Raw genomic sequence first — 72,089 nt, 5'->3', positions numbered from 1 at the left:
AGATATAAGGATGTTAATCCCTCGTCAAACCCTTTGAGCCTAAGAAGTAGAAGTTTCTTTCTTGTGCTAATTAAAACCCTTGATCATAACCTGGGGCAGGATAGTTCTTAGTTAATTTGGCTGTGCATTCTATTTTAAGAGAATCATTCAGTACACCTTTCAACAAAGGTTTCAACCACAAGCGTTCATCCGCACACATCAAAGAAGTGTTGGAGATGTCAATCAAGAGCCAAAGAGGTTTCATCAATCATCAAACAAGGCAGTCAATATCTTTCAAAAAAAAATGAATGAATGAAAAAACATATATACAAAGAAAAGCCTGCTAAGTCAAAAATCAAAAAGAAAACTTAGGCAAGAATCAAGGCATCCCGCTGACTGTAAGCTCAAAATAGACAGTTCAGGCAAAAGTTAGGGATATAAAAAAGATGAAAAAAGAGAAGTCAATAAACTCCTGAACAACACAATGTTGTGACTACCAAAAGGAAGAAGTGACTGTCATCTCAAAAGCTCTCTTTGCTTATGAACCATCATCATTGTCCAATGTGCAAATCCAAAAGTCTCTTGGAACCTGAATGCATAAGTTGAATTAACTGAGCTTAGGATTGAAGATCATCACGAAGAGGGGTGGGTACAATCAAATTTTGAGCCTTTATCCTTTGTTTCTTAAAACCATGAACCGAGCCACGTTACAACCCTTGAAAGTCCTAATTGAAGCATGGTTAGTTCGAGAGCATACTGTCACCAAAAAGGTATCCTGACTCCTTAAGGTTTACCAAAAATGCTGAGTTGATACTTCATTTGTTACAAACATCACGTTGTTACAAACATCATGTTTTTACAAATATCATGATTTTACATCTCTTGCTTTAATGTTTTTCAAAAAAATTGAAGACAAACTTATGCATTGCATCTCATGAATTCATTATTAAACGTATTCTGCTACATAATTTCAAATGTTATCATCAGAAAAAAAAACTTGCACAAGGTACAACTAATGACTGGAAGTTATCCCGACAGAAAAGATCACTCCGAGAAGCAATGTCTCCTTCGTATACAAGGGGCATGACATGGTTTGCCCAATCAATCTGGGGCAATCAGGTCAAGATTCGAAGAATCTCTCGAATGCCAAAAAGTCAAAGGCATACGTCCCAATCAATCTGGGGCAATCAGGTCAAGATTCGAAGAATCTCTCGAATGCGAAAAAATCAAAGGCATACATCCCAAATGGATTACAAACTATTTCCCGATCCAATCAAGTCAAGATTCCAAGAACCTCTCAAAAAAGCCAAATAGTCAGGGGCGGCGTCCTAAGATTATGTCGCCCATTGTGCACATCTCATAAAGTCCTCGCGAGGCAAATCTCTCCAAAGTTCCTACTAACTGGGGCAAACCTGCGCAAATCCAGTTTGACATCCAGGAATGGTAGTTACTATAATACTGGGGGCAACTTTCACACCCCCACAGAGTAATCATCTTCAAATACTTTCGTCCCGACAAAGACATGACTCCCCAACAGAGTTTACATCTTCAACACTGCTGGTTCTCCAACACTTTGCTCTCTTCCAAATACTTTTGTCACCAATCAGGGTCCATCAAGTTACTGGTCACCCCCAAGCAGAAATTATAAATTCCCAGCTGAGCATCTCCAAAGCAAGATTAGACATCAAAATCACAAAGACATAAAGATTTATTTTCCCAATCAAGACAACATAAATCATGTTCACATATCATAAACATAGTCATACATTGCATACATTACCTCATAATAAATTCATACATAACATACAAGTTTCTCATTTATTTTGAGAGACTCGTCACATAAATACATGCATCATGGCATTGCATGCTGCTAACTTTGTCTTTCAGGTAAGTTCCCAAGCAGACGAGTATCATCAACAAATCATTCCAATCAGATATACATTCCGGAAGCTCGAACCCCGGACATTCTGAAAATTCCAATCAGATGAACATTCTGGAAGCGTGACCCCCAGACTTCTGAAACATTCCAATCAGATATACATTCCGGAAGCTCGAACCCCGGACATTCTGAAAATTCCAATCAGATGAACATTCTGGAAGCGTGACCCCCAGACTTCTGAAACATTCTTATCAGATATACATTCCGGAAGCTCGAACCCCGGACATTCTGAAAATTCCAATCAGATGAACATTCTGGAAGCGTGACCCCCAGACTTCTGAAACATTCTTATCAGATATACATTCCGGAAGCTCGAACCCCGGACATTCTGAAAATTCCAATCAGATGAACATTCTGGAAGCGTGACCCCCAGACTTCTGAAACATTCTTATCAGATATACATTCCGGAAGCTCGAACCCCGGACATTCTGAAAATTCCAATCAGATGAACATTCTGGAAGCGTGACCCCCAGACTTCTGAAACATTCTTATAACTCCCATCTTTTGACACTCATTCAAGACACAATTCAGAAACAATCCAAGATCTAATTCAGTTACTACGAACGGTGCTGACACGATCAATCTCCAACAAATACTTCCTAGTGGATTAAGTCTGACATACGACTCATCCTAAGTATATTATTCAGATACGGTCTAACTACGACGTATTCTAATTCTCAGGTCTATCAAGCCGAATGGCATCTTGAAGCCCATCTCCGACAAAAGTCCCTACTTCAGCTAGGGCAAATTTCTTGGTATTCTAGTGTTCAATCATCTTCCACCTTCAGATACCGACTGGCATACAAACCACTCTACATCTTCAGGTTTAAGATAATTGAACAGGGGCAGCTGTCATACCCCAAAATTTTCCCATACTATTCTTCCTTATACAAATTCAAATCGATACACAAAGCTCATAGATACATTCTCCTATACAAAGGCTCTAAACTATGGTTTGACTTATTCAAAGGAAAAATCAGTGAATCAATGGGTCCAAAGCATCTCATATGGCTCAATACATTTCACACTATCTCTATGACAAGTATCAAGGCTCATCTCAAAGAATTGGACACTCAATTGTTCAGAAAATCAACAGTCGACTATCTTGACCTAAAAGTCAACTGTGGTCAAAGTAAAGTCAAAACTCCTGATTTTTGTCAAGATACTCATATTGAAGTATCATTCACCATTTGATCAAGAGTTGATCATGGTTCATCAAGGAAAGATCAAAAATCAACAATTCAAAAAGTTTCTAAATTAGGGTTTTGCACAGGAAAAGTCAACTGAACTTTGACCAGCCATAACTCTCAAATGGAACATCAGAAATTTCCCATCCAAAGCTCATTTTGAAGGAAATTTGATTCTCTACAAATTTGTCTCTCACATGCCAAGTCTATAAATGCTTCATCTGAGAGATATGGACTAAAACATTATAGGTCCCTTTCAAAAGTCAACAAAAAGTCATTTTTTTCAAAAGGACGCACAAGGAGCATGGAAAAGAATTTTGATACGAGACCAAAGACATTGGTTAGAGGACTCTCTGAGGTTTCTAAAAAAGTCCTAGAACGCTTCCATACCTCAAAAAATTGAGAGAGATAGGCCTTGTCAAAGTTGGACTATTTTGGAGGGAAAAGTGTGAAGGAATTTTGAATTTCTTGCTAATGGGCCTATATTTTTAAGATCCAAGCTTGTTCCTCATGACATTGGGAGTCCATAAACCAATAGCCACGAAATTGTGTGATCTATTTGATTTATTATTAATTTTTATTCATTTAAAAAATGGTTAAAAATAAATAATTCAATAGAAAATCAAAGATTTGGTTTCTAGAATCAATTTGGATCAATTCAATTGTCAATAATATCCCAAAACCAATATAATTTCGTGCATATTAAAATTGGGAAGAGATTGATTCAATTAAAGCAAAATTAGAAAGATTTCATGGCATATCTCAAATCAAATTTTCTCCACATTCAATCAAAGATTTAAGTGGATTTTCCTCAAGTTTGTTGACCTAATGGATTCAGCTATATAAACATAACAAATATCAAACCCTAGGGGGGGATTGCGGCCAAAAGGAGTTCTTACGAGATCCAAAAATTCAAAGAAAAAAAGCAATTTGTTCTCGGATTTGAAGAACGATTCAAACCGTTCTAAAGACTCAAATAGCTTCCCAGGCCTGCTCTGAAGCGAACTAGATCGGCTCAAACCTTCAAAGCGTCAAGAACCACGATCCATATCATTCACGGTTTGTTGGTTTTGTTCAGATTCTGATTGCGATTATTTATGCATCATGAATGTGTTTTAATGGTATATTCATGTTTATAATTACGCCACGATGATTTCTGGTCTGTTTAATTCAAGTTTTACCGCGGGTTAAGGGTGTTGCCATTGTTAGGGTTCCCAAGCTCTAAATTGGGGAATTATAGTTAGAAGCAAAATTAGACTGAATTAACCGTACCAATAGACTCAGCAGGGGTTTTTTGATCGAACCTTGGCCTTGGCTGGAATTTATTTGCTATGTTTTGTGAGTTTAATTGTTGCAGGTCCTATAGCCACGGTTAAGTCGTAGGTAAAGCCTGTTGCTACGGAAATAAACCGTAGGTAAAACTCTGGTCATGAAGAGACCATCACGAGGAAGAAGAAAGAGATTGGGCGCGCTGATTTTTTAAATTAATTAGCGTCGATTTATGGTTTATATTGACCGCGCGCGAACTCATTATCAGCAAGTGCAATTGGCTTGGTTGGCTAAGGCGTTTCCATGCTATGAGTGAGGCCCTGGGTTCGAAACCTACCCTCCACGCTATTATTTTTGCAGTTTGTTATGGCTTGCAGATTGATCTGGTGTCCGCGTCTCCACCAAGCTAACGGTACACCCGCGAATTTCAACCACCAGATCTCCCAGCGTGAGATCCAAAACTCAAGGATATGCTCCTCACCATGAACCCTCAAGCCTCATCACACAGAATCACTCTCGCTAAGTCCCTCTTTTTCTATCTTCTTTTATTTTATTTATTTATTTAATTATAGCTTATTCTTTTATTCATTTATATATTGTTTAACAACTTGTTTTCCTTTGAAAATTATTTTAAGTATTTTTCTTAATAAATTTTGTTCTAAATTTTCCTTTTTCATGAAAAATATTAAAAGATTATTTATTTTAATTAAATAATTGTATGTTTAAACTAATTTAACTGTTCAATTATCTAATTATTAATATTTTTAGTAACATATTAAAATACACATTAGGATTAGATAATTTAATCGAAAACATATTTTTGTCAAATTAATTAATTAGGTTAAAAACCAATAATTGATTAATTTGGGTTTTATTTATTTTATTAACCATGATTAACTTGTGCCCGAATCAGGGTTTGCAAGGTTTGTCCTTAGATCACTCATACATTGAAAAATTGTTTTGCGCATTCTTTTCAGGGTTATCGACATGGTTCACCCTATCAACCATATCAGATCAAATCAGAGCTAAGTACCTTTGCCTATGTTATTATTTTTAAATTTATCTATTCTTTATTTTAGGGTTAATCTTATTCGCTCTTGAATTAGCCATACACTCACCCTCTTTTGTTTACCATCTTTTCCTTTTCAGGATTTGTCAGATGCCAAAGCTACGTGTATTGGTAACCCTAACTCTAATATTCTCTGTTTTAATTTTTAATTATATCCCGCTGGTTTCAATTCCCCTCTCCTCCGCTGGTTACAATTTTCCTTCCCCATTATTATTGTTATATTATTGTGTGGTTAGTAATCTTAGGGAGTGCAAGCCTTAAATCAATGTAGATAATTAATTATAAGATAATTTTCTGAATATAATCACGTGATTCTTGCACACACGCACGCTTTTGGGGTAACCTCTCTGTTGCCTTGTTGCCTTGTTGCCTGTTGCCTGTTGCCTGTGGCCTGTTGTGTTTTTTGCAGAATAAGCCAAGTCCCTCGAATACGAGGATACCTCAGCTATGTTGCCTCGATAAAAAGGTCACGACCCTAAATGATGCTGTCTTCGATACACAAATATGACCTTGACCCTCGGAAGTTGCCTACGGAAAAAGGCTGAGGTATCTTCTGGCTGCCTACGAATAAGGCTTATTCTGATCCTTGCCTTAGACTACCTGCCCTTCTATGGCATGGGACAGTCTTATGGCAAAGGATGCTTCGATGACCCTTCAACCTCCAAATGAAAGGCTTCCTGCCCTCTTATGGCAAGGATAGATCCTTTTACTCTGAAAGGCTAAAAGAACATTTTTCATCTAACCAGGTAATTTGCCCTTAATTGCATGCTCTGGTTTAAAAAACATCTTTCTACTATTTTCCAAACACTATCAAGGCTACGCTCATTTACGAGCTAAAGTCCTTGTTTCTTCATCTTCTATACATTTCTAAACTTTTGGTTTCAAAACGAGCAAAGCAATTAAGAGCCCATGGAAAACCATGGATGCAAAGGGTGCCTTACACCTTCCCTTTGCATAATTACCCCCCGAACCCTATTTTATTTAAAAGGTTTTTCCTGTTCTTTTAGCCTTTCCGATTTAATTTGGATAAAATAAAAGTCGGTGGCGACTCTTGCTTAACCGCGACATTTCGATCGATAAAAAGTCAGTTCACCGTATTACACTATGAATAAGCATACCATGAATCGTAGACTTAACAAACTCCACCTGATCGGCGTACGATAGTAACGAACCTTTCCAAGAAGCTAGCTTGTTAATGATTTTATCTGCTACAGGTTGCAGGAAAATCTTTTTCGATTTGCCTTTGAAAATCAGAACACCAAGATAAATAAGACGAGATGAACCTATCATGAACCCTGATTTAGCCGAAAGAATATTAAGCTGGGAAGATGACATTGAACCACCATAAATGAAGGACTTCTTACAGTTAACAGTTTGCCCCGGAACAGTCTCGTATTCTTTGAAAGCCGAAATAAGATGCTTAATGTTGGACATATTCCCTTTGCAAAAGATGAGAATATCATCTGCAAAACACCATTAATGTTAACAGAAAAAAGGCCGAGTGAAGAATTGAGCTAATCCAGGAGCAGAATTTAGCATTAAAAATGAAATTCTGTAGCACTTTCAAAAGGAAGCTCTAGTTCAACGTGTTGAAGGCTTTCCTAATATCAACTTTGAGAGCTAAATTGCCGCACCAAGTGTTAGAATCCAGTAAGTTGAACACTTCGGAAGCAAGCCCAATACAGTCATGAATCTTCCTACCTTGGATGAACTCGTGCTGCTCTTGCGAAGTTAGAAACGACATCAAAACAACCAGCCTATCTGCAATGATCTTCGAAATCAGCTTAAAACTTGAAGTTAGAAATAGCGATGGGGTGGAAAAGCTCCAAAGTGTCATCTCCCTTAACTTTAGGAATAAGAACAATAGTATTGGAATTAAAGCCCGAGAGAATCCAACCCGAATGAAAGAACTCCAACACCGCATCCAAAACATCCTCCTTTATAATATCCCAATAAGTTTGGTAAAACACTGCCCCGAACCCGTCTGGACCCGACGCATTGTCCTAGTTGAGAGAAAACACCGCAGCAATGATCTCTTCCATCGACGGCAGCCTAGTAATATTATTCATGCTATCATCAACTATCAAAGGAACGGTCTCATCCACCAATTTCATATCCTGCAAAAACCCAGAGTTAGTAAAAAACAAATCTTTAACGTATTTAACAGTGCATTCCGCAATATCCTTCGGTTCTGTGAGCAACCGGTTCTCGAACATCAACATAGAAATAGGCTTCAGTTTGTTTTTTTATTTTGGTGACATTGTGAAAACATGTAGTATTGCAATCCCCTTCCAATTGCCATTTGACCCTCGATTTTTCTTTCCAAATACACTATTCCATGCCTAATACCTCCAAAAGCTTACTTTGAGCCACCAATTCTTGATTTTTAAGAGAATCATCAATACCATTGTTCTGGATTTGCAACTGAATGTTACTAAGCATCAACTCAACATTGGTGACATTCTCCGTAATGTTTTCGAAAATATTCTTATTCCAACCTCTCAACTCTTTTTTAAGGAATTGCAATTTCTTGTCAAGCACATACATTTTGCACCCAACCACCTTATGCTTCTAGACTGATTCAATGAACATTCTGCAATCTTGATGCATCATCCAAGTCTTAAGGAATTTGAACTGATTGGCCATCCGAACCGCATTGATGTGCATTTCTAACAGCAAAGGGAAATGACCAGACCTTAGCTTCGGAAGCATCGACACTGTAATATGGTTACAAGAGTCCAACCAGAGCTGATTTACAATACATTTGTCCAGACGTCTTTCAACGGTAAACGGGGTGTTTCTTTTGTTGGACCAGGTGAACAAAGCTCTAGAAGTGGGAAGATGAATAAGCTGATTGTTATCCGTCCAATTCTTGAAGTCAACCATAGGACCACGGGCATGGCATTTCTTACCCCGATGCTCATGAGACCCTATGATCGCATTAAAATCCCCAAAAAAAAACCACAGATAAGAGTACTTGCCCTGCAAATCAGAAAGATCCTGCCACAATTCATGATGTTTTACAAGATTAGTAGACGCGTAAATGGCAGCACCAGTGTCATACCCCAATTTTTGACCCTAAGATCCCACCACATTTACAAATTTGCCTTTGCATCTTTTTAAAGTAAAAAATAACCGAAAATCGCATTTTCATTGCATTTCATGCATTTTTAGCGCCTTAAGCGTCTTTTTGAATTATTTTACAGTCTTCAAAAAAAGTGGTTCTACGGGTAGACCGGTAAAAAACGATTCAACATAGTACGAAAATTAGAAAGAAAAATATTTCGAGTTTTGACCTTTAATTGTATGCTTTATGAATCTACATTTCACGTAGATCATGTTTGTGTGCTCGCTTTATTTTTTCTGTGCAGTTCGTAGTCGCTTTTTATCGTCAATGTCTATTTAACCGTGTATTTTAATATTCGATTTTGATCATTTGCAAACTTTTTTATTAATCTTTGTTGCATGTAGTTTCTTTTAATATACTCATTTTCTTTTTTTCGATTAATTAGGAGTCCTTTTTTATCGTTTTTCGTCATTTCCGATCCCGTTTTTTATTATAAATAAATAAAATTAAAATATTTTCTTCTTGATTTTGTTTTATTCTTTTAGTTTGTATTAATTTCATTATTTATACTAACTTTTTTTATTAGTAGCTGTATTTGTTATTATAGAAGAAATGCATGTTTTATGCCCAACTTTGAGGTCATTTGCTATCAAGCTCCTTTGAGAATTTGAGAAAACACTAAACATCAAAGTTGTACAGGATGTTTAGGGCTTTCCAAAAAGTACAAGAACTCCTCCATATCATTTGTGATCTAGGAGATATAAAATTATGAAGATGGCACCATGAAGTTGTTTTTTCCATGATCAACCAAATTGCAAAACTCAAACCATTTCTCTATAAATCTTTTTGTAGCCTATATTGCTTCTAAATATCTCCATAACTTAATCTTTACATCATTAATTGAAGCATTATCCAAGTGGTTAAGTGTTTATCCATTAAATCATTTCATTTTTACACTAAAGGTATCATTGTCATTTTGGAAAAGTCACTTTAATCACAAAACTTCATGCATTGAGCCCATTCTTTGTTGCTTCTAACTTTGAAACATCACAAAGCCAACAAGAAACCATCTAATAGTATATGAGCCATCCTATTGTTCATGAATAAAGCTTGCCAAAGTTCATGGGAACCATAACTTTCACTTTTCTTCACAAAAAGCAACCTAACACCATTTGAATTTGGTACGTTTTTTTATTATATTTTTTCCTCCACAAATCACAAAATTTCCCTATAAATAGAGACACTTGCCTCTTGTTTCAAGGACACACAAAAAATCTCACAACTCACTCCCTCACTTGAAAGCTCCAAAATTCGATTTTTTTTCATAAACTTGTGATTTTTGAGTTCCAAGCAATTTCTATGCAAACTAAGCCAAAACTCTTTATTTTTCCTCTTGGTTATTTTATTTCAAGTTATTAAATAGGTAGACTCTTATGCTTATTATTTATTTAATTCTATTGCATTTTTACTCTTGTTTTGTTTATTTAGTACCTTAATCATCACCATTTTTATGGAAAAAAACTCAATTGATTTTAAATCAAGAGTTGAAAAGTGTTCTTGAACCTCCATCTCCATCTTCTTCTTTTTATTTTTTTGGATCAATTGGACTTTGATGATTCATCTTGTTCAATTAGGTATGGATTCAGGCTTGATGAACTTTCATCATTTCAAATCTACTTTAAGGTGATCATGAGATTACTTTGGGATGTGTCGCACGCTCGCGAAAAATTAACAACAGAGTCGCCACTAACATATCTATCCTAAAAGGAAAGGAACGCCAGCAAACCTAAAACGAATAAGAACAAGGTCCTTCGACCAGAGAATCTAGGTATGGGAGTCGGTTACACAAGGGGAAGGTACTAGCACCCCTCACACCCATCGTACTCGATGGTATCCACCTATGTTTGTTTCTATCTAAAGGGTGTGTACTATGTCTAAGCCTAATGTGAATGCATGCAAAATAAATACGGGGAAAAGAATGAATTATTTACAATTGTGCTTGTTCAAGCCCCGCGACTTGATGTCTACGTATCCCTTTCGGGAATCAGAGCGTCGTAGTTCGGCTCACATGTTTTTGTTTGTTTTTGTGTTTTATAGTTGTGCGGCGTTAACGTTCGTGCTCTAGCATAAGGGGACGGCCTACGATGCGTTCGAGCGGAAATAACATTTCCCTTAAGAAGGAGAGAAGAGAGAGTTTGAGTGTTTTAAGTGGGACCCTTAAGCAAGGGAGACTCGAGTTACTCTTTGGTTGGTGTTTTTTAAGATTGGGGACTTCTGCTCAAGTGATTCTCTTAAGCAAGGGAGACGAGAGCTTCCATTCCCTATTTATTATTTTTATCCTTTATTAGATGTTTTATTGTATTTTCTTGGTAGTTTTTAAATGGGTTTTATTTTGAGTATTTATTAGATGTTTTAATGTTGAAAAGGAAAATAAATGAAATGGGGGAGGCTAGCCTACGTATTATTCTAACCTAATAGTTATTGTTATGTACAAAGGAAAATCTACCTAAAGTTATAGGATTTTAAGGAAATGACTAGCCTAATGCTATGTTGAAAATTATAAGTCATAAAATCTAAAGGTACATGTAAGTTGGAAGCTACAATTAGAAGCAACAAGCAAGTAACATGATTATACAAAATAGTACAAAAGCATGAAATACAACAAGTCAAAATATTGTACAAAAATGGACTAAAAAGGACTATTAATTTTTTATGACTTTTTATGAAAGAAAATTATGTCAACAATTACCTAAAAAATCTAACAATTTTTAATGGTGATTATGATTTTTATATTACAAAAAAAAGTGAAAAGAAACTAATTCTAAAGAGAAATTATATGGACACAGGGGGTGTAACAGTAATTACAGGATGAACTAACTGTGTTAAAGGCAACCTGGGCCAACCAACGGGGAGGTGTGGATAAGAAAACGTGCTAAGCCCATCTATTTGCATGACCCATATTTCATTTATTTTTCATCATTTATTCAGCATGTTATTTATTCAAATGCAACGAACCAACTATGTCAATATGCATATCAATTGGTCAGAGTTTATTAAATGAGAAAAAGACAAAAAAGAGGCATAGACCAATCACGAATCAACACGCTAGATACTAATGATTATAATAAGACAAAAAATAATAGAAATTGGGGAATTGGACCAATGGCAGCATGCCACCTAATAAGGACAAAACATGAGCCTGCATGGACACCACCAGAGCCAGAGATGCTCCGGTCATCTTCTCCACTCAGCTCCGCCGTAGATCTACCACCAAAATGCCTAGAAAATCACAACTCCGCCACTATCTTACTCGGATTTTCACGCTTAGTCCGAATCTACCATTAGTTTTGATTAATTCCTTCACTGACATTTAAATCATGGCCTCTTTTAAAACCCTAACATTATGAACATTCACCAAAACTCATCCTAAGCATAGCATCACATTCTTACTCATTCATAGCACTCTAATACGTGATTCCTACGGCAAATACACATCATAATATTGGAATTGAATCAATCTTCACCAAAATTCAAAAATGTATACGATGCAACATACATACCAATACATGTCATATCATGGCGGCTAAGGTGCTGAGAAGTTTCAGAAAACTTACTTGAACGATTCTTGATTCAATAAAGAGAGAAAATCCTATAAATCCAAGATTCCCATGATGATGATGTTAGTGATTGAAGTGGATCTTTAATGGAGGTCTTCGACTGAGAAATAAACTCAGGATGCTGAAGATCTTGAACTCACAGCAACGACAAAGATGATTCACGACCTTGATGGAGGTGGTGTTGTGCAAATGAAGTAAATGATGATGATCATTGTAGCTTGATGTTGACGATGATGGAAATAGGTGAAGCTTAGGGTTGATGGCTCATTGATGAAGGAGAAAGATCAAGGTTCAGTTATGGAGTTTGTGAGTTTGTTACAAAGTTGTAACAAACTTTTCTTTTGTAGAGAAAGAGAAAAGTAATGAGAGAATGGAGAGGAGATAGTGAATTCGGAAACTGAAAAAAGAGGTGAAAATGAAGGTGTGTGTTTTATTTTGTGAAGGGTTGTGAGTTTATATAGAGTGAGTGTATGGTTGTGTATGGTGAGTGCAAGTGTAGAGGAACTTTCTTACTAGACTTAGTGCACAAGTTGTGTCATTTCTAGTAAACGTTCTCGTGCCCTTCACGTGCTCAGTTGCTTGCATGGTTTAATATGGAAATATGTTGATGTTGTGTTAGGTGCGTGCCCAGCTGTAAGGTGATCTATAGAAAATGCTTTGGGCCAAACAAAGAGACCATGATGCCAAGTTTATATGCATAGAACTTTAGCCTTAGGTCACTATTGTAGTCAAGCTCAAGACCATTGTGGAGAGGGCATGGAAATGAACAGGATCCTTGTTAAAGTCATCAAGAGATGGGACTTGCACTGTCTTCAAAAATAGTTGGGAATGTGGTGTGACACCCTTGCATGGGCTTGAACGCGTGTCGCTGGATTTTGGCCCATATCCTTGGCAGAAAGACTTGGTTGGAGTATGACTTTGAGGCCATATAATTTGCTCATTACGTGTTTAATTGGTATGGTCCATGGCTCATTGGAAAGAGGGCATGGCAAGGAAGAGTTTGATACCTAACTTGAGCATTGTGGATATTTTTGAAGCCATAAAATTGATCTCAAAGTTGACACGCCAGATGTTTGATAGAATGCACGCGCGTGACCTGGAATTCTGCCCATCCAGATGCCCAACTTTGGCCAGTGTGAGGGTGTCACTTTGGAGCCTCATAAATGATCCAATATTTATCCAAATGACTCAATTCTTGGTTCATTATGTAGAGGACATGGAGGAAAAGTGATTCATACCACGTTTGAACTTGATGGATGCTTGTAGGTCCCTAACATTAATCTCAAAGTCAACACACCAAGTGTTTGATGAATTGCTTCACGTGTGCCCTAGAAAAATGCCCAGCAGCGTGACTTGAACATATGGAAATTTTCCAACTTCCTAGCTTCATAGATCTTGATCCAGGCTTCCAATGAAAATTTTCCCAACTATAAAGTTGTTCATCTCCATGAGATGAACAATATTGGTGTTGAACGTTTTTTGAAATAATGCCTAAATCCACTTGTAATCAGGCTGTGAAGTGAGCTGACCAGTTATTCTCAAAGTTACCAAAAAATTTCTAAGCCTTTTACTTTCCACATTTGGAAACTTCCAAATTTAACTAACTTCCATTTTTGGTAAATTTTGACAAACTCCTGATTTTATTTATTCCCTTCACTTTTCTGTGACCGATTTTTCACCAAAAATCAATATTTGAGAATTGACCCTGATTTTGACCAAAAAGTCAATTGTTTGACATCTTCAACTTCAACTGAATTTTCGGATTAATCGACCCCAGATTCCACTTCCAATCAATCATCAACCAAAGAAAATCAATTGCACACTCTCACATGAGCCTCATTCCATCTCACACTATAAAATCATCTCCTGATTAAATGTTAACCAAAAAGTCAACTGCGTTGACTTTGGTCAGAAACCCTGATTTGGAAGACCATATGATTTGCAAGCTCCTGCCCTTCAATTGGGTCTTGAGTTGAAGATGAGAAAACCCTGATTTAAGAAAACCTCCAAAATAAGGATAAATAGGGTTTATGAATGGAGGTTTTCTTAAATCAGGGTTTTCTCATCTTCAACTCAAGACCCAATTGAAGGGCAGGAGCTTGCAAATCATATGGTCTTCCAAATCAGGGTTTCTGACCAAAGTCAACGCAGTTGACTTTTTGGTTAACATTTAAATCAGGAGATGATTTTATAGTGTGAGATGGAATGAGGCTCATGTGAGAGTGTGCAATTGATTTTCTTTGGTTGATGATTGATTGGAAGTGGAATCTGGGGTCGATTAATCCGAAAATTCAGTTGAAGTTGAAGATGTCAAACAATTGACTTTTTGGTCAAAATCAGGGTCAATTCTCAAATATTGATTTTTGGTGAAAAATCGGTCAAAGAAAAGTGAAGGGAATAAATAAAATCAGGAGTTTGTCAAAATTTACCAAAAATGGAAGTTAGTTAAATTTGGAAGTTTCCAAATGTGGAAAGTAAAAGGCTTAGAAATTTTTTAAGATGAGAAAACCTCCCAAATCAGGGTTCAATTGGGTCTTGAGTTGAAGATGAGAAAACCCTGATTTAAGAAAACCTCCAATGGTATTGATCTCAGGTCTTCTCCTTTTGATCAAGAATTCTCTGCAGTATCAATGGTATGAATGCATGCATTATGCTATGACCTAAATGAAGTATGTTTATGAATTATAAGCCAGATAAATAGGGTAGGACAAATTTGGGGCATGACAGGATGGTGATAAGTTTGTCCTAAGGCTTTAAGAAATGTTTGATTGATGTAATGATCTCATAAGCTTCCTTGACTTAGGTCTTGATCCACCCATGTTTACACTTACCTTATTTTGCACTAACTTTTACTTTTAACGCAATTTATTTTTCACAATTTATATTTTTGTTCTTTATATATCCACACTTTATAATTCCGCAATTTATATTTGTACTCTTTATATTTTTCGCATTTTATATTATGCTCTTTATTTTATGCTCTTTACATTTCATTGCATTTTATCTTTATGCCATTTTTCTTTTGCTCACTTGAGCTCTTATTTTTTTTTTTATATTTCTTTTGTTTTTTCATTTTCCTTTTTGGTTTAATTTATTTATCTATTTCTCATTTATGATTTCATTTAATTTTAATACAATAAAAAATCCAAAAATATTTTATTTATTTAATCAAGTCTTAACTTTATTTTATCTTATGTATTAAATAAAAAAACTAAAAATATGTTTGTTGTTTAACTCATTTAGGTTTTGTTGGAAGTTTGGATGGTCTAGTTTCTCGATAAACTCTTGATGCCATGATACCATAATTATTAATTAACTTGCTTACTTTAGTATGACTTTAGGGTTTATACCATGTTTAAGTGAAGATTAATACCATGAAGATGTTTTATTCAAATTGTTTTATGCTTAGTAAATGATTAATATTTATACATTTATATTTAATATCTTCAAAAAATCATTAAAAAATATGTTTTCTTTAAATTAATTGGTATAAATTTTTAATACTTGTTAATATAATCTTTTAATAAAATTTTGATATTAGTGCCATACCATTGGAATATCTTTATCTTTTGTTGTTCATACCATGAATTAATTATACTTTATTCTTTTTCAAATGACTAAAGCATGATTAGAATGTGAAACTTTTGTCTTTATTAAAACCCTAATTTGAATCTTTGATCTTTAGCTTTTCCATGTCAATATAACTTGTTTCTTTGATCATTGTCTTTGTTTATGTACATATACTTGTTGTTTTTATCCTTGTACATTTGTACTCTATCCATTGTACATATACATTGTGTACTAAACATATTGCATGAGATATTTATCCATCCATCATTCATCATCTTCATTCATACATGAAATGATTTCCAAGGTATTGATTGCTTAAGTTGTTGTCGAAAAATCTAAAGGAATGAGAATGATATTGACTAAAATTGTCAAGGTACTCAATCTCTTTTCCAATCTCTTTTATCTTTGTACTTAGTATTGTTAAAACTCAACACCCAAAAAGATTTTGGCTGCTTTGGCCCTTTTATTTTTCTTTTAAGAGGAACTACAAAAGCTCTGACTTCTCTATTGTTACAGGGGTATGTAGGTCTAAGATGCGATGTCTTATCGAGCTCTCTTTTAAAAACTTCTTTTCCCATCCCCACATTCTTTTTCAACAAATTCACATATGTTTTTTTTCAAAAGATGTACATAAAAACAATAACATTTTCAAAAAGGTTCCCATGGAGTACCATGAATATGAGGGGTGCTTAAAACCTTCCCCTTGTATAACAAACACCCTTACCCAAATCTCTGATAAGTTTATTAGTTTTGATTTTAAAAACATTTGTGGGTTTTATTCGCTCTTTCTCCCATTCCTTTTAGAAGCAATAAAGCGCGGTGGCGACTCTGTTTGAAACAAAATGAGGTAAGTCTTTCCCATGACTTTAGTCTCACCAATTTCACCGCTACAACCAGCCAGCAGACAGTTATCCAACATAAACGTGAACGCAACGAACTGATTAAAATTAGAGATGATACCTAGAGTCATATCCTCTAAGCAAAAACACCACAAAGTAGGTTAATCCTTGGCATTAAAAGCAAAAGATTTGAAACCTAATTTAGTAAACCAATTATTTGGGAAATTTGAGAATTCCATTTTCGGCTCAGCGATGAAAATGAAATCTGGCTTGTGAATCTTAATTATTCTCTTCAGGCTAATCTTGATGGAGCATTGGCCACCCCTCTAATATTCCAATAAATGCTCTTCATAGGAAACTATGCTTCAGGCCTGCTTGGGACCTTGTAGTGTAATGTTGCTTTTGTTTTGTAGCTTGCTTCTTGTTCAACTTAGAGATTGCAATATTGAAAGCCCCTTCACCCCTAGAATTTCCTTTATCAATTTCCTCAAGATTTCCCCAAGAATTATTTAAAAAACTTGCATCAGCATCATTAGTATCTATAAGAATACCCGCCCTGTCTGGTGTAGCTTCTACAAAATTAGACAGTTGAGTGTATGAATCTTCGGACAACTGCAAAACAAAGTTGAGAGGGTTATGTTCGACCAATTCCGTATCCACCGGAATTTGTTCAGTATCTGCTGCTATATCCACCCCTTTGCTTGTGTTGAGGTGATCTCTTCTATCACTTTCAATATTGACTTCTGCATCTTCAATGATAACCGGAGCAGAAGGAATAACATTGGACACTTTAGGCACATATGTAGTTTTACCCTTGGGATTAGTATTACCTGTTATTTTTCTCAGAAATTTGCAATCTTGTACCTCATGACCTATTTTCTTGCAATGTGAGCAAAGCACTGGTATATTCTCGTACTCGATATCAGAAAAGAAAGCGAAGCCTTCCCGTTCAACCAACACATTGTAGTTGATAGGTAGAGTTAAATCCATCTCAATAAGAACACGAACAAATTGACCAAAAGTTCTGTCAACTCTTGATTTTGAAGAAGCTGCATCAATACAGATAGGGGTTCCTACACAGCTGGCAATAACAAAGAGAATGCGAGGACGCCAATACTTTTGTGAAAGCCCAAAAAATCGAACCCAAACCTGCGCAGACGGGTTATGTTGCGAGGAGGGGTTAAAATCATTGGTCCAAGCAAATAACTTAATCGTACCAGGATTGAGATTTATGGATCCAAAAGCTTTGACTCGTCACAAATCCTCCAAGCTTGAGAAGGTGAATTCATAATAGCCTTTTCCAAGAGATAACAATCCCCAGTTCTTAACTTCCGGCCAAATCTTCGAGAGCTTAGCCCGTAGAGCTGCCACCGTTAGAGGCGTGGAGCCTTTTGGCCAAAGAACTCTACCGTGTAGATTATTCTTGCATTTTAAAAGCCCCGCCTTGTATTCATCTTTCGGTATTGTGATGGAAGACTTGTCTCCTTTAATCACAAGTTGCGGAAGCTGCGAGTTTGGGATGTCACAAACACCTTTCAAAGCTTGTGCAACGGATTTCGCCTGTGCTTTAAGAGTTATGATATTGTTAGTTTCAGGGAATAAATCTGAGAAATTCAAGGTTAAAGATGGAGGAGGAGGAGGATGGAACCCTAGCCGTCGAAGAAGGAGAAGTTCATCATTAAATCCACCGGTCCGACATCATTAATATTATCTTTTAACAATACAGAAAGTTGATTGTTTTTTTTACAATTTTTTTCACGGCCATAAATGACATTATAGAATGATAAAGTAAATTTAAATAAAATATTTATCTTATTTTAAAATATGCATTCAATTATTATGTCAAAGAAATTTCACTTTTACTTTATATTTAATTATCTCCATCAAGTGAGAGATTAATAAACTAATATATTGTAATTTTTAAATTACTATTATTATATTGTTATTGTAGGGAATTCCAAATATTAAACGATTTATAAACTTGAAGAGTTATTGAATTTAATCTCACAAATGATAGAAATTTCACTAGTTTATTTTAGTAGTCACTAATGGTCTAACCTAACCAAGGAGCTCTGTATCGGAGCATACCTCTTTGCCAAGCAGGTAGTTTGAATCGCCGGTCAGGCGCTCTGTTTAGTGTTTACTGCTTTATATCTGAAGCAGTGCGCAGTAACACTTCAACAGGCGTACGGTGGGATTATCCCGTATGATATTCATACTAAACTATCTGTACCCGTATCACTCACTAGATCAGGTTACCCTAGGATCATACCATCCTTTCATCTTCATGAAAAATGAGAATTAAAGACTTAATATAAAAAAGAGAACAAAAATAAATACAAATAAAATGATTAAACAAATATTAAAATTAATTTAAAAATGATAATCATTGTTAGGATGACACATAAAAAATTCTCCATTTTCCTCTCTTCAAGTTTACATATTTTATTTAATTTAATTTGTATATTTATAATATAAATGAGTTGTTATTATAAATTATATATAACAATAAATTATAAATAATATAAAAACATCCAATCAAGTGTGAAATTGATAATAAGATATCATATAATAATACTATTATAATAAAATATGCTGTGTTTCTTAAAATTTATTGAATATTGTAAAATCCACCTAAGAATATTTTGATTTTTATTTATTTTAAAAAATTGCTTAAAAATCTCTTTTAGTAATTTAACAAAAGTATCTAAACTCGGTATCTTTAAATTTATAATATTTAATTTGTATCAATAATCTAAACACCAAATTTCAAAACTATATTTAGTATAAATGTTTGTAAATTTTATATAGTTTGAATAAATATGAATTCTTATATTTATAAATAGTATAACACTTTTATTTTTTAATATTAAATATAATCACATTACCAAATTTTAAAATATATTTAATAACTCAATTACATACGCTAATATTTATCTAAATTAATATTTTAAATTTGATAATATATTTTAAAAAAATTAATTAAATCCGTGCAACACGCGGGTTATATACCTAGTTATATCAAATTACCATAAACCAAATTTTTAATTCCTTAGGTTTACTTCGTGCTTATATTGGTCCATGATTAAAAGAGAATTATATTGATTTTTATTTTTTTTCTCATGCAAAGTTTGATGTGTAACATTTAACTTGTGTTTGTTTTGCAACGAAAATATTAGTATGCATTAATATCACATTTATAGGAAGGAAGTAAATTTAAAGGAGAAATCTGAATAAAGGAGAAAATTTGAATTCAAAATAAATGTAACCAAATTGAATCACGCGTGATGCACAGGATATTGATGGAATATATATATATATATATATATATATATATATATATATATATATATATATATATATATATATATATATATATATATATATATATATATATATATATATATATATATATATATATATATATATATATATATATATGGACAGGATCAAATGACACCAAGGTGTCAAACTTAGTAACATGACACATCCGATAACTCTTGTTTCATGTCTGTATAATAAAATCCACCATTGGATTGAAAGCTATTATCATATAGATCACACTTGTAAAATTTCACATCAATCAAAAATCATTTGATATGTTAACTAGGATCACTAGTTCAAAATGAACAATATAATTTTAAAATTTACACCCGATATACTAAAAACGGGTGTAAATAAGAAATACGGTGGCATTTTTGTAAATAAAGTGTAAGTTTATGATTAATCATGTGAAAATATACACCCTATTTTTTAAAAACGGGTGTAAATTAAAAATATTATTATATTTAAATCTCAATTACTCCCATTAAATTAAAAATCGCGCGTAAATTTAAATAGACTTAAAAAAAATATTTATTTTTATAACTCAAAATATTATTCTTAATAACCAGTTAAGTAAATATTGTGAGTATTATGAATATTATCAAATTAATGAGTGTATATTAATGGGTTTAAATTTTTTAGATGAATAAAATATACTAAAACTCTTTCACCAACCCATGTCGCATTTCACCAAACCCATTTTTCAGCTCTGTGAACAATCTAGCACATAAAAATGGAGGAAGCATCTAAAACCATTGCACACCAAATCAGAGGTATCCAAAACGACGATGAATTAACATATCAATTTTCATTTTTCATTTTTTTGTTTAAAATAAAATCAAATTGGTTCAATCTTCGTTTTCGTTCTCAAATTTTCTTCGATCTGGGAAATTCTGTTTGAAGTTTTAGGTTTGAGGTTGTTCGATTGAAATTCATTGTAACGTGGATGTTGTTGATTCGTGAGATTTTGAATTTTGTAGATTTTGAAATTCTGTTCTAGATCGTTTGCTGTTGTTCTATGGCGTCGGCTCAGGTGCTGCCGAACAACTCTGCTTCGTCTCGGAAGCAAGAGCATCTAGAAGCTGGCAAGCGTCGGGTATGTGTTTGATTTTGACTTTGAAATTTGTCATACACGTGAGTTTCAATTTTCAAAGTCTATATTCTATTATTGTTTTCCTTTTTACGATAAGCTGTAATCTATAGCATAAGTGCTTATTACGATAAGCTGTTTTCACAATTGCTTATTCTAGTAGTAGTTAAGGTGAAATAAGTTAATCAATTTTTATTTTGACTGTGAAATTTTCAGAAAGATGGATGCTCTTGTGTATGCTTTTGTGGCCTTTATGTTGTGTGGTTGTGCTTTTGGAAGAGAATGCACGAACACTCCGACTCAATCGCATACGTTGCGATATGAATTAGGGGTATCAAAGAATGAGACATGGAAGAAAGAAGTGATGGCTCATTATCATGTAACACCGACTGATGATTCAGCTTGGGCGGACTTGTTACCAAGGAAGTTCTTATCAGAAGAACATCAACGTGGTTGGAGTGTTATGTATAGGAATATTAAGAATTTGGGTGTGTTTAAGCCACCTGTTGGGTTTCTCAAGGAAGTTCCTCTTGAGGATGTGAGTTTATTGGATGGTTCTGTTCATGCTGATGCGCAACGGACTAATTTGGAGTATTTGTTGATGTTGGATGTTGATAGGTTGATTTGGAGCTTCAGGAAGACGGCTGGATTACCGACTCCGGGTAAACCGTATGGTGGATGGGAGACTTTTGATGAGGAACTCAGAGGACATTTTGTTGGTAAATTTCATTATAAACTCTTCACACAGCTATGCAACTAGAGGGACATCAGTTGGCGAATTCTGGTACTAAGATGTCATCCTTTTAAGCTTCAGTTTTTTTCATTATGCGGGTCGTTTCAGGCATTGGGAGGAATTGTGTCGTTCTTGATTGTATTTTTTTTATTATCTATCGTTTGTACGACACTTGATAAATTAATAGACGGTTAGTTTTATTTCTGCTTTATGTATGCAGTTAATCCAAGCCTTGGTGGGATTACAAAAGCTAGAGATTATCTGAACAATTGGCGGGATCTTGTTGACATGGTTGTCATAGATATCGCGCTGGGTCAAGAGAATGACTGTGAGTTTCTTAGGTTTATAAAAACTGAACATGACCGTATTCAACTTTATGGTAAGAGTATTTTACTAATCATTCTTTTAATTATTGTTAGGGTAAATTCTGTATTCTAACTTGTTTTATTTATCTAGTGACCTATGAGGGTAATCCTAATGACGCTCCGATAAAAGCTAGTTTAGAGATTGTTCAGAAATATGTTCAAGGGAATAAAAAGATTAAGATAATACCAAGGGTTCCGTTTGACTTCGCTGCCACTACATCCAGTCAGCTTGTTCCTGTTTTGACAAGCTCTAAGGTTCTAAATTAGAAAATCTTTTTTAATCTAAATTATTATCTTAGATGTAAAAGTAAGAATTTGCAGTTTTGATTGCAGAAGCGTGCTGCTAGTGCATCCAGGTTCTCTGAAATGGATTCAGATGCTCAAGTTCCACCTACATCCAGGTTCTCTGATCCACATGTTCATCATGTTTCAACTGAGCTGACACTGGGAGAATCATCTGGAAGTGTTGTACCTGAAACTCAATCTGATCCACCTAATCCTGAGGTGTCGAGTGTCTATGCGTCAGTGTCGGTGTCATGTTTTTGGTGTTAGTGCTTCACAAGTAATGATTATCCGGAGTAGTGCTTCACCAGTGAGATCATTTTGGTGCACCGAGGAAAATGTAGCTTCACAACCAAGGCAAATATAGCTGATGAAGCCGGTGCTTCAGCCATTATCATTATAAACAATCGTACAGAACTTTTCAAGATGGTTTGTGAGGTAAATGAAACTGATGTGGATATTGGAATTCCTGCTGTTATGCTTCCACAAGATGCTGGATTAAACTTGGAAAGACACATACACAATAAATTGATGGGTATGTCGACTTTCTTGGAAGGGTCGCTTATGTTATAATTAGTTGCTGTTTTTCTTTGACGTGGAACAATTTAATTATTGAAATATCTACTTTACGTTTCGATATCTGATATATATATATATATATATATATATATATAATCTTTGTGCTATTGCATGTACACTTCTTGCACTTAAGTGGCCATACAGTTATATTCTCCATTGCGTCCATTGGTTGATGTTGCGGAAGTGTTTCTATGGCTTATGGCTGTTGGTACCATTTTATGTGCTTCTTATTGGTCTGCTTGGACTGCGAGAGAAGCTGTTATTGAGCAAGACAAGCTTTTAAAGGTTACCGAGTTTTCTCTGTAAAGGAAATTTGTGCTCATATTTATGAATTCTTTAATTCGGTTACTGATATATGGATGACTTTTGAGCTTGCAGGATGCTTCAGAAGAATATACTGCAGAAAGTGTTGGTTCTCGTGGTTACGTGGAAATCAGTACCACAGCAGCGATTTTATTCGTTGTGCTTGCTTCTTGTTTCTTGGTTATGTTGTACAAACTAATGTCGTTCTGGTTTGTTGAAGTTCTGGTGGTTCTATTTTGCATTGGTGGGATAGAGGTGAGTTATTCTCATATCGGCTTTGTTCGTGTCGACTGGATTCAACTAATTGAATTTTAAAGTTGGTAGGATACAAGCTTCAAGCCTTGGATTATCTGCATAATGGCTGTGCCCGAGCAGTAATCCATAGGGATGTCAAATCTTCGAATATCCTTCTTTCAGATGATTTTGAGGCACAGGTACTGTAATATATTTATTCTCCTTGTTCTCTGATAGGCATTGTCATCTTTTTATATTTTTTTGGACTTGATTTCAGTTATACCCTTCCTCTAAGCCACATGTTTATTTCTTCAGCTCTCAGATTTTGGACTGGCTAGTTGGGGATCTTCTTCTCATATTATTTGTACTGATGTTGCCGGGACATTTGGGTGAGTAGCATTACTTTTTCTATCTTCCATGGCTTGTTTATCTTTATTTGATTTGGTCTGAAAAGATTTTATCTGACAGGTACCTAGCTCCTGAATATTTTATGCACGGTAGAGTTACCGACAAAATTGATGTATATGCTTTTGGTGTTGTACTCCTTGAGCTTCTATCCAATAGGAAACCCATTAACAACGAATCTCCAAAGGGCCAGGAGAGCCTTGTTATGTGGGTAAGTTGTTTTTTAATAGTCTTATGGGTTCAGCATCTAAGATAGTTACAACATTGTATGTATTTAAATAAGGCATGTGCTAATATTAGAACTCAGCATTCCACTAGTATTGGATCCTAAGAGTTGGAAGTCAATATGACTAATGACCACATCCAATTTCAGGCAACATCAATCTTGAAAAGTGGGAAGATTTCCCAGTTGCTTGACCCAAGCCTTGGCAGTGAATACAACGATTGTTAGATCAAGAGAATGGTTTTAGCTGCTACTCTTTGTATTAGACGGGTTCCTAGATTGCAACCTCAAATCCGAGTTGTAAGTCCTTTGTCTATGCAAATTCATTCCCTTCTGTTTTGTCTCACACTGTGTCCTTTGGGTTATTAATCAAGTTTCTTCAATAATGCAGATATTGAAACTTCTTCACGGTGATGTGGTGCAAATGGTTGAAGAGGATAAAGACATAGAAATGTTGCCAAAACAAAAGCCAAAGAAGAAGAAGAAAACTTATATATGAAGAAAGTGTTATGACTTAGTTAAAATATGATTTTTATGTGTATGATATATAGTACTTGAAATATTATGACTATACATGATTTTGTATACTTTTTGGTTAATATTAAAAATATTATGATTTAGTTAAAATATGATTTTTATGTGCATGATTTTATAGTATTTGAAATATTATGATTGGACATGAAATATAACTAAATGGTGTATATGAAATATGGTGTAAATAGATTTAAATATAATATAATTGTTCATTCATAAATGGCGTATTTACACCCAATTTTTATTAAAATAGGGCGTAATTTAAGAACGTAACTACACCCGATTTCTATTAAAACTGGGTGTAATTAAAACGTAATTACGTCCAATTACACCCGATTTTTATTAAAACAGGGTGTAATTAAAACATAATTACGCCCAATTACACCCGATTTTTATTAAAACAAGGTGTAATTAAAAACGTAATTACGCCCAATTACACCCGATTTTTATTAAAACAGGGTGTAATTAAAAACGTAATTACACCCGATTTTTATTAAAACAGGGTGTAATTAAAAACGTAATTACGCCAAATTACACCCAATTTTTGTTAAAATAGGGTGTAACGTAGAACGTATTTACACCCGATATTTCTAAAATAGGGAGTAATTACGAACGTATTTACACCCGTTTTAAACGGGTGTAAATGCGTTAGACATTTCTCACCCTGTGGATATACACCCGATTTTTATTAAAAATAATGGGTGTAAATTTAAAAAAAAACGGGTGTAAATTAACATTTTTGTACTAGTGGATGATCAAAATTAACGGTTTTCATGAAGTTTTGTAAGACGTTAGTTTTTATGCATCTCGTTGACAAGTCAGATAATTTATGATTGATGTTAAATTTTATAGATATGATCTATATGATAATAGCTTTCAATCTAATGATGGATTTTAGTATACGGACATGGGGTGAAGAATTATCGGAGGTGACATGTTACTAAATTTGACACCTTGGTGTCATTTGATCCTGTCCCATATATATATATATATATATATATATATATATATATATATATATATATATATATATATATATATATATATATATATATATATATTAAGCATTGCAATTGAGAAGATAAGATTAAAATGTGAAGACAAGTCTTCTACAACTTTATTTTGATGAAGATGTTGAAAGTATTTTGGGTAAATATTTTCTAATATCGTATCCACAGAGACTGAATTAATATTGCTGCCGTTTTATAGTCGAATTATAATGAGTGGTGAAAAGTATTGGTTTTGATTGTTTAATCTCAAATTGCAAATAATAGAATAAGAATTAAATGGGTAAAAGCTTAAAGAACGAATAACAATGGTGATGAATATGTTGAGTTCTAGGGTTCATCAACCTACTCATATGCAACGATCAATTAATTCACAGGTGAACATTATCTAAGTTATTATCTTCATTCATCCTCAAAACTGATATTATGTCTAATGATCAATTTAGAAACACCTCCACCAATATGATATTCGATCTCTTAGAATAACTATAAAGATAAAGGGAATTAACCACAATGATTTATGAAAACTTCTTCAAAATCTCATCTCTGAGTATTAATCAACAAGTCAATATAAGAACCTAGGGCAAAAGTATAAACCCTATCTCTCGATTGATAGTTTAACAATGATATAAAATAAAAGCAAGGTTCTTTATTGATAATAAAACTTAAACAATTGTTCACAGGAATTAATCAAAGTAATTGCATCTTCATAGGTTAACTACTACCTTAAACTCAACACAATGGGGTTTAGCTCTCCATAGACATGAAGAACACACAAAACTTCATAGAGGGATTCATCTTCATCAAGGGAATGTCTTCAATTGATGTTAAATTCTCCGTCGGATGTTGTTTTCTGCTCTGGAATAGGATTGCTCTCTGACTTTCGCTCACCAAAGATATATCTCTTATGAGGATTAGGGCTGCTATTTAAAACTTTACTTCTTTTCATGCAGCTCCCGCGGCGCGACACGGATTGGCGAGGCGCGGGCCAAAGTCAGAAGTGATGGCGCGTCTCGCCCCTTATCACCGCGGCTCGGCCTCTGCTTCATCCTTCTTCTTTGTGATTTCTCTTCTCCAGAATCTCTACGCCTTTGTGTTTCTTCGTCTTTACTTTTCAACATTAAAATCTGCACAAATAACACCCAAAGTGATGCAAGTCGCTCTACAATTAGTATCAAACCTCTAGAGTTCAATTCTAACCATAAAATCCTTAAAAATCATAAGATATGTTTAACTTCAGGTCAAAAGGTAGTTAATTTAACACCTGAAAATACTACTAATTCACTTCTAACAAACTCTCCCCAACTTAGAGTTTTGTTTGTCCCTAAACAAAATTACTTACCTCAGTGATTACAACAATACATACCAACAATCATGCAACAGGTTTTTCAAAAAGTTTCTCAAATGGTTCAATTCAGTGACCAACTCATATACTCTTCATCTCCCTGCAAACTCAGAACATACACATGAAACATATTTTGAAAGGAAATTACCTCCAGAAGCTCAAAACACTACACAACCGCATTTGAATTAGCACTAATCACTCTCATCAAAAAGTATGATGAAAAAAAAAGAGGGGTTAAACATTCATCCAAACAATTAAATCAACAAATATCCATATCATACGTTCACCATATTGTTAGCATCAAGTCCTGTGGAATCTGAGAATCGAAAGGTCTTTATAGGGTTGTAATGTGGTTTAGGTTCAAAGAAAAGAAGATGTTCAAGGGTTGTTCCTATTCTAGGGAAGCATCCGAATCACACAACTCATTCCTTTTTCTCTTATACCATTAGCTTTCTCACCCTTCCTCTTTTCCTTCGTAGCTCGATGTTACTTTTATTTTTCAACAACTTTCCCAGTTCACACGTTGTTTTTCTTTTGTTTTTTTTTCAAGCTACGAAGTTCTTTTGTTCTTTGCAAATCACCACCTGTACTTACTTCTTCTTTTGATTATGAATCTCCCCAACTTGGAGATCAACCTGTATCTAGATTCTATGAATGCTCCCCTACTTTCTATAAAGGTAAAAGAGAAAACACATCACCAAATTTTATGGTTGACGGTCCAAAACAAAACTTTTTATTGAGATCAAAACCTCACCAGATGTTTTTCTTGGTGCATATTATGAAATTTATCTTGACCTCAGTCTCAAAGAATGGTTAGCAAAGGATCACACTCTCACAGAAAAAAAATAAGTTTTAAGATGGAATAGGCTCAAAGAAACTCTCAGATTCAAACAAGTGCCTAAGTCCTTTTCACATATTTCCACAAAACGATGCGACAAACAGTTTAGCAAAATACAAACATGTCAAAGTAATCGATGGTCTCCTGCATATAGTAAACAATGGAAAGTTTTCCTCACAATGGTTAAGGCTAAGCCGATCCAACAAAAATTGTGTACCACAAAGAACTTCTATTAGTATTTACTAACAACCTACGTTTCATGCACACACTAAGAGTTTAAATTCGAAAAGTCATACCTGCCTTGTCTCTTTTATTGAAAAAAGAAAGGGAAAAATTCATTTTTCAAAAAAATTTCCACTCACTACCACTTTCATGCATGTTGCTCCATTGTTAGTACTATCATTGTCTTGCTTGAGCTTTTCATTATGCTGTGGAACTACTCATTCTTGTCATACCCCAAAATTTGCCCAGTCAATTCATGTCTTTTAATTCATCAAGGATCAAAATTAAGAATCATGGGGTTTGACATTCCTATTGTCAAACCTGCGTTCTTATAGAATATCTTGAGTTAAAATGAGGGTTAAGATTAGAAGGTGTTTGAACTCAGCCATCTATCCCGTTTTTTGAGGTTTTTTAGTCTATTTCACAATTGGTCATATGCCTTAGGATTTTTGGTCTGATTATTAATTTTTGGTTTGATCATTTTTCATTATTTTTAACTATTATTGTTTGATTATTAATTTTAATATTTGATTTAATCATTTTTTTTTAATTGTTAACTATGATTGTTATTAATTATTATTATTAGTTACTATTAGTATTATGAGTCATTATTATTAGTTTAAATGTTTTGATATTTATTATTATTATAATTATTTGATTTGTTTCACTTATTTAAAATAATAAGTAAAATACAAAAATTATTACTATGAAATAAATAAAAAATAAAAAATAAAAAAATAAAAGAAAGGAGAAAGAAGATTTGTTGTCCAAGGGGCCAAAAGAAAGAAACGTAAGAATGGTTTAAGGAACAAAAATGGCAAGTTTGGAATCCATATAAAATCAAATCTTGAATATCCAATTGAAAAAGGTCATGATTGAATTTTCTTTGACCTAATTCAATCATATATATAAACTGAGAAACAACTGCACTAGGGGATTTTTTTTGGACAAGGTTTTGCTGCCATAAGAACCATGTGCAAACTAGAAAAAATCGTGGAATAGAATGAGGTAGCAGCCAAAGATTTTGATCGATTCGAGCCAAACCAAACGCATAAAACAATTCCTTGAAGCACTCTGAGTGATCCCAACAATTCGCAGCCTCTCGAAACTATCGGAATCGTAACATCACCATTGTTGGTTGCAAGCTTTTTTTGTTTTTTTTATTTACACATAGATGCATGTATCGTCGAATCTGATTGCATATAAGTGTTTATAATCTTGTTTTCATGCTTTCTGGTTGATTCAATCGAAGTTTGAGCGCAGGTGGAGAGCTTTGCCATAGTTAGGGTTTTCGGACCTTCAAATTGGGGCAAACGGATAGCAGCGATTTCACGTCCAATTAAGGGGTTCATTATACTCGTGGGGCCGTGTATAATCGATCTATATCATTCGTTTGTGTTTATTGGTGTTAATTTGCAGGGTTTAGAGAGAAAGACCTACGGCCACGGTGAAGAATTGTTGCCAAAAGCTTGCATTTGTTTTTTCCAGAATTTCACGAGGAGGACGAAGGGCGCGAGGGAATTTTCTTTTTGTTTTAATTCGAACTTATTTTCTTATATTATTACATGGGCGCGAAACTTAAACAGAAAAACAAGCGTAGCTCAGTGGAGAAAGGCCATGCGTAAAGACTTGGGTGGTCTCAGAAGCGGGTTCGATCCATGGCTTGGGGCCTTTTTATTTGTATTTTTACCCAGTTCTAGTTTCCACAGGATCTGATGTGCGCGCCCCAGTCTGGTCCACCATACATCCTCAATTACAACCACATGATCTCAACGCAAGCCTGATCTAACGCGCCAGAAATTGGAGGCATACCATGGAACTTCAAGGCTTCAGCACACAGGATTATAACCAGGTTTCTCTTTATATTTTTTTCAATATATTGTTTATATTTTTATTTTTATTTGTATAAGTGTTTAATCATCTTAATATATTTTTTTAGTATATGTATATTAATATAATTAGGATTAGGCTATAATTAAGTAGAAATATTTTCTCCGATTATTCGACCTAATTAATTTAATTAATTTTAATTATAAAAACCATAAAAATCTAAATATATTAAGATATTAGGGTTCACCCAATCCCATTTGGCCAAAGTAATATTAGGATTTAAATTATTATTCGTTTCGACTAAATTTATTGGTCGCGATGATTAATAATCGATTAATTTAATTAATCAAATCCTATAAATTAAAATAATTTATTCTGCTAAATGGTTTTAACCAAAGCTATTGGTTACGATGATTAGCATTTTCCCTTCATCCAAATTTGTTATTATTTGTAATCGAATCTATCGATTATGAGGGGTAACGATAATTAAAATACGCACATTTGCTATTCGCGATAATCAATCTATCGATTATAGTGGTTAGCAATCCTCCCTTTAATCCGTTAGCCATGGTAATCAAATCTATTGATTATTGCAGCTAATGGTAACAAATTAAAAAAAATCAGGGTTGTACGCCCAAATCCTAAAACACTCAAAATACACTAAACCACGTAACTACGGATTTACATCCTTTCAAACACTGCGATGTTCATAACTACGATAAGGTAACTCAAAATACCTTCGAACATTCGCATTTCAAAACAACTTCAAACTATTCAAACTTTAATTCTAAGGCGTACAACCCTGTTCCCAAACTACGTAGACTCTGATCCTCCATAAGGAGGTACGTAGGCACTTGGCAACAAGGCGAGTCCCCTTCCCAAAAATCTCAATTTTTCCCCGTCTCATTTCCCTTAGTTATTTAACCCTCGAAAGCATAAACCTTACCTTAATACTCTTAGCCATAACACTGTTGACCTTAGATTCAAAGCCATAGGAAAGGGTTGAGGGTGCCTAACACCTTCCCTCGACCTGAATATAGTATCTTACCCTGATCTCTATACTGCGTAGGGTTTCCTATTCGCCCTTCAGAATAGGTGGCGACTCTAAAAGTCTAAATTTTTAGGGCAGGTTGCTACAATTCTAAACTGGGGACAACTAACAAAAATAAAAGCAGATTGATTGTCAAGAAAAAAAATAATCATCACGACAGTTATCATAAACATAACAGCTCACTATCCTCCTCTGGTCGCTCCTAGAACTCATTTGGTCGAGCACCTGCACCCCCCCAAAGGAAAAGGGTTGGGCTCCGCAACCGCAGTAAGCAAAGCAACTGAGGACAGGTCTCTAAAATAAAAACTACTTTCACATCACTGCGGCGCACGAAGATCTTCCGCGATGCGCGAGAGCTTCTGCCAATATGTCGCGGTGCGATATGGATTGCCGAGGCGCGGTGTTGTGTTTTTATGTAGCCTTCTGTACCTGCTCAATCACACTGGCCTGATGATATATAAAACTAAAAATAAAAAATGCGAAAACAATAAAAACTTACTGCATTGGGTTGCCTCCCAACAAGCGCTTTGTTTAACGTCGTTTGAGCTCGAGGATCAGCTTTCTTAAGTACTCAGAAGTACAAGAATACACACTTCCTTATCAAATTCTCCCCCAAGGTAAACTTTCGGTCTTTCTCCATTGACCGTCAAACTCTCTTTGGTTTTGCTATCCTCAATGACAATAGCGCCATATGGTTTGGCTTCTTTGACCATGAATGGTCCTGACCACTTAGATTTCAGTTTACCTGGGAAAAGTCTTAGCCTTGAATTGAACAGAAGCACAAGATCTCCAACCTTAAACTCTTTCTTTTTGAGTTTCTTGTCATGACATCTTTTCATATTTTCCTTGTATATTTTGTTGTACTCATATGCTAAGTACCTGAACTCTTCTAGCTCGTGGAGTTGTTCTTTCCTTTTCTTAAATGCTAAGCTGTCATCTCTATTAAAGAAACATAGAGCCCACAAAGCTTTGTGCTCTATCTCTATAGGTAAGTGACATGCCTTACCATAAACCATTTGAAAAGGCGATGCACCAGTGGGGGCTTTGTATGCGGTCCGGTATGCCCAACGAGCATTAACAATCCTTGCGGACCAATATTTCCTGGATACCGAGACTGTCTTCTCTAGGATATTCTTTATTGCTCTGTTAGAGATTTCCGCATGCCCGTTGGTCTGAGGGTGATAAGGTGAGGCAATCTTATGATTGATGCCGCACTTCTCCAATGCTTTACCAACCTGTTAATTAACAAAATAGGATCCACCATCGCTGATAATAACTCGAGGCATGCCAAACCGGGTAAAGATGTTACGGTTTAAAAATTTCAATACCGTTTTGGCATCCGCTTTTGGAGTAGAAATATCTTCAACCCACTTGGAAACATAATCCACAACAATTAAAATATATTCATTAGTAAATGAGGGAAGAAAAGGTCCAATGAAATCGACCCCCCAACAATAAAAAACTTCAACTTCGATCATGGTTTTAAGTGGCATCTCATCTCTTTTACTTATCCCTCCAACTCTTTGGCATTTATCACAATTTATCGCATGGTGGTGTGCGTCTTTGAAAATAGTTGGCCAGAAAAAACCGGATTGGAGAACTTTTGTTGCTGTTCTCCATCCATTAAAATGCCCACCACTCGGAGAATTGTGACAATGCCAAAGGATTTGTTGGGCTTCCTCTTCAGTCACACACCTTCTGAGTATGCCATCCTTACCTATCTTGAACAGATATGGGTCGCCCCACACATAGTATTTAGCATCGGATAACAAATTTTTCTTCTGATGCCGATCAAAGTCCTCTGGTACCATACCGGTTGCTTTATGGTTTACAAGATCGGCGAACCACGGTCTCACTTGGATTTGAAAAAGTTGTTCATCCGGGAATTCGTCATTTATTTCTGCTTCTTGGTGAGTGACATTTACATTGACTAGACGGGATAAATGATCTGCTACCACATTTTCTGAACCTTTTTTATCCCGGATTTCTAAGTCAAATTCTTGTAAAAGAAGAACCCATCGAATGAGCCTTTGTTTCGAATCCGGTTTGGTCAGCAGATATTTAATAGTCGCATGGTCTGTGTAAATCACTACCTTTGTTCCAATGAGATAGGATCTGAATTTTTCAAGGACATACACTATAGCTAGCAACTCTTTTTCTGTAGTGGCATAATTGACTTGAGCGTCGTTTAAAACTTTGCTTGCATAGTGTATGACGTGAAATAATTTTTCCTTTCTTTGGCCTAGTACCGCGCCTATGGCATAATCGCTAGCATCACACAATAGTTCAAAATGTTTTTTCCAATCAGGTGCCACGATCACAGGTGCGGTAACTAGCCTTTCTTTTAACTCATTAAAAGCTTGGACACATGATTCATCGGAAGTAAAATACGTACCTTTGTTGAGTAAGTTACTCAATGGTTTGGCAATCTTCGAGAAATCCTTTACGAACCTTCGATAGAATCCCGCATGACCCAAAAAGCTTCTTACCCCTTTTATGTTTACAGGGGGTGGAAGTTTTGAGATTACCTCCACCTTAGCTTTGTCCACTTCAAGCCCTCTTGAAGATAACTTATGCCCTAGCACAATACCTTCAGTTACCATGAAATGGCATTTCTCCCAATTTAGAATTAGGTTGGTCTCAATACATCTTCCCAGTGCTTCATCTAGATTAGCCAGACAAATGTCAAAGGATTTTCTGAACACCGAAAAATCATCCATGAATACTTCAATACTCTTCTCAATGAGGTCGGAGAAGATTGCTTACATACACCGTTGAAAGGTGGCTGGGGCATTACATAATCCAAATGACATTCTTCTATATGCGAAAATTCCAAAGGGACGTGTGAAAGTTGTCTTCTCATGGTCTTCTGGGTTTACCACAATCTAGTTGTATCCGGGGTATCCATCTAGGAAACAGTAATAGTTTTGTCTGGATAATCTTTCAAGCATTTGATCCATGAAGGGCAAAGGGAAGTGATCTTTTCTCGTGGCTTTATTGAGTCTACGATAGTCAATGCACATTCTCCACCCAGTGACAGTTCTTGTTGGTATTAGTTTGTTCTTCTCATTACTGATGACTGGCATTCCTCCTTTCTTCGGTACTACTTGTACTGGACTCACCCATGCGCTATCTGAAATTGGGTAAATCATTCCTGCATCCAAGAGTTTGACTACTTCTTTTCTTACTACTTCTTTCATAGTTGGATTTAACCTTCTTTGCGGTTGAGCTACCAGTTTGAATTCTTCTTCCAACATGATTTTGTGCATACAATATGCTGGACTTATACCTTTTAAATCGGCCAAGACCCATCTGATTGCAGCTTTATTCTTTTGTAGGATTTGAAGTAGTCTTTCTTCTTCTTGCGTAGTCAACTTTGAACTAATAACTACTGGTTTCTTTCCCTCCTTATCTAAAAAAAACATATTTCAGATGAGTTGGGAGTAGCTTTAGTTCCATCTTTGTTTCCTTCACTTCTTTTGGCGGGTCTAATGTTTCCACTTTCCCATCCTTATCATTCATGTTTCCTCCCTTTTCTAGTTCCTTCACAAATACTTTGATTTCCTTTTCTTCCTCTTGAGTCAGCACATTAAATGAATCGACAAGGGATCTTTCTAATGGATTAGAAAGATGGATCTCACTGGCCACCTCTATTGCTACCTCTTCGATGACATCTAGGCGGAAACAATCGCTTTTATCCTTAGGTTGTTTCATGGCGTCGAAGAGATTAAAGCATACCTCTTCGTCCTGGACTCTTAGCTTCATAATACCATCGTCGATATCTATCATCATCCGGGCTGTTTTCATGAATGGCCTTCCAAGAATAATTGGTGACTCTTTATCTTCTTCCATATCAATCACAACAAAGTCTACCAGAAACAGGAATTTGTCTACCTTTACTAACATATCTTGTGCAACGCCGTAGGGAAGAGTGGTGGACTTATCTGCTAGTTGTAAGGTCATTCTGGTTGACTTCATCTCAATGTTTCCCAATCGCTTCACTATTGATAGAGGAATTAGATTGATGCTTGACCCTAAATCTATCAATCCATTCGCAATGTGATGATTACCAATGGTGAATGGTAGTGTAACTCGTCCTGGATCTCTTGCTTTTTGAGGGAGACGGGATACTATAACGCTACACTGGACATCGAGAACAACAACTTCTTCCTCTTCTGGCCTCTTCTTCTTTGTCAAGATATCCTTCATGAATTTTGCATACTTTCGCATTTGGGCAATGGCTTCGGAGAATGGAATGTTGATTTGTAATTGCTTGAAAATTTCCATAAACCTTGCATACTGCCTAGCATGATCTTTCTTTGATAGTGCATGTGGATATGGGAGATGTTGGCTGGGGATCACATTGCTGGTCGTTTTGTCACTGGCGCGCCTCGCCTGTTTATTAGCGCGCCGCGATGCCTTGTTATTTTCCTCTTTATTCATCTCACTTACAATGATTTCATTCTCCTCATCTTCCACAGCACGATTATTATCTTCCTTCTCAGTACCATTTGCTTCAATTTCCTCCTCACCACCTTTCTGACCAGTCCTAGTTACCACTGCTTTGCACTGTTCTTTCAGATTCTCTTGAGTGTTGGAGGAGAATGTCGCATTCGACTGATTAGCTGCAATTTGTTATGCAAGCTGCCCCACTTGAGTTTCCAAATTTTTGATTGCTGCATCTTGGTTTTTCTGGTTTGTCATTAACATATGCATGAATTGTGTCATAGTTTCTTCCAACTTAGACGGTCCTCCTTGTTGTTGTGGTGGCGGTTGAGTGTAAGGTTGAAATGTTTGCTGTTGGTAACCTTGATTGTTAGGTCTTTGTTGATAACCTTGATTGTTATGCCTTGGAGGATAACTTTGTTGATACGGCAGAAGATTTGGGTACTGATTTTACCTTTGTCCTTGGTTGTTGTTCATGTAGTTCACTTCTTCTGCCAAGACCGGTGGGCAAAATCCGGTTTGATGATCTCCTTTGCATAACTCACACTTAGCAACTTGGTAGGAATTTGAGACTCCATTCAGCTCTTTGATTTGTTGTGGAAGCTTAGACATTTGTTGTGTTAAAATCTCCACTTGTGAAGTTAGCAATTTGTTTTGAGCCAACAGAGCATCACTATTAGTTAGCTCTAATAATCCAGGTTTCTTATCTCTGACAGTTCGATCATGATTACCCTGTCGGTCATTTAGGGCCATTCTCTCAATTATTTGAATTGCTTCAGCAGTTGTTTTGGATATTAGTGAGCCACCAACTGTGGCGTCCAACAGTGTCTTATTTGTAGGTGTAAAACCGTTGTGGAACATGTGAATTTGATCAACTTCTGCAAATCCATGTCCCTTGCATTTCCTCGGCATAGCTTTATATCTTTCCCAAGCTTCATTCAGTGATTCGTTACTACCTTGAGAGAATACCGCAATTACTGTCTTTGCGTCAAAGAACCGGTTTTGAGAGTAAAACCGTTCCAAGAATTTTTCTTCCAGAGTGTTCCAATCAGTCATAATTGTTTCAGGTTGATCTAGATACCAATCTTTAGCCTTTGATAGCAAAGAATGTGGGAACAACCTTTTGAACAAAGTCTCTTCCTCCGCTTGGGCTACACCTGTAGTACCTGCTAACTCATAGAATCGAGTCAGATGAGTGTATGGGTCTTCATGGTCCAATCCGGCGAAAGGACTTGCACAGATGAACTGTAGAATACCGATCTTCAGTTCAGATGTCCGCCCGTTAGCGGCAGTCCTCGCGAATTGTGGATTGAGACGAGGACTATTTGCACATGGAGCTGTGGCGGCCATGTTTACAACAGTGTGTTGTATGATGGCTTCTTGCTCTTCTTCAAATAGTTCGTGAAAGTAAAGTCCGTCAGACGACTCGTCAATTATTTCTAAAGATTGTGACGAAGTCGCAGCTGCGTTGTCTCTGGCCTTTGCTATGTTTGCTCTTCTTCGTGTTTTGCTGTTCAATCTCCTAGCGGTTCTTTGGATCTCGGGATCAAAAGAAGTTGATCGCTGGAAACTTTGCTGCGCATACACTAAATCTGCAAAAACTAACAAACACGTGAAACAACCAGATTAATGAAAGTAAACTCAAAATAAAAGCTATTGCAATGCGTGCAATATTGACACAGTCCCCGGCAACGGCGCCAATTTGTTGAAAGTATTTTGGGTAAATATTTTCTAATATCATATCCACAGAGACTGAGTTAATATTGTTGTCGTTCTATAGTCGAATTATAATGAGTGGTGAAAAGTATTGGTTTTGATTGTTTAATCTCAAATTGCAAATAACAGAATAAGAATTAAATGGCTAAAAGCTTAAAGAACGAATAATAATGGTGATGAATATGTTGAGTTCTAGGGTTCATCAACCTACTCATATGCAACGATCAATTAATTCACAGGTGAACATTATCTAAGTTATTATCTTCATTCATCCTCAAAACTGATATTATGTCTAATGATCAATTTAGAAACACCTCCACCGATATGATATTCGATCTCTCAGAATAACTATAAAGAGAAAGGGAATTAACCACAATGATTTATGAAAACTTCTTTAAAATCTCATCTCTGAGTATTAATCAACAAGTCAATATAAGAACCTAGGGCAAAAGTATAAACCCTATCTCTCGATTGATAGTTTAACAATGATATAAAATAAAAGCAAGGTTCTTTATTGATGATAAAACTTAAACAATTGTTCACAGGAATTAATCAAAGTAATTGCATCTTCATAGGTTAACTACTACCTTAAACTCAACACAATGGGGTTTAGCTCTCCATAGATATGAAGAACACACAAAACTTCATAGAGGGATTCATCTTCATCAAGGGAATGTCTTCAATTGATGTTTAATTCTCCGTCGGATGTTGTTTTCTGCTCTGGAATAGGATTGCTCTCTGACTTTCGCTCACCAAAGATATATCTCTTATGAGGATTAGGGCTGCTATTTAAAACTTTACTTCTTTTCATGCAGCTCCCGCGGCGCGACACGGATTGGCGAGGCGCGGGCCAAAGTCAGAAGTGATGGCGCGTCTCGCCCCTTATCACCGCGGCTCGGTCTCTGCTTCATCCTTCTTCTTTGTGATTTCTCTTCTCCAGAATCTCTACGCCTTTGTGTTTCTTCGTCTTTACTTTTCAACATTAAAATCTGCACAAATAACACCCAAAGTGATGCAAGTCGCTCTACAATTAGTATCAAACCTCTAGAGTTCAATTCTAACCATAAAATCCTTAAAAATCATAAGATATGTTTAACTTCAGGTCAAAAGGTAGTTAATTTAACACCTGAAAATACTACTAATTCACTCCTAACAAACTCTCCCCAACTTAGAGTTTTGTCGTCCATCCTTATTTCTACGGAATAAAAATTTCAAACTTAGGATATATTTTAACATATGCAAATTGACGGTATCCACGTGTTTTTTTAGAGAGAGAAGCTCCCACTTCTCTCTAGGAAAAACTTATCGTGTTCTTTTCTCCTCTTAACTCTCACTAGGGTTTTAGAGCGCCGTTTTTACTTTCCTTTCCCAGATCTGTCTGGTTTTGATCTCTCCAAACTTGTTTTGGTTTTCTTTTCTCGTCCTTACGAGTTTGTTTCGTTGTTCCTTTTGTCTTTGGTCCCTGAGCTTTATCGGGGGTTTTTTCTGAAGTCTTAAGACAATGGAGAAATGGAAGGATTTTGAATTTTCAAGGGAAGAAGAAGAAGGGATCACAGTGGAGGTGGAAGAAGCATGTGAGGATGAAGTGTTTCAAAGAACTTTGGCATCTAGGCTATGGACAGATAACCCCTTCAATACACGAGCTTTCACAAATACGATGATAGGAGCGTGGAAGCTAAAAAATCCAGTTGAAGTTCAGCAGCTAAGTAGAAATCTCTTTCTGTTTCGTTTCGCTACCAAACGAGACTTAGAAGGAGTCATAAGAAACGGGCCCTGGAGCTTTGATAGAAATCTTCTGGTGTTGGCTAGAGTATCGGGTGAAGAGCAACCATCGGAGCTGAACATGCATTATGGAACGTTTTGGGTCAGAGTGTATGAGTTGCCTCTAATGCTCAGATCTGAAGCTATGGCAAAGAAACTAGGAGGCATACTTGGAGAATATGTTGAAATGGATCAGAAGGAGGCTCATAGGAATGGAAGATTTCTAAGGTTAAAAGTGAAGATGGATCTTAAAAAACCGTTAAAAAGAGGAACGGTGGTGCGCTTCAAGGAGAAAAATCTAAGAGTTCATTTCAAGTATGAAAGACTGCCTACTTTCTGTTTTGTCTGTGGGAAAATTGGACATCAAATGAAGGACTGCGAGGAGGTTGGGGATCTCAGTGAGGAGGGTTTCGAAAATTTGGAGGAACAAGACTTATCTTTTGGCATGTGGCTGCGTGCGTCTCCATTACCCAGGGTGCAGGATGACCAGAAAAAGAAGGAGTCTACATCGAGTTCTTGTAGTAGGAGCTTATTCAATCTATCATCAGGTCAGAGTAGGTGCGAGGAGAAAGGGAAGGAAAAGGAAGTAGATGAAGGGGAAGTAAATCAGAAGAATACAGGGCCAACTTTGATTGAAGGCGAGAAAGATGAGCTACCAATTGTAAAAGTGGACCCACCAAAGAAAAATGTGCTGGAGATAGAAGCTATGGCAGAGTCTTTTGGGGCAGTAGATATCTCAAATGTAGGACAAGGATCGGGGAAAGGGATTAAGGGTGGCACGGCTAAAAAGAAAAAGTGGACCCGGAAGCAAGGTGCTAGAAAGAGTAGCCAAGATACAGTAAAGAAGGTGGAGATGGAGACTGGAAAGAGAACTCTGGTAGATGTCATGATTATCGATGTCACTATCGATGGCCATGGATCTATTGAGAAGAGGATGAAAGGACCAGAAGAACATCTTGCAGCTGACACAACAAAACCAGAGGTGGTGTTGGAAGCCCAACACCGCCTAGATCAATGAAAATTCTGAGTTGGAACTGCAGGGGGTTAGGGAATCCCCGTGCAGTTCGAGCCTTGTTGAGGCTCATTCGGTTAGAAAATCCCGACGTGCTGTTCCTCATGGAATCTCGGCTTAAGAAAGAGGAAGCTGCTAACATAAAAAGAAGGAGTGGGTACCAGTCGTGTTTCAGTGTGGATTGTAGAGGAGAGGGAAGGGAGAGAGCTGGAGGATTAATTCTTTTTTGGAAGGACGATTTACAGTTTAACATCCAATCTTTTTCTGAAAACCATATTGGAGGGTCTATTGTTGATGTGGAGGATAACAAGGAGTGGTTTTGTCTAGGAGTGTATGGATATCCTGAGGAGAACAAAAAGAAGTATACTTGGAAGCTGATTGAGGATATTGTTAGAAAAGCAGGCGAACGTGTTTTAGTGTTTGGTGACCTTAATGATACTTTGTGCGAACAAGAAAAGCTGGGGGGAAATTCCAGAACTATTGCTCAATTCTCATCAGGTAGACAGACTATGGAAATGTGTGGTTTAGCTGACCTTGGATTCCATGGCCACCCTTATACCTGGACTAATGGAAGAAAGGGAAGAGATAACATTCAATGCCGGCTGGATAGGGCAATGGCTTCTCAAAATTTTCTTAATAGATTTTCTCCGACAAAAGTTATTCACTTACCGAGGTTTGGATCGGACCATGTCGTCCTAAGGATTGATTTGGAAGCGAATCTGGGCCTTAGCAGCAGACAGAGGAAACATTTGTTTCGTTTTGAGGAGGCTTGGAGTAGGGACAAGAAGTGTGAGAATGCAGTGAGAGAGGTCTGGCACAGTATACCGGGAAACGGTGTATCCAAGATAGCAGGTATGCAGAGGATTGAAGATCAGTTCAAGGAGTACAAAATTAGTGAAGTGAAAAGAGAATTGAGAAGAATTGAGGCTAAATTGGAGGAGAAATCAAACTGGGATGTTACTGAGGAAGCTATTGACACTTACAGGGCTCTTGAAATCCAAAGAAACAGGCTGCTGCAAACAGAAGAAACAATATGGAGGCAAAAGAGTAGAGCAACCTGGCTTCAACAGGGGGACAAGAACACCAAATTTTTCCACAAGAAGGCAGAGCAAAGAAGAAAAACGAATTCAATTCAGAAATTAAAAGACGAATCCAACTTCTGGTGGAGAGGGGAAGAAAATGTTGAGAGACTTTTGGTCAATTATTTTTCTGATTTGTTCACATCTACAAGCCCTACGAACATATCAGACATATGTGAAGTGGTGAGAGGAAAGGTCCAGATGGAACATTACAGGTGGTGTGAGGAGAAGTTCACTGAAAAGGAAGTCAAGGAAGCTTTGTTTCAAATGAGCCCTATTAAGGCCCCAGGACCTGATGGCCTTCCAGCGTTATTTTACCAAAGTTCTGGCATATTGTGGGGCAGGATGTTTGCACTTTGGTTTTAGATATCCTTAATAATAATAAAGACCCGGGGGACATTAATGGTACTCATATTGCTCTCATCCCAAAGTGTAAGAATCCAGTATCTCCAAAGGATTTCAGACCCATAAGTTTATGCAATGTGGCTATGAAGTTAGTGACGAAGACGATTGCAAATCGTATAAAAAAGATTCTGCCTGATATTATAGATGAGGAGCAAAGTGGCTTTGTGAGTGGGAGGTTAATCACTGACAACGCCCTGGTAGCTATGGAGTGTTTCCACTGGTTGAAAAAAAAGAAGAAAGGGAAAAGGGGTGTGATGGCATTAAAGTTGGATATGTCCAAAGCCTATGATAGACTGGAGTGGCAGTTTGTGGTGGAGGTGCTCTCTTCGATGGGTTTCCCAGCATCATTGGTCAATTTGATAAAGAGATGCATTTCAACTGTGTCCTACAAGATTTTGATTAATGGGCAGCCTAGTAGAACTTTTACACCGGAGAGGGGTCTTCGTCAAGGAGACCCGCTCTCACCTTACTTATTCATTATCTGTGCTGATGTTCTTTCAGGTCTGCTAAGGAAGGAGGCAAGGGAGAAGAGGATCCATGGCATCAGAGTTGCCAGACAGGCCCCGGTTATTACACACCTCTTCTTTGCTGATGACAGCCTGCTATTTACTAGAGCTAACTGCCATGAAGCTGACAGAATTATGACAACCCTCAAATCTTATGAAAGGTCTTCTGGTCAAGTGGTAAATATGAAAAAATCGGAGGTATCTTTCAGTCAAAATGTGCGTGAAGAAGATAAAGCAATGATCCGGGAAAGGATGGGAGTAAAGACTGTACCGAGCCATACTAGATACCTGGGACTTCCAGTGATATTTGGAAGATCTAAAAAGGAGATTTTTTCACTAGTTGTGGAAAGAGTTTGGAAGAAATTAAAGGGGTGGAAAGAACAATTCTTGTCAAGAGCTGGAAAGGAGGTCTTAATTAAGGCTGTTGCACAGGCAATCCCAACATATGTCATGAGCTGCTACAAATTGCCAGAAGCTACCTGTAAATAAATTGAATCTATGATGGCGAAATTCTGGTGGGGATCAAGAAATGGGGAGCGGAAGGTCCATTGGATGAGTTGGGACAGAATGGCCAGGGATAAAAGCAGTGGTGGTCTGGGATTTCGTGGCATCAGTGAGTTCAATAAAAGCCTCTTAGGGAAGCAGTACTGGAGGTTGTTGGAGTGTGACGATTCGTTAGTGGGCAGAGTCATGAAAGGTAGATATTACCCCAGGTTTTCTGTTGATTCAAGCAATAGCGGATATGCTCCAAGCTATGCTTGGAGGAGTATTCTAAGTTCCCAGGATCTTATTCATCAAGGAGCTAGGTGGAGAATTGGAGATGGGAATAGGGTGAAGATATATGATGATAGATGGATTCCAACCAACCCGGGTTTCAAAGTTAAATCTCAAAGAAGAATTCTTAGTGCTGACAGCATGGTAGCTGAATTGATTGATGAAGATTTGAAGGTTTGGAAGAGGGACTTAATTTTCCAGGCTTTTGATGTTGAGGAGGCCTGCCAAATTGTTAGCATACCACTGTCTAGAGGTCCCCTATGTGATAAATTAATTTGGCATTTTGAGAAAAAAGGTGACTATTCTGTTAGATCTGCACACCATCTCTGTATGCAGGTTAGAGAGTCAAAGAAGCCAGGTCCATCCTCACCACCTTGCAAGAAGCTTTGGAAACTCATTTGGAAGGCCCCAGTGCATGCTAGAGTTAGGAACTTTTTGTGGAGATCTGCTAAGGATATTCTGCCCACGAAGATCAATTTAATGAAAAGAGGTATCAATCTGGATCCTATATGCTCCCTTTGTAGCCAAGAAGTAGAATCTGTGAGACACTTATTAATGGACTGCGACTTTGCTAGAGGAGTGCTTTTCTCTTCTATTCTGAGTTACAGGATCCCTCCTATTTTAGATTACAAAGATTGGCTGTTAAATGTGCTTTCATGTGGTGATCAGTCCAGTACTCAAATCATATGTTATGCTATCTACAAAATCTGGCTGAGTAGGAATCTTAAATTATACCAACAAAAAGAAGCATCTCCAGTTGCGGTTGCTGAGGAAGCTGTAGCTTGTGTTATGGAGTTTAATAGTTGGAATGCTGGCAATAGGGGGGAGGCCAGGGAAGGTGACGGACATGATTTTGGTAAAGAGGGTATCCACTTTATCCATGTTGATGCTAGCATCTCCTCTGAAGGTTTCTTGACTATGGGGTGCATTATTAAAGATTGCCACCAAGCTATCTCAATTGCAGCATGCAAGAAAGAAGATGTTTTTGTTGATGCTACAGTGGGGGAAGCCATGGCTATAAAGTGGGGTCTGTCCTTAGCAAATGAGTTACATTTGAAGCAGGTTGTCGTGAAGTCTGATGCCAAGTATGTTGTGGACTATGTGAATGCTGTGCAAAGAAGTGCTGTTCTGGATCCTTTGATTATTGACATTAGAGCTCTTTTAAGTAGTTTTATTTTTTCTTCTCTTTTGTTCCATAGTAGAGACTGTAATGCCCAAGCTCATAACCTGGCTAGATATGCTTTTGTAGTAGGTTCAAAAACCTGGTGTGGGGTGTATCCTTGTTTGGATTTCCCTGTTGTTTCTTCTTAGTAATGAAATTATTTTCCCATAAAAAAAAAAAAATAAAAAAAAAAAATATGCAAATTGACATTCTAAGAAAAGTTAAAAGACATTAATGTTACTCTTTTGTTATCATTAACTTTTGGTTGTATTTGGACAACAATAGTCATAATTTTTAATTAGTATTTGTTTAAGTTGAAGTAAATATTAGTTAAACATACAAACTTGAAGTGTAAGAAGAAATGCTATCGGAATGCCAAAGTGGTTTTGAAAATGGTTATTTACTGCCGAACACTGACATTGCGTGAAGTGAATTTTGTATCCTAGTTTGTCCTATATCAGTTTCTTTTTATTGAAAAGAAGCGGTTCTAAAAGTAAAATTAAAGTAATGTTAGTCAATTGACAAAATTGACAAAAGTGCGTTTAGTTGGTTGGAGATTAGTTCAATTAGACAAAATTTACCCAAATGAATGATGCGGCAGCCAAAGAAAAAATGGTAAATTTGTTAATTCTCGAATAATTAATTTTTTGAATTAAATGCAATTTTGGTTTTCTAAATTTCTCAATTATTTAATTTTGGCTCCATATGTTTCAATTGTTTGATTTTGATCTTTTAAGTTTTATAATAGTTTAATTTTGGCCCCCAAATTCTAATGGCTTGATTTAAACCTATAGAGTTTGTCCCCTGTTATATTTGATAGTGTTTACTGTGATTTCCGGTAAACAACCGCTAGTCCTCCAAATTATGAATATACTTTAGTTACTTGCAGGATCGACTAGATTGATCCTAGGACACATGTCGAAAAATTATCTTTTATGATAATTTGGTTCATGTTCTCTTGGTTTTTAGTTCTTTTATAATGAGATGGTATAAATCTATGAATAGGCTACGAAATAAAACTAAGTAAAGTTGCAACAAAATAAACTGGTTAGACCATAAACATAAATAAGTTTCGACAAGAATGTAAAGGAAATTTAAATTGCGAATATGGAAAGACTTGACAAGAAAGTAAAGGAATTTAAAGATACTTCGATCTTAAATAGAAAGATAAACATATATAAGGTGTTGGTGTTACGCGTACATTTCTCAGCGAAAACTCTTTCTCTAACGCTTGATACTTGAGTGATTTGTGAGTAATTTTTACAAAATGAACACCCTGAATCCTACTACTAAGACCCTTATTTATACCTAATTCGACCGTAACGGTCCTACACTAACGAAACGCCACGTTGCCTGCATGCCTGCGCTTCGAATCCCTGGGGCTCCATCTGTCCTCCTTGATTCAAACAGAACTTTTCGAATTTCAAACCTTCCCGCTCGAACCTTATTCGATTCGTGACAACGTGACTTTCGTGAGAATGTGTCAAAATACCTTAAGTTTCAATACTCTTTGTATCTCGAAGACCACTCAAGGCTTCGAAGACTGCCTATCTCGATTCAGCTTCGATTTTAAGAATCTTCATCATATATAACATTCTCCAAAATAGCCATTCAAAGTCATTCTTTTTTCGAAACTTAAATCTTCGAAGAATATACATATCATTCAAAATCTCCAGCTAACAGATAGTCCCCTAATAACACGTGGACTAAAATTCTCTTGTTTTTTTATTTTTTTTAATTTTCTTCTTTACAATTTTATTTTTCTTCTATTTGTAATAATTAAACTTTAAATATAATATTTAAAAAATCTTAAATATTTCATTCAATCTATGCGTAATGACAAATTATTTTGACAAAATAAAATAGACCATTACCTAATTAAAATAACAAACTCTTTGGCCAATAACTCCCTCATAGTTAAGCATAAAGTCTCAAAGTCTAGCAATCCTAATAATCATAGAGTATTTCAAGTTTTTTTATAAGGGATATTGCATGTTTGTATGTATATTCTAAGTTGAATGAAATATTTAAGATTTTCAAAATATTACATTCAAAGTTTAACTATTAAAAAGAGAAGAAAAATAGAATTGCAAAGAAGAAAATAAAAAAAAAATAGAAATTTAGTCTACATGTCATTAGGGAACTATCAAATACAAAATGGGACAAACTTGAGGGGTTAAAATCAAACAATTGAAACTTAGGGGGCTAAAATTAAACAATTCGAAAATTTGGGACCAAAATCAAACAATTGAAACATGAAGGACCAAAATTAAACAATTGAGAAATTTGGGAGTCAAAACTGCATTTAAACCTAATTTTTTTATACTATAGATTAAGCAATTAATAAATAATTAATATTTAATAATAATTGAAAATAATAAAATTTATCTACAATATAAGAAAATAAGATGTTCTACCAATTACCAATTTGCCCATTTGCTCTCAAATTATTCCATGTGGATAGGCTCTACATCCAGCTTTCTGTCTTTTTTTTCCATTTCTCTATTTTATTTCCACCATATTTTCTGCAAAAAATTTCTTGGGAAGACAAAAAAATTCTGCACCATATCTTTCTTTCTTATACCCTAGGTTATCTCTCTATTTTTCTAGAGTGCTCTCTCTTTTCTCCAACAACTTCTCTTTCTATCTTCTCTCTCTTTGATTGTTGCTTCCCTCTAATTGTTCTTTCTTCTTCAAGTTTAAAAAAAATTTATCCATTCATATATCATATTTTTATCTTTACGAATTTTTTACACTTTTATGATTTCTTTTTTCGTTTTTTCCAGGTTATTGATCTATTGATAGGTTCCAAAACATCGAAAAAGCGTGACTTATCTGAGCATAAGGAGAGCTTCTTCTTCTTCAACAGCACTAAAGGTTCATCATTTTTTTCCTTCTTTTTCCTCTCAGATCTGAGGTTTTGTTGTTGCTACTGAGCGGTGATGAAGAGATCGTGCTCATTTTTCTACCTCTTTTAAATTCAAATATGAGTTTTTGTTCTTGTAATTTTCCGCTCAGATTTGAGTTTTTGGTTGTTGTTGTTGTTGTTACCGAGTGGTAAATCTGAGTTTTTGTTTGATTTGCAGCTCTTCTCTCAATCTGGGTTTTAGTTGTTGTTACTGAGTAGTGATGAAGAGAATGGAGATGAAGAGATTAATTATACTGATGGATTTTAGTTGTTGTTACTGAGTAGTGATGAAAAGCATGATGTTTAAGAAAGTTGTTGTTATTGTTAACTTTTAACTAATGAATTTTAATACAAGAAATTAAGGATTAATTATAGCATATCATAAGAGATTTTTTTAATAGAAAAATTTAGGAGGTGGAAGAATTTTTTAGCAGTAGAGATTTGTTTTCTATAGTGATAACATTAATTTATTATAAATTAAAATTATTTTAAAATGTGAATATTTTTATTTTTTATTATATCTATGTTTTTGGAAAATGTTACTTTTTTTCAATATTTTTTTTTAACAATTTGATCTTTTTATTGAGTTATGTGAAATATATTTTTTAAGTGTATCCTAATAGTTATAGAGATCATTTGTCTGTACTCAATCACATTAATTCATAAAAAGAAGTATTTAATTATATTCTGATCAACCTACTGCATCCCAACACCAAATTTCGATCTATATTTTGTTATTAACAACAATAAAATTATAAGTTTGTAATATCTATGATGTATTTATTTTTTATTTTAAAATTATAATATATTACTTTATACTTAACATAATAATATTAAAATACAATTAATGATATTAAAATTTTAATTTATGATACATTAAAGAGATTATTTTGTATTGTTCTTATTTATAGTAATTTTAATTAATTTATCATCTCATTTATAAGTTTAATTATTTTGTATTGTTCTTATTTTGTATTGACTGTATTGAGATGTCCGAAATATTCATGCTTCCGGATCTGTAGCGTTGACGGCACCAAAGTCATTGATTGAATCTGCACTAGATCGAAACTAATCTTTCAACCTGAAACAAATGAACACCGCACAAAAATGGAAAAACAAAATACCCGCACAAAGACGAGAAATCAAAATACACCACAGAAATATGGGAAATCAAAACAAACGATGACCCACGAAATCACAAAAAAGACAAAAGGAAAATGTGTGAAAATTACTTATTTAAGTAATAGATAAACAAAAACGATTTGGAGGGGTGATTTTGGATGAAAATCACTTATTTAAGTAATAGATAAACAAAAACGATTCTGTCACTTCACTTTTCACTTCAACATTACTCTTCTTTAACTTTAAATTCTTTAAATCTAATATTTTCTCACACTTTTCACTTTTCACTCATTTTGTTGAATTCAAATTCTTTTCTCTCCTCTTTACTCATTTATTACTCATATTTATAATTCAAAATTGTATTCTATCTATCTTTTATTTATTTTTTATTTTCTTCTCAATTTTTCTTAATTTTTCTCTCTTTTCTTAATTTGTTTTAACTTACAATTTTTATTTTTCTTTTTAGATCAATTATTAATATATTGTGTAGCCAATAGAAAATGAATTTTATGAACAAAATTGAGATAATGTAGCCAATTTATGAAATATTTTTCTTTATAATATGTTTTATTTTTACTATATTACTATACATAAAAACAATTTTATAATTTTATAATATTTATTTTTAAATTCGTTACTATAGCTAAAAACAATAATTATTTTTTTAAGTTTGTTAGTTACTATATTGATTTTTTTTTTCAATGCAACTCTATCATTTCATGAATTGCACATTTCGATACTAAATATTTTCACCTCTTTCCAATAACTATGCAGTATAATTTCTGTAATATTTTAATGACAATATACTTTCTCACTTTATTTTTACTTTAGTACAAATTTATATCTCTATTTTATTAAAATAAACCCTCAATCTCCAAAGATGTGACATATTCATTTTCTCCTGTTCTATTTAATATTATTTCTCATTTAATAAGATGAAGAAGTTAGTCCTCTTCTTATATCTTTGCTATGAACCAATTGATTATTCTTGTCTCAAAACACATATTCATTTTCCTATTACCTAAAAGGACAAATATTTCTTTATTATATAAATTGGATACAAAACAGGAGAGAAAAAATAAATTATGTTTATGAAATATATTGTCCCTATCGTCACTCGAATATAGATATTAGTCAAAACTAATTATTAACATTTAATATATAATTTTACATCTTAAAAACTTTGATTTTTTTAATCATGAAAAAAAGTATAAAAATCAAATACATAAAAATAGTGTTTTTCTTATGTCCGCGTGAGATTGAAATAAGATGCATTTATCAAAATTTATAGAACTTAATAGGAAAAAATATTTTAAAAATTACTAAGAAACATCATCAAGAATAACAACACACAAATCCAAAAACATTACAACAGCAATTAAATAATTTAATCAATAATATTAATTATTTACTTTATAATTAAAATTTATGATTTAATGACAGTATTTAATAGTTTTTAATTAAAATTTATGATTTCACTAATACTTTTTTTTAACGGGAAGAGATTAATTCATTTCATTACTAATAATATTCTGAATACATGTTGGAATATCATAGAAATTATGAAAACTAGCCATTAATAGAGCCACCCGTGCCCGTGCAAGAGCGTGAGCAACCTCATTAGCTTGTCTTCTAACGAACTTAACATGAGAGTTCCTAAAGAAAAGAGCCATCAACCGGTTACATTCTCCCATAATAGCTCCAAGATCCGAGTCATTAGGTCTCAGAATGGTCACACTATCCACAACTCGCTTAATATCTAATTCAAATATTTCTATTACTTTACCTTCTACAATTTATTAGGGGAATAATTAAAAGATTTATTTTAATACTTAAAATAGTTTACTTTACCTTCTATAATTAATTATTATTTTTAAATTTTTTATCATTCACTATCATAATAGTCATTTAATGAGTTTGGTAATAAATGATTTAAGGCCAAAAAAATTTGTGACAAAATAAACTTAGTCAACATTCTCATTAAAGTAAATGATTTTATAAGAGATCATTTTTAATAAATATTTTTTAAAATTTTGAATTTTAAAAAGAAAATAATATATAAAAAAATTTATGCTTCTAAAATGAAATTAAAAATATTTTTTTAAGTTAGTTTTAGTGAATAAAATGTGGTGCAAAAATAAGATTATGTTTTACTAAACCTTTTGTACACGGGAACATGAAGTTATTGATCAAAATATTGATTATTAACGGGACATGAAGTTACTGATCAAAATATTGATTATTTACGGGACATGAAGTTACTGATCAAAATATTTTTTAAGGTACACGGGGACATGAAGTTATTGATCAAACTAATATTTGTACACGGGAACATGAAGTTATTTATCAAAATATTGATTATTAACGGGACATGAAGTTATTGATCAAAATATTTTTTTATTAACTATACATTCAATTATTATTTTTTCACGGGTACCAGATACTTTTCTATTAAAAAATATACATATGAAACAAATGCGCGTCCCGTACCAGAACCCGTGCAAACGCACGGGTTTGTTACTAGTTAATAATGAAATGCAAACGTGTAGAAATTATCATTTGGGAAAGTAATAAGTTAAGATTGCAAAAACAGTCTGTACAAGAGTGAGAACAGAGATCACCGTGGCAACGAAGTTGTAATTTGTGTTCATAAATTTTAAAGCCAATCATGACGATGATAAACGATTGAATTCCACAATGTTTTCCACATTCTCTCAATAAAAGATGCCTCATGATAATTGTTCATGTCATCAACCATTTGAATATAGTCACTGCACTCAACTACCTTATCATCAACTCCAATTTCAATTGTACGGAAAAACTCCATCAACTCTTGGTTGCTCATCTTCAAATGATCCACAACGATTTTCTTGTCCTTGAGTAGTTGAACATCATCTGCACAACAGATTAGACCATTGAAAATCAAAGCAGCCCAAGTGAATTTTCCGCCGCGGCCGCCGTCGGGGAAAGTTGTGCTTGTGCTTGTGCTCTTTTTATGATGTTCCCAAGCAATTAGATTGCACCATTTAGATTTTGTTGTTTTTGTGACATGCAGTTGTTCGATTTCAAGTTTCCCTTTTTCAAACTTAAAGTAAAAATCCAAACCTTTGGCTTCTACTACCTCTTCATGAATATCATCCGAATCCAAGTGGTTAGAGTTTATAAGGACATTGGCAAGCCTAAAAAGCATATCACATAAACTTTTCCATATCATATTGAAGCAAGAAAGTTTGTTAGGATGCAAATTCAAGAACCCTAACAAAGTTACTAAAAACTCTAAAACTACAAGACAAATAAAACTAGGCTAAGAAAATAAAGATAAAACATAACTTTTGATTTCATTGATTGATTTTCAAGTGTCAAAGACACTACATATATATAATAATACTAATGGATAATAAACTAAAGGCCCAATACTAATTAAAGTCCAATTCAACAACATTTAAAGATCCTAAGAACATTCTAGAAAACATTACAAAATATAATACTAATATAAATTCTACTCCTAATTTAATATCTAAAATATTTATTTAATCATAATTCTTACTCTATCAAAGCTCAAGCTCTTTATCTTTATCTTTATCTTTATCTTCAGGGAGTGATTTTATCATGGTAACTCCTGAAATTAGGAGTCTAAAAGCACAGCGCTTCAGTTTATGCTTTAGGACATGTTGCTGCTGAGTATTGATAATGTCGCCGACATGATGCTCCTGCTGTTGCAGTTTCATGTATTGTGATCAAAACAGGCTCTTATGAATTAACAACATTTTAAATTGATTGAAAACATTATGATTATAGTTATTTCTAACTACTAGTTCCTTTCTAAATTATGTTTCAATCAATTCACATAAATTAAAAAATACAACAAATTTCATTTAAAAAATTAATTTTTCTTAAAATATATAAAAAACAATTTTATTTTTGAAAAGAAAATTATAAATAATTATCATTAGTTTTTTTATTGAAATTATAGAACATATAATTTTTTTCTAAACAACTTATAATTTAGAACATAATTAGCCTATAAAATAAGATGATTTCTAAGGTGAGGGTTCTCCTAAATCTCTCACTCATGTATCATTTATTTTGACCATTAGATTAGATTAAATATGTCTTTATGAACTCAATAGTCATTACCACACATAAACTTGACTATCATCACACTAAATATTTCTTATTTTAATTTCCCCTTTCTCCCTGTCAATGAGATTCATATGGCCTTTTGCTCTAATTCTTTTAATATTACTACATAAAAATTGAAATTAAACATTTTAATAAATTTTGTCAACAAAAAATAAATATTTTAATAAAGACTAAAATAAATATTATATCTATATCAAATCTAATATCAATCAATTTCAAAATAATAATAAAAAATAATTATAAAAAACATAAAACTTCAGTCGTTTTGGTGGTTAAAGTCGAAATATGTTACTTTCATTTATGATTATTAGTTATCGAGGTTAAATTCTTTATCTTGCCTACTAACGGTTATGTAGATCATTTTTTTTCTGGATTTTTTCAAAATTTTGGATTCTTTATTATCATTTTGGTATATTTTACGCTGAGATGACTTGTTATGGTCGTTAATATATATTTTATTTTGCCTTTTAAAAATATATTTGTAAAAACTAAAACAAAATAAAAATAATTGCAAGATTTGAAAAAAAAAACTAAAATTAAAAAAAATAATTGCAAGATTAAAACAAAAAAAAAAAATACCATTTGCATATTTAAATCAATACATTTATATTTTTATTACCTGGTTACTGTGACTCTCTCTTTTTCTCTGCCTCCCACCTTTCCCGTTAACAAAAAAATGAACAACATCTAGAATATGAGGTGATTCAATGCTCTGAACCTGAACCTGAGAGTAACCTAAAACAGACAAAACAAGATTATTAATCATGGTCGCCCTCTCCTTCATATCCAATTCAAAAAAACTGCGAAAAAGTTGTCGAGTATTATGTATGATATAGTTTTATAAGTGGTTGACTTAGTCAACACTAGCTTTTATATGATATAGTTTAGTTTGTTAAGTTTTACTCAATAAACTGTAACAAACTATAGCCACATATATATGTGTGCTACACTCTTGTAATCATACAGTTTTTACATTTCAATACACAGAAGCAAGTGCAGAGCACTTTCAGTTTCAATATGGTATCATTCGTCTAGATCCATTATCACCTTCTTCCGCTTTCAACTCTCCTCCGAGTTTCTGAGAAACTCGCATCACTCTCTTCTTCCAAGAAGCATCTTTCATGGCAGAACCCAATCAAGACTCTCCACACGGCCAAGTGTCTTCGCAGTTCGCAAACGCCATGACTCACAACGCGTTCGGACCAAAGCTCTCCATCAAGCTTCAAGAAACCAATTTCCTTCTTTGGAATCAACAGGTTGAAGGAGTGATCCTTTCACACAAGCTTCACAAATTTGTGGTGAATCCGCAGATTCCTCCGATGTTCAAGACTGATGAAGATCGCATTGGAAACACCATCTCTGAAGAATATGAAGCTTGGATTGTGCAAGATCAGGCTCTATTCACATGGCTCCTTTCTACGATATCTGAAGCAGTTCTACCTAGGGTTCTTTCTTGCAAACATTCTTACCAGATTTGGGATCAGATTCACAAACACTTCAATGCGCTAATGCGAGCTAGAGTTCATCAGTTACGTGCTGAGCTAAAGATCACCAAGAAAGCGAATCGATCCATCTCTGAATATGTCTTACGAATTCGAGCTATCGCAGATTCACTCCTTGCCATTGGAGATCCAATCTCTGAACGTGACCAAATTGATGCTATTTTGCAGGGTTTGCCAGAAGAATACAATCCCTTCGTAATGATGGTGTATGGCAAAATTGAACCTCCAACACTATATGATGTTGAAGCATTGCTCTATGTGCAAGAAGCACAACTTGACAAGTACCGTCAAGAATTAGCTCTTACAACTGCTACAGCCAATGTAGCACACACAGTTGATAATCAAAATACCAAGAACACCAGAGGAAATCCCCAATCTGCAAGAGGTCGTGGAAACACCTTCAGAGGCAGAGGACGCGGCAGAGCCAGAGGCTCATACACTTCAGGAAACCGCCCAACGTGCCAACTATGTGGAAAGTATGGACATGCTGTTGCTGATTGCTGGCACAGGTATGATGAAAACTTTGAACCTGTTCAAGCCAGAACTCAAGGAAATAGTCAGGTAAATCAGGGAAATGAAGAGCAGAAACCTCAATCTACAACATCAGCTCAAGCCTCAGCATTCTTGGCTCATCAAGATGACCTCACCATACCTGCAAACCTTGAGTCCCAGGCCTGGTTTGCAGACTCAGGTGCATCTCACCACATCACCTCTCATAACTCTTATTTTCATAGTCATAGTCCCTATGCTGGATCTAATGAAGTTCTTATAGGAAATGGCCAAGGTTTATCCATTAAGTCTATAGGGTCAGCAAAAATTAAATCCAATACATTGCCTAACACTGTGCTATCCTTAAATCATATGCTTCATGTACCTAGCATTTCTCGTAATCTTATCTCTGTGTCAAAGTTTGCCAAGGACAACAATGTGCTTTTTGAATTCCATGCTGACAAGTGTTATGTTAAATCTCAGGAATCTAAACAAGTACTTCTAAAGGGCTCACTTGATTCCAGTGGACTGTATTGCTTTCACAATCCACTGATGGAGTCCTCCTTACAACCTACAGCCAACTCAGCTAGTGTCCAAGTCTATATCTCAAATAACAAGTCTCAAGACTCAGGTTCCAATAAATTTTCTTTGTGGCACTCTAGATTAGGGCATGCTAATTCTGTTGCTGTTAAAAATGTACTCAAACTTTGTAACATTTCCTTGAGCAATAAAGATTCTATTGAACTCTGTAATTCATGTTGCATAGGGAAGTCTCATAGAATTTATGCCCCTCTAACTCAAACTGTTTATTCCAAACCCTTTGAGCTCATACATACAGACCTATGGGGACCCTCCCCTAATCCTTCCAGTGAAGGCTATTTCTATTACATAGCTTTTGTAGATACATACACCAAATACACATGGATATATTTCTTAAAACAAAAATCTGAGGCTCTCTTTGTGTTCAAACAGTTTGTTTCATATGTTCAAACCCAATTCAACACTAAAATCAAAGTTGTTCAATCAGATTTTGGGGGAGAATTTCGCCCCTTCACCAAGTATCTCAATGAGTTAGGCATGACTCATAGACTAACTTGTCCCTATACTTCCCACCAAAATGGGACAGTTGAGAGAAAGCATAGAACTATTGTTGAAATGGGACTAACACTTCTAGCTCATGCCAATCTACCAATCAAGTATTGGGATCACAGTTTCTCTACCTCTGTGTATCTAATCAATAGACTTCCCACATCCACATACCCTGAGTTTACATCTCCTTTTCACTCACTATATAACAAACTTCCTGACTATGCTAATCTTAAAACTTTTGGCTGCTCATGTTTTCCACATATCAGACCCTATAACAAAAATAAGTTACAACTTAGGAGTGAGGAATGTGTCTATCTTGGAATCTCTCCTCATCATAAAGGTTTTAAATGTCTAAGTAAAGAAGGCAAAATCTATGTGTCCAAAGATGTGGTTTTCAATGAATCCCACTTCCCTTTCACTGGCTTTAAAAACTCTTGCTCAGTAACAGGTACAACTGGGCCCCCCAAGTCTATTCCTCTCTCTATTACTGTTGGACCTAGTACAGGACAGCCTGTAAACTTTCAATCTCTTGAGGTACCTAACACCCCTACTGCTGTAACAGAACAAAGTGCTGCTATACCAGCTCTAGAAAGTCAGTCTATGCCTCAGGCTCAAAATTCTCCTAGTGCCCAACATAGCACTTCTTTATCCACAGGGTCCTTTAACAACTCTGTCCAAAATGAGTCTGAAGCTGTCCTTTTCTCTTCACCAATTACTAATGCTCAGTCAAATACACACATATCTCCATCACTTTCTCCTAATACTCAAACAAATACAAATGGTATTAACTCTGCATCTGTTTCTCTTCCTAATTCTCAAACAAACACTTCTTTATCTGCTTCCTTTCATGAGCAACAACCTCCCTCTAATCTTGTTGTTAATCAACATGCCATGCTTACCAGAGGTAAGACTGGTAATTCCAAACCAAAGGCCTATCTTGCTTGTACTGAACCCTCCACAGTAAAGCAAGCACTAGCTCAACCAAAGTGGCTTGAAGCCATGAAACAAGAATATGAAGCTCTCCTTGCCAACAATACATGGACACTCACAACCTTACCACCTCATAGAAAGTCAATAGGTTGTAGATGGGTATTCAGAGTCAAAGAAAACTCTGATGGTACTCTGAATAAGCTCAAAGCTAGACTAGTGGCCAAAGGTTTTCACCAACAGTATGGATTTGACTTCCATGAAACATTCTCTCCTGTTGTAAAACCAGCCACAATAAAAGTTATCCTCACTTTGGCTTTAACCTACAAGTGGGAAATACAACAAGTAGATATAAATAATGCTTTCTTAAATGGTTCACTTCATGAAGAAGTCTATATGCAACAGCCTCCAGGGTTTGAACACTCAAACAAAACTCTTGTATGCAAACTGAATAAAGCTCTATATGGCCTTAAACAAGCTCCAAGGTCCTGGTATGAAAAACTTAATCTGGCTCTCTTTCAGTTTGGTTTCAAAGCTAGTAAGTGTGATCATTCTTTGTTCACTTACAACAATCAAGGCATTGTTCTGTATGCTTTAGTATATGTTGATGATATACTAATAACAGGGTCTTCCTCTACTCTCATTCATCAGTTAATTACCAGGTTGCACCAACAGTTTGCTCTAAAGCAATTAGGCAAACCTGAATATTTTCTTGGCTTAGAAGTAAAGTATCAGGCCAATGGATCTCTCATTCTTACTCAAACAAAATACATCAAGGATCTCCTTTCAAGAGTGCATATGGAAGATGCCAATGGTGTTCACTCCCCAATGCTAAGTCATAGCAAACCCAGCAAGTATGGTACTGATGTTATGCAGGATTCCACTCTGTACAGGTCTGTTGTGGGAGCCCTTCAGTATGTAACCTTAACCAGACCTGAAATTGCCTTTTGTGTTAACAAAGTCTGCCAATTCATGGCTAGTCCTCTTGATAGCCACTGGTGCCTTGTGAAGAGAATACTCAGATATCTAAATGGCACCTCAACACATGGGCTGCTACTGTCTCCAACTAACCCAAATCATGCCTTGTCTTTGAGGGCATACAGTGATTCTGACTGGGCAAATGATCCGGATGATAGGAGATCGACCTCTGGTACATGTATCTTCATAGGGCCCAACCTAATATCTTGGAGCTCCAAGAAACAGTCTCTGGTAGCCAGATCGAGTGCTGAAGCTGAATATAGAGCTCTTGCTCACACTACCTCTGAGCTCTTATGGTTAGAATCGCTTCTTACTGAATTAAAGGTTAAATATATGTCTCCTACATTGCTGTGTGACAACCTAAGTGCTGTGCTTCTTTCTCATAATCCTATTCTTCATGCAAGAACCAAACATGTTGAGTTAGATATCCACTTTGTAAGAGAAAGAGTCATGTCCAACAAGCTGAAAATCCAACATGTACCAGCTTCTGCACAAATAGCTGATATCATGACTAAACCTCTTTCTACTGCAAATTTTCAGGATCTTAGAAACAAGCTCAAAGTTGTGCAAGCTTCACCACTTTGATCTTGTGGGGGAGTATTATGTATGATATAGTTTTATAAGTGGTTGACTTAGTCAACACTAGCTTTTATATGATATAGTTTAGTTTGTTAAGTTTTACTCAATAAACTGTAACAAACTATAGCCACATATATATGTGTGCTACACTCTTGTAATCATACAGTTTTTACATTTCAATACACAGAAGCAAGTGCAGAGCACTTTCAGTTTCAATATCGAGAAAGCTCGTGGAGGACGAAAATCGGGATCTGATTCTCCAACAAAGTGAGATCAGACAAGACATCTTCATCTCTCAGGAGTTGAGCTGCAGGAGAAGGAGATTTCAACTGGCATGGTAGTTCATGATCTAGCTCTTTTGATATGAGAACCTCTAACAGAAAACAACCGTCCACTAACATGATTTTCGCGAGTTCGTGTTGTTCTAGGTTGATGTCAGCAACATAACTTGTTCGAATCTGGTTGTTTAGATTCCAGATTACTTGGCAGCATGCTCTCAGCTTTCCATGAGGGGACATGTTGTGTTGTTCTCTGTGAAAAAGATGCGTCATGCACTGTCTTTTGATATTTTCCATGAGAAGTAAGTGTTCTCTAGTTCCCTTGAATTTGGGTCCGATTGAGACTGCCCTTGGTGTGTAAGCATCTTCGTTTGATTTTTTAAGTGCTTCTGGAATAATTGAAATGCTGTATGGTCGAATATAACCATCAGAGTTGACAGAACTTAGTGAAACTTCCATAGAATGACACCACTCACTAAACTCCATGGCCTGTGTACTGGACTTTTTCTTGTTTTGCCTTGAATGATGGATATGTATAATTGAGCTATATAATATTTCCTTGCGACTTTGAGGTAATATTAGTCAACTCATATTATTCAATTACTCAAAGTTATTTATTCTAGGCCACTCACAATGTCTGGTGATAAGAAGTGGCTTCCTATCAAAGTTCTAGACTAGGGTTTAAACTAGGAAAGGGGAAGAACAATAAAATTGATTAAATAAAATAAAGGAAAATAAAAGACTTTTTTTCATTTCATTTCATACCTAATGTCTCAATGAGACTACAATATATAATACTTCTAATGGATAATAAAGTAAGACCCAAATATTAATAAGAGTCCACTAAATAATAATACATAAAAACATCAATATAAATTCTAAACTAACTTAAATAATATCATTCTCCTTTCTATCATTACTCACCCCTTCAAAATCAACCTTGTCCTCAAGGTTGTAAAATTAATGTCACAATTTTTTTTAAAGATGTTTCATAAAGTCTACGTGACCAAAGTGACTAATGGGTGATGCACCTTTAATTAAAATATAATATCATATCATGTGGCTTTGATAGTACTACTGCATTAGCTGTCATGTAGTAGTGTACTAGTAATTAGCTGTCAACTAGCGTAGCTGTCATTTAGTGTCCATGAAATTGGAGAGAGAATATGAATTGGAGAGAAATTTTCTTAACGTGTTACTCTTTTGATACAGAATCCCATTGTTCTTCTTTTACTCATCTTCAACTCTATTTTCTCTCTATTTTTTTCAATATCCATTGCATTTATTGAACATATAAAAGATGATATGAAGATGGTTATTGAATTCAACATCGGAAAACGGGCGTTCATCACCGCCGGGATCAAAAACTAAGATGTAAAAAATGTCGATGGATAAAGGGTGTTCATCATGGCCGGAGGTCATTCGTGGCGGCGGTACTGTCGTCGATCGACCCACGTCCGGTGGCTCTGAGAAAATTTGCAGATTTAGAAAAAAATGAGGTTTCTCCGGCGAAAAATCAAATGGAATATGCGGTGGTTCCGGTTGGATAGGCGGTGGTTCCGGCGGAGGGGATAAAATGGGTTCAGCCATCGATAAAACTATGGAGCTTACTATCGATTTCGGAGAGCACTGATCCGGTGGTTTTGGTGGCAGCACCTGAGTCTCAGCTACTGATTTCTTCTCATCAAATGGCTTCCGAGTTGGATTTGAAAAAAAAATTCTATTGAAACATCTTTTTTTCCTCTTTGTTCTTCAACAAAAACTTGTTCTGGAAAAATAAAGACCGTCTGCTGCTTCAAATTTGGAGAAGGATTAGGAACAGTTTCATGGGTTCCAGATCTGACTTGAAAAGAAGTTTCTGTCATCGGTTTCATGGGTTCCAAATCTGACTTCACATCTGGCTCCTCCTCTTCTTCTACTTCCTCATCTGAAATTGGTAAAATTTCTCGCCATTCAGGTTTAAAACGCCATAACAGAGCTGTTGTAAATGTATCCCAATTATATCTGCGATGAACACGAGACCACCATATCCACCATGTAAAAGCAGAGCCTCTCAATGCTCCAACAGCTTTTAAAACTTTCAATGAGTTAGGTGTTTCATGCTCCTTGAAAAATTTCTCCAAACATAGAATCCACCAATAGGCATCTTCTTCCCCATCAAACAATAATATCGTCATGACTTTAAGCAGAAGTGAGATCGAAATGAAAGCACCAATTGATAAGAAGTGGCTTCCTATCAAAGTTCTAGACTAGGGTTTAAACTAGGAAAGGGGAAGAACAATAAAATTGACTAAATAAAATAAAGGAAAATAAAAGACTTTTTTTCATTTCATTTCATACCTAATGTCTCAATGAGACTACAATATATAATACTTCTAATGGATAATAAAGTAAGGCCCAAATATTAATAAGAGTCCACTAAATAATAATACATAAAAACATCAATATAAATTCTAAACTAACTTAAATAATATCATTCTCCTTTCTATCATTAATGATAGAAAGTTTAATAGAATAATTTATTAGTTAAATAAGTTTTATTAGTATTTTGATAAATTAAGAGTTATTTTATATTATTATATTTTCTAAAATATTCTTAGGACTTTTGGGCTTTTAATAGATTTGGGCTTTTATTTAATTATCCATTAGGAGTACTATATATGTAGTGTCTATGACACATTTGCTATTCATCAAAGAAATGAAATGAAGTTTATTTTCTTAGTTAGTTTTTATTGTCTATTTTATTTTACAGCTTTTCCTTAGTTTGTTAGGGTTTAGATTTAGCTTCCTAACATTGGTGCTTTCATCCTTGAACTTCAATCCTTCCATGGCAAATCCATACTATCAATCTTTCATTCCTCCATATGTTAGTGCTCCATCACCATTTTATTATCACTCCATTTCTCCTTATTACTCTACTGTCACAACTATACCACCTCCATCATCTAACCCATACACATCATATCCACCTTCACCTAACCCATACATTTCATACCAACAAGAACCTCAGAATTTCAATTCACGGTCAGAAACATTTTACCAAGACCTGGAAACTCTAAAACAATATTTGATTGAAACTCATGAGATCTCAAACAAATATAGAGAAGAGTTGAAGGAACAACTTCAAAATTTGAGTTATTCTATCAAAACTTCCTCACAAAAACTCTCTGCTACGTTGAAAAGGTCACAAGAAAAACTTAAAGAAAAATATGTGTTCAAGAGTACTATAGAAAAACAAACAGAAGAACAAAAAGAAAGAGAAACTTCTGGTTCACAAGTAATTTTTTCAGTGAAATTTTCAACTCCGGTAACATTTATTGCGTCATCTTCGGCCAAACCTTTCAGATCCGCAGCAACACTTGCGTCCTCTCTTCCGGCAAAATCACCATCGTTGAAATATACAGTCGTATTTGCATATCAGTCATCGCAAGAGAAACCACAATCTGAATTTTTCTCCATTCCGTCAAAACCGCCGTGTAGCGTTTTTTTGCCTTTTCCATCAAAACCACCTTTGATTTACTTCATAAAAGTAACTTGCTTCTCACCATTAGATCAACATCAATTTCTCAAGGGTAAATCACAGTCACTCAATAATATCACAATCCATGTGACCACTCATCATTCATCCATTGTGTACCACATATTTTATTTTAATATAATTACACCCTACAACACGCCAGTACTGTGTGCAGTAATGCTGACACACCTGTCGCACCTGCAGGCGCGTGGGACAAGGCATCAACACCAATCACGTGGGCAAATAATCCTCTACCTTTGGATAGACAATCTGCTTTTTCCTCTTCCCACTAGAGTTGCACAAGCGTCCAACCATTACACTTGTTTCCTCTTACAAAACTTTTCCACTATCAATTCAATTATCCTCTTGAGAACCGGGTCCCACACAATTAAAATACCATTGCAACTCCAATTTTATGCTACTGTATCAACAAATTATGTTTGGAACCATTTCTTTCCTAACATTAGCATTATTTCTCAAAACTTTGGTAGCGTACAACATGCTAAGAGGAAAAAATGTGAAAGGGACATAGCTAGCTTAAGAGCTTATTCAAGAGCATGTCAACAATTTGGTATGTCTACATTATGTGGTTCTTATAAGTTCAAGCAATGGGATCCAGGAAAGCTTAGAGGAACTATACATTTTTACAACCTTGAGGACAAGGTTGTTTTTGAAGGGGTGAGTAATGATAGAAAGTTTAATAGAATAATTTATTAGTTAAATAAGTTTTATTAGTATTTTGATAAATTAAGAGTTATTTTATATTATTATATTTTCTAAAATATTCTTAGGACTTTTGGGCTTTTAATAGATTTGGGCTTTTATTTAATTATCCATTAGGAGTACTATATATGTAGTGTCTATGACACATTTGCTATTCATCAAAGAAATGAAATGAAGTTTATTTTCTTAGTTAGTTTTTATTGTCTATTTTATTTTACAGCTTTTCCTTAGTTTGTTAGGGTTTAGATTTAGCTTCCTAACATCTGGCATAAAGGTCAATTACAAGCACTACAAGAAAAGAATCAGGAAACATGTGCTTTCAAGCATGAAACATGTAGTTTCGATCTCCTTTTAACTTTTTACAGTTAGATCTAATCGGACACTGATTTATGAAGAACATGTAATTAAACGGAAGTCGTTATAACCGATAAATAATATAAAGCTTTAAATGCGCTAGATCCAAGTATTATATTCATTCTTACACTCATATTATTTATCATTTATTCACTGACTTTGGCTCGTTAGAAAGTAACCTTGCATGTCCGCCCGCTCCAGTGTATCGGAATCACACTCAGCCGCATACAACCCATATTTCACTCAATTGTTGATTATTCCTTATTCATGTAAGCAACAAGGGAATCGTCGGTGGATGTATGACATCTAAATCTCGCAAAATTCCACGAGTAACCATCATTTTTCATTGCAATTCAACAAACATCTGATCTCTTTCTCGTTCAAATCACTTATCAAACTCATAAAAAATGGCAACATCGAAAGCTACTAAATCAATTGTTCAGCACAACGCCCCCACTAAAAGTCCTACAACAACCTATGCTCCTGATCCCAAAAGGGAGACTACGCTTCCTCCTACGGTCCAGGATGATTAAGTTCTAGTAACTTTTCCTTTCGATCTTCTAACACAAAACTCAGTTCCTCCCACAATCTACCAAGACACATTTCAAGTCCTTTTGACTTTTCGGTCTTTTCAATAACTCCAAGGTCAGACCCCGAATCAAGGTCCATTGCAATAGTTGATTTCCAAACAAGAGATGTTTCATATCCTCCAGTAGTTACAAGTCAATATAGAGACCATTGTGTGTGCAAACTAACCTCGTGCAGTGATAAAAAAGTTGAGCCATAACATATCCTTGCTGACTCCATCTCTCCATGTAGAACGCTCCCTAGATTCCCGGATTCCATCCGACATCAAGAACATCATACCCCACCACACGTGTCCAAAGGAAGAGGAAGAGGCAATCACATTTCACTAGAGATCCATCGTCTACACCACTCACCATCACGCTACTCCCTAAGAGATGAAAGGAACAATGTCAGAGCATAGGCTCCCCAAAGGAAGAGGAACATGTTCTCGATGCACATCCTCAATGGTAGGATCCCAAAACCTCTCGAGAAGCCTCTCATGTTGGACAACTATGATGGCTCAGGAGACCCACTTGAATCTATGTGCTTGCAGGTAGAGCTGTTTGCAACTGTTAGATGATCTTATTTGTTTTGATGATGACATCACCTTCTTTATGTTTGATGAAATCTTTGGTTACAACAATCCATCAAACTCTGATGATAACATCCAATCAAGAAGCTATCTCGAGCCTCGTCACTTAGAAGAGTCAAGTTCTAGTTGAATTTATAAGTTATTGATGAATTTATCAAAGGGGCTTGAAGCTCTAAAAGTTGTGAAAGAGAGGAAATGTAAAAACTCATATTGTCATGCGCTTAGTGCGTGTTTGAGTGACCATTTTAATTTAAAAAGTATAGGAGTTATTCTTGAGATACTGAGACAACTCTCTCACACACACGCACGCGCACATACTCAAATTCATTTTAAAGCTTCTCTTGTTTTTATAAAACACTTGAGAGATTGAATAGTTCATCAATGGAGAATCTAAGTGAGAGATTGAATAGTTCATCAATGGAGAATCTAAGTGAGAGATTGAATAGTTTATCAATGGAGAATCTGAGTGAGAGATTGAATAGCTCTTCCAGATCAGCAAAGTTAGATTGAATAGTCCTCCCATTGCTTCTAAAAACTTTTCAAATAACCAAATAAATTAATCAACTTTTTCATTGGCTAAAAAGGCAGCTCTAAAAGTAACACTTTGTCTATGGTGGTTTACTCCAGTAAATGGTGCAAAAATCATTGAATATTTATTAGTTCCATATGTAGTATCAAACGAAACTACATCCCCAAACAATGAGTAATTTTTTCTGCAAATGCCATTGGCCCAAAAAGCATATTTTAGACGATCTTCATCATCTACCTCATAAGCAAAATAAAAGGACATGTTTGCTTCACGCTTCCCCTTAAAGTTATCAATGAATACAGATGCATCAGAATCTTTAATTAATGTCTTTAAATCTCTTAAACAATTTTGTAAATCCCTCTGCGTGCACCCAACATTTTGATAACCACCAAACTGTTCTTTTAGCAATTGATATGTTTTTGATGGTCCAATATTTGCTCTATTATATGCATATAAAAAACTCTTATGGATAGGTTTAACTTTTCTTACCGATCTAAGAAATTGTCTCTTACTTGGTGAGGCAAGAGCATGTGTATTATTTTCACAAAATCGCGTGAGCTCATATTTACCTCCTTCTATTAATTTGAAAGCAACCTTTGCATCACACCATTCTCTTGTTAAAGTTCTTCGTCTTTGTTTAGTTTCTAATTCTTCTAATTTATCTGGATGGTAACCTTCTTTTGAACAAACAAAATATTTCCAAATCTTCACTCCATTTTTATTTTTTTTTTCTGACGAGCACCGTACACTAAATCCAACACTATGGGCGTATTCTTTGTAAAAATTCTCACAATCTTCTAATGTATCAAAAAGTTGTCCAATCTTAGGCTTTAATTCTTCATCACACCGGGTTGACAATCATTTATTTATTAGAAGAATATAAGACATATTTTTTATTAAAAAAAATTAATTTCTTGTAAAAAAATAAAATCAATTAAAATGCTCATGAGACTTATAGAGAAATACAAAAATAATTATTAGAAACTTAAGCTTGAAAATCAATTCCATGCTAATAGGTTCGTAAGAATTTTTTTCATGTGAACTTAAGCTTGAAAAATACAAAAATAATTATTAGAAACTCAATTGTAAAAATAATATAAAGCATATATTAAGATCATACATACCTTTCTATATCATTTTCCATTATAATCTCCACAAAATCAATGTACTGAGAGAGAGAGAGGGGATTGAAAACAAAGAAAAGAAAAGTCTCTTGCCTTAAAGAAAAATAGCCATCGTCATCGGATTCTTACCGAGAAGAAAGAACGGCAAAGAAAAAATAAGGGTTTAAAAGATGTAATAATTATTATCACAATTTTCTTACAATTAAAATAAAAGAGAAATATAATATTAGGTGTTAAAAAAATTAAATAAAAGAGAATAATTAATATATGTGGATTCATATTTAAATCTACATAAAGATATTGCTCATATTGCCCTTAAATAAACATTTTAAAATCTGAATCATTAATTTAAATTCTATGGATACTATTAAAAGTTCTCGTTTCTCATTATAGCAAAAGTTCTCATTTGATACGTCCCCTATAAAGCTGTCACATAAGCCCGATAATTAAAAGTCCTAATTATTTGACCCTATTAAAACCCCAATATATTAAGCCCCTAATTATTGAGATTTATTTTAGGGCCTAAAATCTTAAACCCTTTACGTAATGTATTTTTTTTGCCCCATCGAAGGGCCTTATTAATACTGTTTGAGAAGAACATGAAGGGTGAGTGTTGTTTTGATCCATCTTGTTGGTTACTTTCCAAATGAAGCTTAATACGACATGAAGGGGCACTTAGATAATTAACTTCAAATGGTGTGAGATGTCGTCCATGGCAATAAAGTTTTGTTCTACACATTTGATGTCTCACTGGCTTGAGTCTTGACACTGTTAGCTTTGCCCTCTCAATTCTCAATCCATCTACAAATGCTGAAAGTTTACATGCTTTGTTCAATTATGAATGACCAAAAGAACTTTATATTATTATTATTATTATTATTATTATCCAAGAGTAAGTTATAATAACTTACTCCACATCTTGACCATTAATTATTTTCAATCTAATGGTTAAAATTAATAAGTCATTAAATGTGGAAAGAGAAAACTATTCCTTATTAATTTTAACCATTAGATTGAAAATAATTAATAGTCAAGATGTGAAGTAAGCTATTATAACTTACTCTTGGAGTCAATATAACTCTCCTCTCTCTCTCTCTCTCTCTCTCTCTATATATATATATATATATATATATATATATATATATATATATATATATATATATATATATATATATATATATATATATATATATATATATATATATATATATATATATATATATATATATATAGGGGACGACTCAAGTGAGAACACTTGGTTATTATGAGAAATGAGAACAATGAATCACGACCATTAAATTTTGATTGTGTTGATTTTAATCGACTGGATTGGTTTTCTTTCTATGTTGATTTAAAATAAATACTAAGGATCATAGAAAGAGAAACCAATCCAGTCCATTAAAATCAACAAAATCAAAATTTAATGGTCGTGATTCATTGTTCTCATTTCTCATAATAACCAAGTGTTCTCACTTGAGTCGTCTCCTATATATATATATATATATATATATATATATATATATATATATATATATATATATATATATATATATATATATATATATATATATATATATATATATATATCAATCAGTTACCAATGTAACAGTATTTTTAGTAGCAATAATGAAAACTTTACTTTACTCCTCTTCTTCTTCTTCTTCTCTTGTGATATCAACATGGTATCAGAGTCTGGTTTAAGATTCGGTGGGCCACCTTCTATGGTTTCCGCAATCGGGTCACCCGCCATTTATTTCTACACTCCAGTTGTCTAGTCCGAGGCGTGAGGGTGTGTGTTAAGAGTCCAACATCGGATAATATATGGCCTGAACATGTCCTTATAAGTGGGGGAAATCCTCACCCTACAAGCCGGTTTTGTAGGGATGAGTTAGACCCAACCACATTTCTTAACATGGTATCAGAGCTCAACTAAGCTCTTGTGACCGTTTTTCTTGCTTGTTCAAGATTCTGCAGATTTTTTTTAATCGATTGTTCGCTCTTCTCTGCAATCGTTTCTTCTCCATTTCTTTTCCCCATGGATCACCAAAGTTATGACAAGTGTATAATTTCCTCTTACACGTATACAAATTTCTCCTATTTTCACTCACTAAATGATATTTAAGTATATTTGTCATATTTTTATTAGAAAATAGTAAGAACTGCACCTAAAGAATTGTACTTAAATTTTGTCCATATTAATCCTGCAAAATAATAGGACGTTAACTAAACCTGAGGCGTGTATGAACACTGTCCCTAACAATTTATCCGCCTCATAAGCACAAATTTTCTAGGATTCAACAGGTTCTTCCCAGACTCTTAGTATGAATCTGAGGTATCAGAACAATAGATAATTTTTAAGATGACTTAAAGATGTGATCAGAAGAAAAAAATATAAACAATTCACATTATTTGTTCATATTTTTTTCTACGTTTCAAAAGTAGGAGAGTCGTTTATATAAGAAAAAGAGAAATAGATTTAATGACTTTGACTAAATCAAGTTAATATTAGAATAAATTAATTATTAACCAACTTAAATATTATTATAAATTATAAATAAATTAAATAATAATAATGATTTTTTTAAAAAATATTTGTCACTTAAAAATTAAAAGTAAATTTACTTAAAACTTTTGAAATATAATCAAAATTTATAACTAGTTTGAACAATCAAGTATATAATTTAGCGGATTATGTCTCTAAGGACGCAAATTGAAGGAACACCTTAACTTAATTTGTTTTGGGTGTATTTAGTCTATTTGAAAGATGAGAAATATTAAGTTGACAATCTGATTGTGGTTCAAACACAATAATACAAGTTTCCCTTATGATGTTAATCAATGGTGGACTCATTCTTTTAGGCTATGTTTGGGAGTTTGGAGGGGAAGGGAGGGGAGTGCTTTGGAAAATAAGAAGAATTGAGTGAAAATAAGAAAAGGATTTTGGGTAGGAGGGTTTTGGAGGGTTTGGTTTTATTCATAACACCAAAAACCCCATAAAATGGGGGAACTCAAAAATTGTATTGAATGACGGTTTTGGAGGGTTTTGGAGGGCTTATATAAATTATCCAAATATCTTTTAGGTTGTTATACTATTTTGAAAATTAAGAATTTTGTAATGATAATGACTCTTTTATCATTCTAAACAAAATCATTTTTTCAAAAAATGACAAATATTTTTCTATATTTTTTAAAAAAATTGTTTTCGGAAGCCTTCCCCTCCCCTCCCCTCCAAACTCCCAAACATAGCCTTAGAGGATCTCTTTGATTTAATTTTTTGTTACAAGGATTTGCATGTGCATTGATTAATAAGTCTTTGATCCACATTGTTTTTGTGGAAGTTGAATTATATTATTCTTTGATGGAGTAAATTATGGTGTTTTGAAAACAAGGGGTGTAAGAATTGAGTGTGGTGGTGTTAAGAGAAATGTAAGTGCACTTGGTAGAAAAGTCTATATAGAACAGGATCAAGGATGTGCCAACCAAAGAAATTAAAGGTAGAAACATTTATTTAATGTAGTATCCAACAGAAAGAAAGAAATAATTAGCAAAGTGCATATACACAAGCATTTCTTTCCATGATCCCCTTTGGAAACACATGGATCCTAACAACTAAAACAATAAACACATCATTTGCACCTAACCATCATCTAGGAAACATCTCTGTCACAATATCTGTACCGCTAAATTGTGTCGATGTTCGGTGTTGATTTTCGGATTTTTTGTACTTGATTACTTGAGACGACGATGACGTCTCGTTCAAATAGCTGCTCGTCTTTCCCGAGGTATCCCATCTGTATATTCCAGGCTCAGTTAATGCCTTCTCATTAAGATGAACTTGTTTGGAGAGCATTTGTAGTACTTGTTTCATGGTTGGTCTATGTGTAGCTGATGATTGGGTGCAGAAGAGAGCAACCACAAGGAACCTATACACCTCGTTCTCTTCGTAATCGGTTAGTTCTGAATCAACAAGTTCTAGAAGCCGGTTTTCTTCTTTCAGCTTCCAAGCCTGCATACATGAATGACAGATATTGCAATTTATATGACCAACAAAAAACAGGATGCATCAACTTTATTCATCTTTATATCGCTATGTATCCGGCGAAAAAAATGACCAAAACCAAGAAATATACCCATTCCACCAGAACCAAAATATTGTCTCCAAATGCAGCTTTGCTACTACTTTTACCACTGATTATTTCAAGCATCAGAATCCCAAAACTGTATACATCTGCCTTCTTTGTAAGCTGTCTTAGAAGTGCGTATTCTGGTGCAAGATATCCCCTGTTAACACAAAAAAAGTAAGCTATAATTATACGTTACGGCCAAGTTACAAAACGTAGTCATGTTGTCTATAAATAATTCATCAAAGTATGCATCTGCGCTTACATTGTTCCTGCAACTCGAGTACTAACATGGGTGACATTGTCAGGAAAAAGTTTTGCAAGACCAAAATCACCGATTTTCGGATTGAAGTTCTCGTCCAGCAATATGTTGCTTGCTTTGATATCTCTATGAACAATATTTGGCTGAGTCTCTTCGTGAAGAAAGGTTAGACCCGAAGCTGTACCGCAGCAAATAGCAGCCCTCTTTCGCCAATCCAGAGGAACACATTTACTTTTTGAACCTGTAAAAAACGGAAAGTTAAACTATGAAGATAATAACTTTTCTTGGTTAGTTAATGATGATGAGAGTAGAGGTTACCTAACAAAGCACTCGCGAGGCTATTGTTCTCGAGAAACTCGTACACCAATATTCGATGATTACCCTCAATACAGAAGCCGATCAGCTTAACAAGATTTGGATGTTGTATATTTGATATCATCTCAATTTCTGTCATGAATTCACGAGTTCCTTGTTTAGACTCTACAGAAAGAGACTTGATAGCAACTTGAGTGCCGTCCCTTAAAACACCCTGCAAATATTAATGACAAGGAAACAAATTTAGCAATAACACAGATGCCGATGATTTATTTCAGCTTATTTCCATAACTTCTCCAGGATATCTTACTAAAAAAAAGCTTATAGCTTATATGAAAATAGTTTGACATCAGCACTTATATTACAAAAACTTATGATATAAGTGCTTAATTAAGTTGTTTATTCAAACAAGGTCAAAAACAAAAAGGAAGAGCTCGTTGGTTATGAATCATGATCCTCACCTTGTAGACAACTCCATAACCTCCTCCACCAATTTTGCATGAAGAATGAAAATCTCCCGTAGCAGATCTCAATGAGCTATAGCTAAAGCTTTTAGTTTCCCCCACTGTTAATCATAAACAAAGCTTTAAACACAAGGAAACAAAGAATACGAAATTTCTCAAACAGTTAACACTTGAAAAGGGTCAAGAATGTATGTAGTTTTAGAATGATAATGTTCAAGTCAATGAAGTTTCACTAGATCATGACACTTTCACATTCATATTATGCTTAAATAATTTGCATATCATACTAAATAGCACTACTTGCTCCGTTAAATAGGGGCGGCAAAACAGGCCCAGTCCGCTGGACAATGTCCGTTTTGCCTGCACTTTTTTTGCTAGGCAGACCAAGATTTTAGACCTGCACCCTCTAATATGCCTGTCTCGCCCGCTACGATTTTTTGTGGGCTTTTGCGGGCGCGGGCATTATCAAGAACTTTTGCAATTTTTAGCCTTTAGGGGGTGCAAGGCCCGCATGCCCGCCCCGCCTCACACTCATTTTTTCGCGGGGAAGACCAAAGTTTTAGGCCTGCACCCTCAACTATGCCCACCCTACCTCGTTTTCTTGCGAGCTTTGGTGGTACGGGCCTAATCGGGGCAGGCGGGCATCCAACACCGACACTATCAAAATACTGACATTTTAAAAAGGATATCAGTCCCATAAAGCTATGTGTCACTGACACTTCATATGGAAGACATGTCTAGTACGGCAAGACAATATCGAAAAATATGCGATTACAACCCTTGATTTTCTAACTTTACACATTAGTTACTATAAAGGATCCAAATCCACAATTGTACTACTATATGAAGCTATGACATATCCTAAACCTTAGTTTCAACTTTCAACTGAACATAACCAACAACCAAAATACTCAAATGAATTTTAAAAGCTCAAAAAACAAATCTCAAGCTACAACTCCATCCATTCCCAATTCCCTAAAAAACCAGAACAAATTTCAGGAAAATACAATCTCTTCATGAAGCAACCAACCCTCTATTCCTTAAAAAAATAGGCAATTCCAATCTTTAAAAACATTTATCCAAGAGAGAGACAAAGAAAACAACAAATTATGAGAATCACAAACTCAAGAACCTGTATACAATAAACTTAAAGCCATGTTCACTTTCTGTACCTTGTTCAAGTATCTGCTCAGCAGGTTCACCCTTCCCTTTACACCAATTCAAACCACCAAAGCAACAGAAAATCATGACTATGCCACCATCAAACCCTCCAACAACATTTGTTACACAAATTCATCACACAAACCAACCACCAATAAGGCTTGAAAACCAAAACTAACAAACCCAAAACCAAACCCTGAGCCTTCAAATTGACAGGGGTGTAAAAAAACTGAAAAGCAAAGATTTTTATTCTCACAGAAAGAAATGAAACCAAACCCTTTATAATTTATGAGTGATGATAACGAAATTGAAAGGTTGGAAGGAACGTGTGAACCCATAAATGATTTTTGTTAAAAAGGCAATAAAATGGAAGCTTTGAATGAAAAGTAGTGACGATAATGATCTAAGAGTAGTGTGTGTGGGGTAAAATCTGAAAGAGACATGTTTTTATTTATTTTTGTCCGTGTCTGTTTTTCTTACACCGCTTGTCTTTGCTTGATGAAATGAACAATGGAAAAGAAACATGACTACGTCATTTGTTGTCATTGACGAGGTCGTCATGGAGACAAGAAATAGTCAAAAT

At 34.9% G+C, this 72,089-nt stretch overlaps 4 protein-coding genes and 1 long non-coding RNA gene across 5 annotated transcripts; 2 read left to right on the top strand and 3 right to left on the bottom strand.

Moving 5' to 3' along the window:
- The first annotated feature begins 38,564 nt into the window (after window positions 1-38,564).
- Window positions 38,565-39,842, top strand: LOC131636707 (uncharacterized). Its single transcript, XM_058907318.1, has one exon. It carries the CDS (start codon window positions 38,565-38,567, stop codon window positions 39,840-39,842), a length of 1,278 nt encoding a protein of 425 aa, XP_058763301.1.
- Window positions 39,843-46,384: 6,542 nt separating this feature from the next.
- LOC131636721 (uncharacterized) lies at window positions 46,385-47,047 on the top strand. Its single transcript, XR_009294147.1, has 2 exons — window positions 46,385-46,639; window positions 46,849-47,047. It is a non-coding gene; the product is annotated as an uncharacterized LOC131636721 (long non-coding RNA).
- A 3,343-nt stretch (window positions 47,048-50,390) lies between these two features.
- LOC131636706 (uncharacterized) lies at window positions 50,391-51,006 on the bottom strand. The gene has a single exon (XM_058907317.1). The coding sequence runs from the start codon at window positions 51,004-51,006 to the stop codon at window positions 50,449-50,451; it is 558 nt and encodes a 185-aa protein (XP_058763300.1). The 3' UTR covers window positions 50,391-50,448.
- Window positions 51,007-57,711: 6,705 nt separating this feature from the next.
- LOC131636705 (UPF0481 protein At3g47200-like) lies at window positions 57,712-58,428 on the bottom strand. The gene has a single exon (XM_058907315.1). It carries the CDS (start codon window positions 58,261-58,263, stop codon window positions 57,712-57,714), a length of 552 nt encoding a protein of 183 aa, XP_058763298.1. The 5' UTR covers window positions 58,264-58,428.
- Window positions 58,429-68,668: 10,240 nt separating this feature from the next.
- Window positions 68,669-71,911, bottom strand: LOC131636722 (putative serine/threonine-protein kinase). The gene is made up of 6 exons (XM_058907331.1): window positions 71,518-71,911; window positions 70,343-70,446; window positions 69,885-70,095; window positions 69,570-69,807; window positions 69,314-69,464; window positions 68,669-69,189 (listed from the first exon to the last, which is right to left on the bottom strand). Exons 1-6 carry the CDS (start codon window positions 71,591-71,593, stop codon window positions 68,827-68,829), a joined length of 1,143 nt encoding a protein of 380 aa, XP_058763314.1. The 5' UTR covers window positions 71,594-71,911; the 3' UTR covers window positions 68,669-68,826.
- Window positions 71,912-72,089: the final 178 nt, after the last annotated feature.

Source organism: Vicia villosa, unplaced genomic scaffold, assembly GCF_029867415.1.
Source record: "Vicia villosa cultivar HV-30 ecotype Madison, WI unplaced genomic scaffold, Vvil1.0 ctg.001812F_1_1, whole genome shotgun sequence".
Taxonomy (NCBI): Eukaryota; Viridiplantae; Streptophyta; class Magnoliopsida; order Fabales; family Fabaceae; genus Vicia; species Vicia villosa.
This window is presented reverse-complemented; position numbering and strand designations above follow the sequence as displayed.

What these genes read in the sequence shown, in the direction of transcription:
- LOC131636722 (XM_058907331.1), bottom strand. Translation starts at nt 71,593, where the DNA reads ATGATTTTCTGTTGCTTTGGTGGTTTGAATTGGTGTAAAGGGAAGGGT. An exon ending in GTTATGGAGTTGTCTACAAG is followed by an intron (nt 70,096 to 70,342) that starts GTGAGGATCATG and finishes TAATATTTGCAG; the next exon opens with GGTGTTTTAAGGGACGGCAC. An exon ending in ACTCGAGTTGCAGGAACAAT is followed by an intron (nt 69,465 to 69,569) that starts GTAAGCGCAGAT and finishes TTGTGTTAACAG; the next exon opens with GGGATATCTTGCACCAGAAT.
- LOC131636705 (XM_058907315.1), bottom strand. Translation starts at nt 58,263, where the DNA reads ATGGAGTTTAGTGAGTGGTGTCATTCTATGGAAGTTTCACTAAGTTCT.
- LOC131636707 (XM_058907318.1), top strand. Translation starts at nt 38,565, where the DNA reads ATGGAGAAATGGAAGGATTTTGAATTTTCAAGGGAAGAAGAAGAAGGG.
- LOC131636706 (XM_058907317.1), bottom strand. Translation starts at nt 51,006, where the DNA reads ATGATATGGAAAAGTTTATGTGATATGCTTTTTAGGCTTGCCAATGTC.